Genomic DNA, 67,830 nt, shown 5'->3' with positions numbered 1-67,830 from the left:
ATACTCAGATGAAGAAAGCAGTCAGAATAAAGAATCAAAAGAAAGAATGAAGAAACCTGAAAAAGATAGTCAACAATTTTGGAGAGTCTGTGAAATCTGAAGAAAGTGACCTCAGTCTACATGATCAAATAATTTGTTAAAAGGTAATTGTTTTGAATGAAAGCAAATCCTAAATGCATAAATGTAACGTAATGTAAAATTCAAGCAAAAAACTGTGGCCCCCGGCTTTCTTATCTCTTTATCTTTGGATTAGCACTTCAGTCAAATGTCCGCCTCTAAGCAGGATGTGGTGTGGGTAGGATATTCTCAGACATATTAAATTTTCATACTTTACCTTTTTCATTTTTATTTCATCATTTAATTGCAAAAGAAAAAGACTGCTTGCCTGTCAGCCTGAAAACTGAAGAACTGTCACCAAGTAGACAATGCAAAGTCTGCTAGAATGTATACAGTATGTCTAAAATGAAGCAAAAACTCTACATTTACCAAAACATGGAAGAGTTAGTATTGCTGCCTTCCACCACCTGGATCTTAGACCCACCTGAGGTGCACTCTGGAGTCTGCAAGTTCTTCCTGTGTACATGTTAGTGGGTGACTCTTGTTGAAGCAAGGCTGACATGGCAGAGACACCCTCAGCCCCCAAAGAAGGTACTCAGAGACAGCAGAATTAAGCTTTATTGTATGGCACGCATACAGACTCATCTCTGATGGAACAATGAGCAAATAACTAAAAGCAACTTTATTACAATTCTTATCACACAAGTCATTATTCATCCTCATCTGACTCCTAGCATTCCATTTCTCTAGTCCCGCCTCTAATTGATTCCGCCAATAATTCTTAGTTAGGGGCTGTCAAACCCCACTCTGTCTATCTTATTTGTTTGATAAGGACTATTCTTGCTTGCTACTATAATTTACAGCCAAAGAGTTCACATTCTCTCTCTAAGCGAGAGGCCCATCTTTCTTCAGCTCTTCTACATGTCTAAAATTTGGCTTAGTAAACTATGGTGGTTCCTAGCTCATACAGAATAATAAAAAATATGTAGGCATAAGTCTTTTAAATTCTAACTCTTATATCTTAATGCTTAATAAAATAGTGTCTACTTTTCTCATGTACTTATAATACTTTTCTAATATATAGAGATTACCAATGTTAAGAATACAATTTTCTATACTCTAAGCTGAGTGGTGGGGATGATGATAATGATGATGATACATTTTATTTATACCATTCCATTACCTTGAGAGTGAATGTCCTTTTGTGGATATATCCCATCCACTGTTGGTTCCTACCTTGTGCCTCATAGTTCCAATTTACATGTTGTTCCTTTTGGTTAGCTTTCCATGTTTTACTTTTTTCAAAGTAATGTTATTTATTATTCCCTTATTTTGTCACACATTGATGTTACTCTGTTTTCATGTTTTTAGAGTGTGGTCCCTGAGCATGTGTCAGCCAATAATGAATCAGGAGCCATGCTATTTAAGAATGTGTTTGCAGAACAAATTGTTCTTACTTTTCACCTCTTATTGTTATACAGCAATGAATCAACAGACATTGATCAACAGACTCTGTACCGTCAAAGCAAAAGCAGATCTCTACAAAATTTATCACAAATAAAACATACACAAAAATAATTGATCGCATAAGTATTTTCAGCATTAATATAATACACCTAAATATTCATTGGTGTCGTCAGTTTGTTTTATATGTCACAGAATTAATGGAATCACCTGTCTGTAGTGCAGGGGATTTCGATTGACTGTACACCTTATCTGGAAGGTCCAACTTGTGCCGAATCAATATGGTGACCTAACCAACCCAATGAAGACAAAAGAACTCTCAAGCAACTCCATGAACAGGTATGAGTTTGGCTGAGCTGTGAATCTACATAGAGCAGTCCGCCACAAAACCTGAGTGATTGGAAAAAAAGAAAAAAATGAGTGATGATGGCAATCAAAAGAATTTATGTGAACTCTGAAAGACTCACAGGCTGCAGTGGTAGAGTTTGTAGAGACTGCCCAGACATCAACTGTTGCCAGCTGTCACAGCTTTGTGGAACATTGGCAAAGAGAAAGCCACATTTAATCTTGGCTAGAGTTTTCTGGAAGGATGATGGGATACTCTGAAGCTTGTATGGTCTGATGAGACCAAACTGGAGCTTTCAGATTAAATGCCATGTTTGGTGTAAGCTCAGAGCTGCACATCATCACTAACACACCATGCCCATCATGAAGCTTGGTGGTGGCAGCATCATACTCTGGTGATGTTTCTCTGAAGCAGGCCCAAGAAGGCTTGTGAGGGTAAAATGCATGCAGCAAAACACAGAGAGGAAAATCTTATACAGTCTGCAAGAAACCTACACTTCGGGAGAAGATTTGTTTTCCAGCAAGACAACAACTCAAAACATAAAGCAAAAGTTACAGAGGAATGGCTTAAAAACAACAGCAATGTTAATGTCTTGCAGTGGCCAAGTCAGAGTAGAGATCTCAATCCAACTGAGAACTTGTGGCTGGAATTTAAAATGGCTGTTCACTGGTGATCACCATGCAAATTGACAGAGCTTGAGGAGTTACGTAATGAACAACAAGTGTTGCTGTTTTCCCCCAAATATGCAAAGCTGATAGAGATCTGACCACACAGACTCAAGGCTGCCATGACAGGCAATATGCATCACCTAAATACTGACAAAAAGGAGTTGAAAACTTGTGTGATGTCTGTAAGTCATTTAGACCACTTTGAAGAAAGCTATTTTCACTTTGACATTAAAGAGTCTCTTTCTGTCGATCAGAGTCACAAAAAAGCCAAACTAAATCCTCTGTGATTCAATGCTACATAACAATTATACATGAAAACTTCCTAGAGATGAATACTTTTTATAGGTTCTGTAAATCCATTAAACAGCTTCTTTTTTTTTTTTTTTTTTACAAATTTTCTTATACAAATAATGTAAAAATCAGGTTCAGAAAATGCATGGTTACCTATCTAATCATGAAACAACTGAGAATGAAGTACAGTAATGGATTTAAACTTCCAACCAACATCACCAGCACCACTTCCTGCAGGCAGCAAGGTTGGTGGCCTCAGTCTTGGCTTTTCAAACAGTCCTGTCACTAGACATGTCCTCCATTAAATTTGTTTCTATTAGATCTTTTCTAATGACTTGCCACCATCTCAGTTTTGGTCTACATTTCATTCTCTTGCCTTCAACTTTTAAAACTTTTTTTTATTACAATATTGATATCTACTCTAAGTACTTCAATTCTGACACTTGATTAGGTGTCTTGCCACTTTTGTCATGAGTCACTACCATCCACCACTCTTCAAGCACTCATCTCCAGTACCTTCTTTTCTAAAAAGTTCTTCCAGTGTAATAGCTTCTGCTGAGGAGTTTACACATTCTTATTTAGGTGAAGCTGAGTGGTGACTCCAAACTGGCCCAGCTTCAGTGTTTCTAAGTGTGCCTTATGATGCACAGATGCCATGGCGAAGGTTGACACCTCATGTCTACAATCTGGATAAGCTGCTTATAAAATGTTTATGCATGTGAAAGAGAACATGAGAGGAGGAGGAGGAGGTGTGGAGATTGAATCAACACACCACTGAGGTGTTGCTCTTCTAATATACAGACTCAAGGAATAAAACTAACAGCATTTTGGTGCTTTTGTTCTCTACTCTCTAGTTCTGAGTTATCTGTTTAAAAATAATAAGGCATGTTGGTTTCTCGTAACTCTACTTTAGTCAGTCCTACGCCCGGTGGAGAAAGGAGGAAGGAAATGGCAGGAGTCAGGTGCCAATTAAGCAACTAGACAAACCTGTAGTAGTATTTGTAGTACTGTTGAATGGGGTAGTGGGCCTCCTCTTCCAGGAAATGCCAGCAATATATCGATGAATTCAGCAGAAGGCCTGTGACATCCATAAGTGGAAGTAATCCCCCAAAATAAATTAAGATGACAGTTTGGCCAAATGGTTGCAAAAGTGAGCCATAAATAGTTAGTCATAGTGGTAGAGTGTTCACATAAAGGATACACATCTTGAACCCTTAACAGGTGAGAAAGTGTGCAAGGGGTAATTCGTGGACTGAAATCCATAATTGCAACTAAAGAAGTGAGATGAAACTAAGATTGTGAAAAGTGCAACTTGAAATACTAGAAGTCAGAAAGGTAGAAGAACTACTGAAAGTTATGGAGTGCTGTAAATGTTGCAGCATGTGTTCAAAAATCTAAATAGAACATTGACAAAGTGAAAGAACTTGGTGATGTCTATGAAGTTTGTTGGAAAGAACAGCAGATAAGAAGAAATGGGGTTAGTGTTATCTTGAACAAAGTCTGAAAAAACAGTAGCGAATGTACAAAGAGTTAATGATAGGTTGACGTCACTCCAGTTAGTATCAAGTATTACACATACCATTTCACTACCCAAGCTGGCTGCACAAAAGGGAAACATGATATTTTTTGGTTAAGATCTGGAAGAAGTGCAAAGAAATCCAAAGGATGATCATTTGATAATTAGGGCTGATGTGAACTGCAATTTAGGTGAGCGGCTAAACATTTCAGGAGTGTTCATGGAGGTAAAGTTTTGGAGTTAGGAATTATGATAGTGAAAGCAAACTGGAATGGTTGGAGAGTTGTTAATTTTGTTATGTTATTACCTTATTTCAGAAAAGAGATGAGTAAAGGTGCAAAGCTGCAGATTGACTTCTTACTAATGAGATGAAAAGGTACGAGATATGAGCTCTTGATTGCAAGGTCACTCTAGGAGTGTTTGTGATTATGCCCCATCAATTAGTGGTTACATATCTGCAACTAAAGGAAAGCAGCAGAGCCACAAATGTGGAGCATGAGATTAGGATGAAAGGGGGCAAACAACCAGATCAGATGATGAAAGCCCGTTTCAGGCAAGAGACTTTGGAAAGACTGAAGGAAAAGCCAACACAAACTTTGAAGGATAAAATTCAATAAGTTTAAAGAAGTTATGTCGTCAGCCATTTCTGATGTGTGTGGGATGACAGCTGGAATGTGAAACCTAAGAAAACATAATGTGGGAGAACAAATTCAGCTGATGCTGAAACAGAAGAAAGATGCTTTTAAGTTGTGGAGGAGTAGGAGCTTCATGAATAACAATTAGGAAGAGTATAAAAATAAGAAACATGAGCTGAAGTGGCTGATTGCAAAGAAAAGATTATGAGCAAGATGTACATGGAGTCAGAGAGAGAGAAAGATGGCAGTCAATTTATAAATTTTAAAAAAGAGAGGAAAATAGAAGAGACGTGACACAAAATCAATGTATTAAAGCATACAAGACAGAAGTTTGATTAAACAAAACTTTAATAACAAGAGATGGATAACTCACTTTGAAGAGATAATAAATTTAGAAAATGAAAGAGAACCTCTTAAAGTGATCTACAGAGTAGATGGGCCAGAAATTGAAATCACAAGGGCAGAGGTGTCAAATGTCATTAGGACAACAAAAAGCAAAGACCAATGAGTGATGAAGGAAGAGTGGCTTGCATGTTTGAAATAATATCACTAATCTGGGGGGGGGGGGGGGTGTCAACAAAATGCCTTCATTTTTGTTTCAAAGAACTGCTGATTTGGCACCACAACAGAACTCAATGGAATCAGTGGAATGACAGCCATTTTAGCTTACTGTTTTGAGCCCAGTGCTACTTGGAAAGGCATTGTTCCCTTTTACCCTGCCCAGATTAAGTATATTTTGCCAAATCTAAGATGTCTGTACAGAGCTGTACTCTTCTTGTGTCCATGATATTGAGTTAGAAAACCACTATTGGTTGCTGGCCTTAAGGGCCTTTAAGCAAGGCCCTTAACCTGAGAATTGCTCCAGGGGCACTGTACAATGGCTGACCCAGGTTCTGACATCCAAAGGTCATGCAAAAAGACCATTTCCCCTCAGGGATTAATATAGTGTACCAAATACCAACAAAAAAAATTAACAAGGAGAAACAAGAATATCCAAAGAAGAACAAAACTGATACAGTCTTAAACAGGATAGAAAAAATTCATCTTTAGCACTCAATTTTCTTCCTGTTCTGACTGGACATCAGTAAGTCAGCTAAATTTGTCTCATTGTGGCAGTGTAGCCTGCTGCCTGAGCTGCCGTCTTCAAGGGCCTCTGCTAGGCTGGAGGATGAGCTGCAGCACATAGTTTTTCACGCATACATCATATCATCATTTTTTCTATCAAGTTGTTATCCTTGAACCTGCATTCCACCCACCATCTACAAGTTACTCTTCATCTTTTCGTTGCAATAGATCTGCGTAGGTTTTCCTCCCACACCTCAAAAACTTTCATGTTAAATAAACTGATGAGTCTAAAAAAGCCTGGTGAGAGTGTATGTGTGTGTTTGTGTGTGTGTGTGCCTCACTTACCCTGTGCCTAACACATGTGGACCTCCAGCAACAAGCAGATTCAATAAATAGAATAGGTAACAGGGTGGTAACACTGCAGCCTTCTATTTACCGCATTTTTGGGGTTTTCTGTAGCTACTCCAGCTTTCTTCCTACATTATGATGAGGCATTTAATAAGTGAGGATGATCTGTGATGAGCTGGAGCACTGCACAGGGTTGGATCCTGCCTGGCACAATACATATTGCCAATATAGGCTTTGGCTTCCTGTGACTATCTATAAATATAAAATGCCAGAACGTCCAGGGCAGCAATGTCCGATGAACAAAGAAAACGATAAGCACAAAAAAAGAGCGCCATAAGTGCTGGCCTATCCAGTTAACAGAGGATCCTTAAATGCACACACACTTACCACTGCACCATTAAGCCCGTTTTACTAAGCAGGAATTTCACTGTGCTAATAAATGGAAAGATTTATAGGTTATTCGGAAAGTATTCAGACCTTTTTTCACATTTTGTTATGTTGCAGCCTTATGCTAAAATAATTTAAATTCATTTTCCCCACATCAAGGAACATTCAATACCCAGAAGGACAAAAAAGTGAAAAATATCCCATCGACACAGGTATTCAGACCCTATGCTTTGACACTTGAATTTTGGTTGAGTGGCATCTCATGCTTTGGTCATCTTTGAGATGTTTCAACACTTTGTTTGGAGTCCACCTGTGGTCAATTGAGTTGATTGCACAGGAGTAGAAAAGGTACACACTCTGTCTATAGAAGGCCCCACAGCTGACCCTAAGCCCCCGAGGCCAGGAGGTCAAAGGAGTTGTCAAACTGAGCAATCATGGGAGAAAAACCACGGTAAGAGAGATGAGCAAGAACCTGTTGATCATTCTGACTGAGAAAAAAGATTATGTGTGGAGAGGGGAGAAACTTCCAGAAAGTTGATAGCAGAGTGACCAGATAGTAGTAAAAGATATTAAAGTCTGCTTGGAGTTTGCAAAAAGGCACCCAAAGGACCCTGAAACTGTGAATCTGAAATTGAAAATTTTGGCCTCATTTCTAAGCCAAGCACCACTCATCACCTGCACAATGTCATTCCAATGTGAAGCATGGTGGTGGTATGGAATTTTTAGTTAATATTTAATAATCATTTACAGTGTATTACAAGTGTGTGTATATATATATATATATATATATATATATATATAGTTACCACACATGTAATAATAATAATAAAAAATTTTATTTATATTGCACTTTATATTTTAGCAATCTCAAAGTGCTACAAAGTAAAAATAAAGTAATAAAACAAGAAAATCTTTAAATACTTTAACAAAATGTCTTTCTAAAAAGATGAGTTTTTAGATTTTGTTTAAAAGCATCAGTCAACTGTGGGGCTCTCAGGTAGTCAGGGAGGGTATTCCACAACCTCGGCACCACAGATGAAAAAGCCCTATCACCCATACTGCGAAGCTTGGTTCTAGGGACTTGGACAGTGTTAGTGTGTACAGAGCGGAGGGTGTGTGAGGAGGTATGAGGGGTAAGGAGTTCCTGTAAGTAAAGAGGGGCATGTCCATAAATGCACTGATGGGTGAGGAGAGAGACCTTGTACTCTATTCTGAGTGGGACAGGGAACCAGTGAAGGATTTTCAGGATTGGGGTGATATGGTCATGCTTTCGCACCCTCATCAGGATCCTGGCAACGCTATTCTGAATATACTGGAGTCTTTGGATACTCTTGCCAGGAATCCCGATGAGGAGCGCATTACAGTAATCCAGCCTGGAGGAGACAAAGGCATGGACGAGCTTCTCTGCATCTGCCAGGGTGAGTGTTGGGTGGAGTTTAGCGATGTTCTTGAGGTGGTAGAAAGAAGACTTACAGAGGTGTTTGATGTGGGTGTCAAAAGTGAGTTGAGGGTCCATTTTAACACCCAAATTTATGACAGATGTGGAAAGGGGGATGTTTTGGCCAGAGAAAGTGATACTGGTGATGGTAGAAGAGCGGAGATGGTGTGATGTGCCAACTAAGATGGCTTCTGTTTTGGATCTGTTCAGCTGAAGAAAGTTGAGCCTCATCCACGCCTCTATCTCCTCCAGGCAGGTAGTCAATGTGGATATTGGCAGAGTAGCAGTAGAGGAGGTGGGGGTAGTCCTGAGGTAAAGCTGAGTGTCATCGGCATAGCAATGGAAAGATAACCCATATCTGCTAATGACATTTCCAAGAGGGAGCATGTAGATGGTGAAAAGGATGGGGCCTAGCACAGAGCCCTGTGGGACACCACAGGTGACATTGTGGGTGTGAGATTTTGCACTGCCCAGGGCAACATGCTCAGTTCTGCCGGTCAGGTAAGATGTGAACCAATTGTGAACATTTCCTGAGAGTCCAATGGTGTATTGCAAACGGTGAAGGAGAATGTTGTGGTCTATTGTGTCAAGGAGGATGAGTAAAGAAGGGGAACCAGTATCTGCTGTTATCAGAAGGTCATTGGTGACCCTGACCAGGGCTGTTTCGGTGCTATGGCCAGGGCAGAAACCAGACTGAAACTTTTCAAACAGATTATTCAGTTTGAGGTGATCATGAAGTTGTGCTCCAACTGTTTTTTCCAGAACTTTAGAGAGAAATGGAAGATTGGAGATGGGCCTATAATTAGAGAGAACTTCAGGATCCAGGATGGGTTTTTTCAGTAGAGGTCTGATGACAGCAGTTTTTAGTGAAGAAGGAATATGGCCAGCCAGTAGGGACTGGTTGATGATCCTGAAGATAAGTGGAAAGACGGCAGAGACGTTGGCCCTCAGCAAGGCTGAGGGGAAAGGGTCCAGGGAACTGGTAGACGGTTTCATTTTCCTGATGACGTCCTCCACCTCTTCCCATGTGGCAACAGAGAAGGAACAAAGGAGCTGGACAGTCTCAGACAGTAGGTTGACAGTTGGGGGGGGCAGGATATCCGTGGTGGAGAGGTGTAAGCGGATGTTATCAACTTTTTGTTTGAAGAAATTGATGTGCATGTTGCACCTCTCATCAGTGGCCTCGGAGTGGGCAGGTGAAGGAGGTTTGAGAAGGTGATTTATAGTTGAAAAAAGTTTTTTGGGGTTCCTGGAGCTATTTCTGATGATAGTGGAATAGAACCTGGACCGTGCAACCTTCAGAGCTTCTGCATACGCCCTCTTGTGTCCCTGTAAGCCTGTTTGTGGACAGTCAGCCCATTTTTTCGCAGTTCGCAGGTGTACCAAGGTGCTGAGCACGAGAATGAGACGGACCTGAATGTTAAGGGGGCGTGGAAGTCCAGGAGACTATTCAGGGATTGGTTATACAAATCCACAAGGTCAGTAACAGAGAGGGAGCTGGTAGGGTCAGAGGAGAGAAGTTTAAGGTCCAGGGCCAAGGCATCCACATTGATGGTCTTCAGATTTCTGAAATGGATCTGTCGTTTTAGTTTGGTATGGGGGGAAAGAAAGGGCAGCTCCATTGACACTACTTTGTGGTCTGAAATACCAAGATCATATACCTGTAGGTTACTGATTGGGGCAGAGTTTGAAATGACCAGGCCAAGTGTGTGACCCATGGAATGTGTGGGGACATCAACATGTTGTTGTAGATTGAGAGAATCTAGCAGCTCAAGGAAATCAGCAGTGAGATAACCTGTGGGATTGTCAACATGAATATTTATATCTCCTAGGATTATAATGTTGGCAGAGGTAGCACAGAGTGTTGTGAGAAAATCAGTCATTTCCGGGATGAAGGCAGAGTTGGGTTTTGGAGGTCGGTAGATAAGGAGAACAGTCAAGGGAAAAGGAGGCTTACATTTAAATGCAAGGCACTCGCAGAAAGATGTTGCAGGTATCAAGATAGGGGACAACCCCAAATCCTGACGGTGGATGATAGCTAAGCCACCACCACGCCCAGTGCTGCAAGCTGCCTCCAAGTAACTGTAGCCAGGTGGACAGGCTTCATTTAGGGCAGAGTAAACCTCGGACTAGTGCCATGTTTCTGTCAGACACATGAAGTCAATTCCTTTCTCCCTGATGTGTTCGTCAATCAGTATGGCTTTATTGCAGATGGATTGAGAGTTAAACAGTTCAAATTTGACCAATGACTGTGGGGTAAATCTCTGTACAGGTCGCAAAACATTAAAATCCACTCCACGCAGCTTAGAATCCACTCCACAAAATAAATCCAGCCGGGAATGTGAGGATCTCGCGGTGTTTCTCTCAATGGCTCAGGTGCTTCCCATGCTGGAGTGCAGAGATCTCGCGACACTTCCAGAGTTGATAGTAGTTGGAGCGACAGTAGCAGAGCACTTTGGCTGGTTATGGAAGATGAACTTTCGACCGGAGCCTCTATGAATGTAACAAGGACGGCGAAGGAGTCCAAGTTCTTTAATGATGGGGATGTTAATTTCAGGAGTGGTTGCGGGATTAAGTCGGCGGAGTTGTGAGCTGGAATAACTGAACGCCATTCTGACCGAAGAGGAAGGGAGAGATGCTATCCAGACAGCGCCGTAAAATCCAAAGCAGACGGTAAAACAGTATATCAGGGCAACAGGTGAGTAGACAGCAAAAACTTGATAAAACTTGATAAAATCCGTAAAATCCACAGCAGACAGTAAAACAGTACAAAAAAGTACGAAACTTTCTAACTAAAAACTAAAAGTAAAATAGTAAATTAGTAATATTTGTAATATTAAATTCATGTGCGCTTAGGTGTCAGCCAACAAGCCCTAAGGTGAGTGATATTACAAATGATAAAGGGTTGATTGTACGTACTAATGTCTTTCTCTCTCCATCAACAGAACTAAAGAAGACAAACAATAACTCACCTTCAATACTTCCGGTCACCCAAAATCGCTACCATTCAACAAACCTGTCTCCGCTTTCCATCGATGACGTGACTTCCGGCCCCCACCATAATGACGCCACTTCCGGCCTGCCATAATAACGTCATTTCCATCCATTTGTATTTGATGTAATTTCCTGTCAACCTCATTTCCTTCCACCATTTTGCTATAAAAACTCGTATTCAGTTCTCATGTGTCAGATGCTCTTGTTTATGATCTATTTTTTTGATATTTTTCATTCTGTCCGAGGACATTATTCGATATCATTCCCCAACTCTTTTTTGAGGCTTTTCTGAGTCATTTATTTTCATCACAATATATATATATATATATATATATTATTAAACATAAGGAAAAGGATTGAATGTAATTGAAGGGTTAACTAAATGTAACGTAAAGCTGAAAGCACATTAGGACTCTGCCTCATCTTAGAGAAGTTACCAACGTAATTTTCCAAGGTTTGAATGAAGTAAATGAGTAACAAACACCTCTCCAGAAAGCAGAAATAAACTAATGGGAAAACCCTTATACCCCTCCTATGAAGCGGTGCTAAGATCAGTAGGACAATCTACAAAACAGAATAATGGGAGTGTTGACAGGAGCCAGAAATAACTGGTGACTTTAGTTGACAGGAGGAGATGATAAAGCTCTGCATATTAAGAGTTAGATGATGTGATGTATTAGATAATGTGATGTAATTAGAAATCAGTACAAAAGGAGATGAATTGTTCAATTGATTGCTCCCTCCATGGACTGAGACACTTGTGCATAACTCTGTGCAAATAAAGACTTGATCTGCATTCTCATCTGGACTCTGTAACTGCCTTCTTTGAAGATGGAGAAAAGTTTTTTTCCACAACAGTGACAGTATCATGCTGTGGAGTTGTTTTTCAGTGGCAAGGACTGGGAGACTAGACAAGGTCAAGAGAAAGCTGAATGGAGCAAAGCACAGAGCTATCCTTAATGAAAACCTGCTCCCGCATGCTCTGGACTCAGAATGAGCCAGGGTTGGATTACTGTAACTATTAAGCAAAATAAGCACATACTTAGGGCATCAAGTGTAGGGGAGCACCATAGTAATTTTCCATTGCCACAACATGGGTCTCCTACATTAAATGAAAAAATACATGCATATACTGTATATACAATAATAAAAATAATAATAGTAATAATAGAGGTTACTGATATATTTTAATATTGGGAATACAACAAAATTAGAACCTAGTAACTGCCACTCGGTCCACTGAGGCTCATGTGATTGTTCTTGTCATGGTCATGTCTGCTGTCCTGTTCAGTCATCCACTGAGAGTGAGTGCAGGTCGTATATATGGGGGCATCAAAATCTTTTAAGTGCTTAGGGCCTCTAAAGGTCTTAATCCATCCCATGGAATGAGCTGAAGATTCACCTTCCAACAGGACAATGATCCTAAGCAAAAAGCAAAACCAACACAGGAGTTACATAGGGTCACCTCTGTTAATGTTCTTGAGTATGGACTCTAACCCAATCGAACATCTCTGGAGATGTCCACCGATTGTCTCCATTGTGACACACGTGCGCTTAGGAGGCAGTCAACAAGCCCTGAAGTGAGCGACATAATATCAGACAGGGGGTTGAATTGGGGTACTGATGTCTCTCTCTCTGTCTCTACAGAACAAAAGAAAAAAAATAATAACACACACTCACCAACAACACTTCCAATATCTGAAAATGGCTCCATACAATCCACTCCTTCTGTGATGACGTCACTGCTGGCACATTGTGATGACATCACTTCCAGCCCCTTGCTGATGACGTCACTTCCGGCCTTTCAAGATGACATCACTTCAAGTCCCTCGATGATAACATCACTTCCGGCTCTACCAGATGACGTCACTTTTGATCTCCGTTAACATCACTTCCAGGTTTTTCATCAATTCCTGCCAACTCATTTCCTGTAGCTATTTTGTATTTATCGATCATTACACTGCTGTAAACTGTCAACTGTATTGTTTTTTTTCAATGCAATTTGACCCAAACTTCGGAGATATTATTGGGCAATTCCCCAACTCTTATTTGCAGTTTTGAATTTGTTATTTATTATCACAATTGGCGTAGTCGGCAGGAATAATTTGTTCCAGAATGACAGAAGAACAAGACCTCAACACCGTCTTAACCACCATGATGAATGAACTACAGCAAGTGAAGAATCAGTTAGTAGAAACTCGGACCCAACTGGCTGAATCAAAAGCACGGGCTGCAGCAGCGGTAAGAGCAGGGACTTCGCGGTCTATTCCTCCTCAGTTGACTCATTTGACTGAGGGGGATGATGTAGAATCGTATTTCTTAATTTTCGAACATACCGCCAAACATAATGGTTGGCCAAGGTCGGAGTGGGCTTACATTCTAGCACCCTATCTGAAGGGAGAAGCGCAGAGGGCTTATTATGACCTTACCGAGGAGCAGGCCGCCAACTACGGCATATTAAAATAGGAGGTTTACAAAAGCTATCGTGTAACAGTGGCACAGCAGGCGAAAGAATGGCAAGAGTGGAGGTTCGATCCCGAATGGCCAATAAGAACCCAAGCCTTCGAGGTATATGGCAAAGTTGGGAGCTGGCTACGGCCAGATGTAAATAGTGCCCAAGGCATGGCCAAGCTCCTTGCTTGTGAAACCTTTTGTTAATGCTCTCCCGGACGAACTCGCCCAGCAAGTCCGCAAATAAGAGGTAACTTCCGTGGACAACCTCATTGAGGTAGTCGAGTGGCACTGGGTGGTTTACAAATCGGACGGGTTAGAACGGTCCTCCCGCCAATCCCGACAGGTTTGTGTTCATTATTCTGAGCCTACCCATCCACTTACCGAAGTCTCTGCTCGCAAGAAAGAAAAATCGTTCCTCCCTCCCTGCTGTTTCAAGTGGGGGGGGGGGGGGGTTGGACACATGTTTCCCACATACCCAACTACGGACCCCATGCATTGTTCTCATCAATTTTTATGCTTTAATCAACCCTTTGTCTCTCCTGTGTATGGGAGTAGTAATACTTAATGGTTATAAGGTAACAGTGATGTTTGATTCCAGGAGTAACATTTCTATTGTTGCTCACCATTATGTTTTGCTGTGACAGTGGTTAAAAATCAAGATCAGTCTGAGATATATCCACGGGGAAACTCGTTATTACAAATCTGCATCATGTGTCATCTCGGTGGATAATGTAATGAAAAGTATGGTGGTTGCTGTTTTTCCCGATCCACCATATCCTGTGATACTAGGGCGGGACTGGTCTGACAGTAACAGGGGTAGAAACATTACTACTCCCTGTACAAGTGAGGGCTTGTTAATGGATGGGGATGACTCTAATCCAACTGCCTCCATGCCGTCTATTATCACCCATAGGTCCAGTATAGCCACACAATCAGATGGAGATGAGGGTCCATCAGGCACTCCGAGAGACATACCCACTCCCAGAGGACCTGGACGGTTGGAAACTCCGGCCCTTGAGGTCAGCTACGATCCCATTCATGAATTAGCTTCTCAGTTTAGGTTAACACCTCCTCCTTTTAAAGGGAACAATGGAACAATGATTCCTTGAAATTTGGAAGAAATGTGGTAGTTTCAGTAAATGGACAAACGTCCCTAGACCCCCCACCACGAATGCACTACTTTGTTATTAAAAATGGTCTGTTATATTGAGTGGCGGAGCATGAGAGAGAGATAAGGGCATTGTTGTTAATTCCACGCACTTATCATTGACAAGTGTGTGAATTAGCGCATGCTCATCTCCCATTTGGAGACCAAGAAAACCCTAGAACAAATAAAGTCCAGATTCTATTGGCCAGGAATAAACAAGGAGTTCAGGCGATTCTGTACTTTGTGTCTAGAATGCCAGATTCGCCAGATTCCTAGGAGGGACCGCACTCCTCTTATTCCTTTACCCCTGATTGATATCTCATTTGAAAGGGTCGGAGTTGATTTCATGGGACCCCTTGAGCCTTCATTGCGTGGTCATAAATACATTTTGGTTGTGGTAGATTATGCCACTCGATTTCCGGAAGCTGTTCCATTATGCTCAGCAACCTCAAAAATAATCGCACAGGAATTAGTAGGGATTTTTGCTCGTGTAGGGATTCCAATGGAGGTACTAACAGACCAAGGAACTCCCTTCACTTCGGAAACATTTGGGGAGGTTGCTAAGTTACTGCAAATAAAACATAGGTCTACCATCCACAAGCAGATGGTCTGCTACAACAATTTAATCAGACACGTAAGCTGATGTTATGCAAGGTAGTTAGCGAGGGTGGACGTAACTGGGATCAATGGATCTGCACTGGATTTGCATATCGGGAAGTCCCACAGACCTCTACAGGCTTTTCTCCTTTTGAACTCCAAATGGAAGACAACCCCGTGGTCTATTTGATATGCTAAAAGAAGGCTGGGAAGAAGAGGTCCTCCCGTCCTCTAAAATATTAGAATATATCGTGCAATTTACATGATAAATTGGCTAAAATTAGACCTGTACTTAAGGAACATTTAAAAAAAAGCTCCAGCAGTGCAGGTGCAATATTATAATGGAAACACCACCCTACGGGAATTTCACCCTGGGGATCGTGTTATGGTGCTCGTACCTACTTCCCATTCCAAATTATTGGCACATTGGCAAGGCCCTTTTGAAATTAAGGAACGAAAAGGGCTCGTCGACTATTTATTTAAACAACCTAATCATCAACCGAGTGAGCGTATTTATCATGTAAATTTGCTGAAGCCATGGAAGAATAAAGAGGCGGAGCCTCCCTCCGGTCAGCCACGCTCCCTTTTCGTAGAACATCAATCCCTTATTTTTGGATCTAATTTGTCATGGCAGCAACGACAGGAGTTGGAAACAGCTATCCTGTCGATCCTGGAAATAGCAAGCGAACAACCTGGTCACACTGCCCTGATTGAGCATGACATCATTACTGACCCGGGTGTGATTGTCCAAGAAAAGGCTATATCAGCTTCCCGAAGTAAAGAAGACGGAAATGGAATTAGAAATTAGGCGGATGCTGGATTTGGGGGTAATTGAAGAAAGCTACAGCCCATGGTCCAGTCCAATTGTCTTAGCTCCAAACCTGACGGATCATGGAGGTTCTGTAATGACTTCCGACAACTCAATCAGGAATCCAAGTTTGATGCTTATCCGATGCCTCGAGTGGACAATCTACTCAAACGGCTAAGTAATGCTCAATATCTAAGTACTCTTGACATGACTAAAGGGTACTGGCAAATTCCCTTAATGTCCTCCTCTAAAGAAAAAAATGCCTTTAGTACACCTAGCGGGCACTGGCAATACAGGTCCTTCCATTTGGTTTGCTCGGGGCACCTGCGACATTTCAACGTCTGGTGGATACATTGTTACAGACCCACAATTCCTACAGTGCCACCTACTTGGATGACGTAATTCTTCTATTCCGGCAGCTGGAAGGATTATGTATAGCAGGTTATGGCTGTTCTCTTAACACTATCACAAGCAGGGTTTCGGATCAATCCAAAAACTGAAAGAGGCCCAATATTTAGGCTATCTGGTGGGAGGAGGTACAGTGAAGCCACAGTGTTCTAAAATTGATGCCATCATTAAATGGCCCCATCCTATAAATAAGAGGCAAGTACAGGCTTTCCTGTGTCTAGCGAGCTACTACCGCCGTTTCATTCCTTGCTTCACTGAGAGGGCCACGCCTCTTACGGATTTAACAAGAAAAGGGCTCCCGTTAAAGTGGTGTGGGATGACAAAACTGAAGTCGCATTTTGTGACTTAAAAACATCCCTTACGTTAGCACCTGTGTTGAAATCGCCTAACTTTTGTTGTCCTTTCATCCTCCAGACCGATGCGTCAGACACAGGACTAGGTGCCGTGCTGAGCCAATGCATCGATGGTGCTGAACACCCAGTGATGTACCTGAGCCAGAAACTGCTGGAAAGGGAGACCAGGTATGCGGCGGTGGAACGGGAGGCCTTAGTGATCAAGTGGGCTGTGACGCAACTGAGATACTACCTTTTGGGATGTGAGTTTACCCTCATAACAGACCATGCCGCTTTACAGTGGATGGCTCTGCATCGGAAATCAAATCCACGTGTCACTAGGTGGTTTCTGGAATTACAACCTTACAGGTTCAGAGTCACTTATCGTCGAGACACTCTCCAAGCCAACGCCGATGCCCTCTCCCGGATCTACGACCTCTTGGTCCAGGCCGCTGACCCGATGGGTCTGGGCTAAGGAGAGGAGATCATGTCACATATGTGCGCTTAGGAGGCAGTCAACAAGCCCTGAGGTGAGCAATATAATATCAGACAGGGGGTTGAATTGGGGTACTGATGTCTCTCTCTCTGTCTCTACAGAACAAAAGAAGAAAAATAATAATAACACCCACTCACCATCAACACTTCTGATATCTGAAAATGGCTCCATACAATCCACTCCTTCTGTGATTACGTCACTTCCGGCACATTGTGATGACATCACTTCCGGTCTCTCACTGATGACGTCACTTCCAGCCCTTCAAGATGACATCATTTCAAGACCCTCGATGATGACATTACTTCCGGCTCTACCAGATGACGTCACTGCCAATCGCCATTAACATCACTTCCGGGTTTTCCATCATTTCCTGCCAACTCATTTCCTGTAGCCATTTTGTATTTAAATGATCATTCCACTGCTGTAAACTGTCAATTGTTTTGGTATTTTTCAACGCAATTTGACACAAACTTTGCAGATATTATATGGGGCAATTCCCCAACTCTTATTTGCAGTTTTGAATTTGTTATTTATTATCACACCATCTAACCTGACAAAGCCTGAGAGGATCTGTAGAAAAGAATATGCAGAAAATCCTAAAATGCAGGTGTACAAAGCTTGTTGTATCACACCCAAGAAGACTCTGAGCTGGAACTGCTGCCAACGGGGCTTACCAAAGTACTAAGCAGTGTCTGAAAACTTGTGTCATTGTGAGATTTCAGTTTTTTTATTTTTAATAAACGTATAAAATCCTCTTTTCACATTCTGAGGTATTGGGTGGTAAAAAAAAAAAAAACAATCTTAACAGACGTTAGCATAAGACTGCAGCTTAACAAAAAAAAGTGAAGGATTCTGAATACCCTCTGATAACCACACATAGTGTATGTGGGTTCTTCATTCTCGGGCAAATGCTGGTGCACAGTAAAGGCAAGCTTGGATTTTCTTTATAAGATTTGAAGACACAAGTGAACTAAAGCAGAATTAGTTAAGATTGTGGTCACTCCTGAGTTTATCAGACCTGTTCTTCAAAGGCTGAGTCCATGTCTTCTTGCTTGGAATGTAACAAATGGCCACTGCCTTGAGAAGACAAATGGCCCAGTAGCAGCAAGGCAGCACATGTTGTGAAGCATTTATCACACTTAGCAAAACCTCAAGTAGCTATCAAAAAAAAAAAGTTTCCACTCACCTCTCAAATGGAGTCCTGTCCAAAACCACACACGAGAGGCGGGCTTCATCTCCCCTCAAAAGACATTTATTTCCTGTAGCGACTAGCTTTCTGCTTTGATAGCTCAGAGCAGGAAACATGGCAGCAAATGTGCAACCAGAGAAGTTATTCAAGTGCTCAATATGTTTAGAGACTTCAGACAACCTGATGTCCATCCCATGTGGACACAGGTACTGTGTGAACTGTGTTAAGAATTGCTGGGACCAGAAAGATCTGATGGGTGACTGCAGCTGTGCCCAATGCTGCGAAGCCTTCAGCCAAAAGCCTGCACCTCAGAAGAAGCCCATCTTGGCTGGGATCATGGTGAGAAGACTCCAGGAGGTATCCAGAGAGGTGCACACTAGGAGAATGTTCAAAAATGAGGTTCAGAGTCAGCCCCACTGTGTGAATGGGACAGAAAAACCTCAGAGCTCTGCAACCCAGGTCTGTCCACAACACAATTTGGATGTGGAATACTTCTGTGTTGCTGATCATTGTTGCGTCTGCTCATTATGCATAATGGCAGAGCACAAGAACCATGAGATGGTACCTATTGAGAAGGACCGAGCCAAACAGGAGGTGAGGAGATGCGGTGTCTGATTAAAAATTAAAAATAAATACAAATCATTGTTCGGGGGCATGGTGGTGCAGTGCTTAGCCCTACTTCCTCATGGCTCCAGGACGCTGGGTTCAAACTCCAGCTCAGACACCATGTGTGAAGATTTGGGTATGGAGTGTTATCCACATCTTGAAGACATTCCTGTTAGTTTGTGTGCATGAGTGTGCCCTGCAATGGACTGGCACTCTGTTAAATTGTGAGTGTACGTGTGTTTGAGGATGCTCTGCCTTTAAATGGCACCTCTTTAGGCTGTGTGTGCATTCTTGAGTGAGCCATGAAGATGTTTGTGTGTGTGAGTATGCAAGTGAGCCCTACAATGGATTGACATCCAAACAGGTTGTGTGACTATGAAATGTAACAGACTGGCACCTGTTAGGTTGAGAGTGTGTCCAATGCACGATTGGTTCCTACGTTGTGCCTGAACTGAACTAATCCTAAATTGGGTTAAAGGATAAATGGATACTGCAGCATCATAAGCATAATGAGCATGTTTAGCTTAAAAAAAGAATAACTGGGAACGATGACCACCTTAAGGGTAATGGAGGTATAACAGGTATAACCAAAATAATTGGCAGGTGTCAATCTTCTATCTTCTGTGTAAATAATGGAAGACCACAAGGTGGGTCCCCTTTAATGTAAATGAGATCCTGACGCAGCAGGCTGTCTGGTGGAGCCCTCCTTGATATTTTACATGGGTACTCTGTTGCATGGATAAGCTTCAATCTTATGTAAGGTAACTTGGCATGGGGGCCATGTAGAAGATCAACTGTTGCATTACAGAAGTTTGAATCTTTAGCTAAAGAGAAGGACAAATGGTAAGACTGGATGGTGACACTGGCCCTTTGGGACATGGAAATCTTGGGTCAGGATTTCAGGATTTCTGTACAGGATGAGAGCAGGATAAAGAGCAGATGGCAGAAATTAATGGGATTAGCAGGGAAAGGATGAGTGTTAACAAGGTGAGAAAATTCAGCTAGCTGTCCTGCCTTGGTGGGGATGCCTGCTATAGTGGGGCTGCTGCAGAGAAGATTGCTAGTGGTCTCTCTGTTTTTTATACTGTCTGTGATTTCTGTACACAATTGCCAGTGTACAGTATAAGTTACTTTGGACCACACATGGCTGAGCACCTTCTGTCCCTTATATTCTAGAGACAACTGGAAGTAAAGCAAATAGAAATCCAGCACAAAATTAGGAAAAAGCAGCAGAAACTGGAAGACATGAAGTGGACAGTAAAATTTGTTAAGGTGAGTGTGCTGAAACTTGACAGAAAGCAGGCCCAAGTTAACCAGCATTTTTACATTTTCGTGTTTCCTTTGTCAGTGTACATTGCTGGGTGGTCGTGTAGATATCAAGAGTAAAATGTGATAACTCAACACATGTTCATTCCCAGGTTTAGTATAAAGGTGAAAAAGTAGAAAATGTTAGTCAGATAAAGGGCTGGGGTACTAGCCGGTAGCCTCGTTTAATTGTGTTGCTGGTGGCCACCATTGCTTTTTGCAGTGGCTATTGAGCCAATGGACATTCATTTTCATAATACATCAGAGATAAAGGGGATTTTTATACTGTATATCTCTCTATCCATCCATCCATCCATTTTCCAACCCGCTGAATCCGAGCACAGGGTCACGGGGGTCCGCTGGAGCCAATCCCAGCCAACACAGGGCAGGGAACCAATCCTGGGCAGGGTGCCAACCCACTGCAGGACACACACAAACACACACACACACACACCAAGCACACACTAGGGCCAATTTAGAATCACCAATCCACCTAACCTGCATGTCTTAGGACTGTGGGAGGAAACCGGAGCGCCCGGAGGAAACCCACGCAGACACGGGGAGAACATGCACACTCCACGCAGGGAGGACCCGGGAAGTGAACCAGGGTCTCCTAACTGCGAGGCAGCAGCGCTACCACTGCGCCACCGTGCCGCCCTGTATATATCTCACCCACACATATATTTACCATTAGTCCTTAATGCATTAGCAGAATCTCAAAAGACATTTGGACACAAAATTAATTTTAATAAAAGTGTTCTTTTTTCAGTGAACTCTCTAGCACACCATACTAGACTGGACATCTATCCATTCATTTTATCAGGACAGTTTGAATATTGACAGGAGGTAGCAAGTACAGTTATGCAGTCACTATACTATTCTGTAGGGATGAAGAAGGAGCTGAGCCAGAAGGCAAAGCTTTCGATTTACCAGTCGATCTACGCCCCTACCCTCACCTATAGTTATGAGCTTTGGGTAATGAACGAAAGAATGAGATTGTGAATGCAAATGGCTGAAATGAGTTTTCTCTTCAAGGTTAATAGGCTCTCCCATGAGACAGGGTGGGAAGTGTAGACATGCTGGAGAGGCTTAGAGTAGAGCCACTGACCCTCCTCAGCGAGAGGAGGTAGTTCAGGCGTCTGATACGGAAACCTTCTGGACATCTCACTGTGGAGGTTTTATGGACATGACCAGTTGGGAGGAGACCCCTGGGAAGACCCAGGGCTCACTAGGAGGATTGTATCTCCCAAATGGCCTGGGAGCAACTTGGGAGCCTGCAGTATGAGCAGTATTGCCATGTGGACCCAACTTTGTATAAGTAGTGGAAAATGAATGAGTTTGAATATCTAGGGGTAAACATTAAGAGTAAATATAAAGATCTTTTTCAGTACAGTTTTGTTAACAGCATGGAAAAAGATTTAAACAGATTGTCTGTCCTCCATCTTATATTAGCAGAGAGAGTCAATACCATCCAGATGGAAATCGTTCTCAAGATTCTATTTCTATTTCAGAGCATCCTTATACACATCAAGAAATCATTCTTTAAGAAACTAGACTTAATTATAACCTAATTTATCTGGAATTTGAGAGGTCCACATATTCAAAAGGTGGCTCTACAAAGAACTAAATCAGAAGGTGGCATGGCACTACCTAATTTTCAATTTTATTACTAGGCGGCAAATATACAAGCAATAAAGACCTGGAAATTGGCACAAATTGATGAATTTACACCAGCCTGGTTCAACAATTGCAATAGATTCTTGATGTACTTCTTTATCTGCCCTTCTTTGTGCCCCTGTAAATACCTGTTATCATCAATACACCAATATTCCAATTGTCAATCACTCAGAATATGGAACCAATGCAGGATGCCTTTCAAGGCAGGGGAACTTTTATCTGTTGCTCCTTTACATGATAATCACTTCTTTCAACCTTCTCAAACCTACACAGTATTGAATCTTTAGAAAACAATCAGGATTAAGACCTTTTTGTCTCTCTTTTTCTCTTGGATGGTGTTGAATTATTGTTTTGTGAGTTTTTAAAGTTATCTATACATATTAATAAAAGGCAAAGCCCTCACTGACTCACTGACTCACTGACTGACTGACTGACTGACTGACTCATCACTAATTTTCGAACTTCCCATGTAGGTGGAAGGCTGACATTTGGCAGGCTCATTCCTTCCAGCTTACTTACAAAAGTTAGGCAGGTTTCATTTCGAAATTCTACGCGTAATGGTCATAACTGGAACCTGTTTTTTGTCCATATACTCTAATGGAGGAGGCGGAGTCACGTATCACGTCATCACGCCTCCTACGTAATCACGTGAACTAAAAACAAGGAAGAGATTTACAGCACGAGTCAAACGCGGGAACGAAGGTAAATGACGTTAATTTTTGAGTGTCTTTTAATACTGTGTAAGCATACATATTAACACATGTGCAATTAAACGTGTGCATTTACGGGGTGATTTCTCAGGCTTAAAAGCTCGCCTTTTATTAAAAAGGTAAATGCAAACTGTTTTCATTCTGAAGGGCACAAACCACGTTAGATTTCAAACGTTAAACGCGCAAAAATGTCGGTACACCAGATAAATAAGCGCAACATATTATCAGTTGTATTGTATGCTTACAATACATATAGAAATGTGTTAATCGTTAACTAATATTATGGGATGGTGTTTTTCGACTCGCGCCTTGATTTAAACGATTGCATTTCTTGGTGGGTTTGCGTAGCTTATTATCAATATCTTTACACCTCTTTTTAAGACTTAATTTAAAAAGGTTTTCTTTTCTTCTTAATTAAAATTTAAAAGCAATACTTCACCGCTGCGAAGCCCCTCTAGCGCTGACGTCCGAGGTTCGATTACCGTAAGCGAGTGCAGTGAGTGTGTACGCCTGATGAGCCAAGAATAAGGGGGAAAGACGTGTCGCGTACTCTTTGCATTATTTGACAGTAAACTATTTTCAACCATTCTATGATCTGCTTCTCACAACTGAAGGCACCGTGGCTGATGTTACCTCACTTGCTGGCCAACCATAAGCGTTACCTGGTAGGTAACCAGCCACTCACTTCACTCCCTTACGGGAATCGAACCTCGGACGTCAGCGCTACAGGCGAAGCCCCTAAAATTGCGCCACAGCGTGTGGTTCGTTTATTTGACAACATGTAGATCGGGGTAATTACATTCACGGCATTCGTAGTCTGATTCACAATCTGATTGTGTGGGTGGTTACCTACCAGGTAACGCTTATAGTTGGCCAACAAGTCAGCTCGAAGTGATCACTCGAGTGAAGGCAGCTTCACAAAAAAACAGATCCTTAACAAACTGTTATTAGTATATTTTCACTCAATTTAAAAAGGTTTTCTTTTCTTCTTAATAAAAATTTAAAACCGGTACTTCGCCGGTGCGAAGCACGTGGATTTGACCGACTGACACATACAGACATATTCATGAGTGCAGGTACTTCGGAAAGAAAGCACCGTGTAAACCTAAAGTTTAAATTAAGTTCATAGACCTACAAAAGGTTGCCATTCATTTGAGGCAAGATTGCTTTTCTTCTGTACAACTATACGTTGCATTCTCAAGAGTGTGCTTGCACGGCTTCGGATATAGATATATATATATATATGTATGTATGTCTATATATAAATATGTAAGCTTATAAGTACTGCCTTACTTCTCTTTAAGAAAGGAAGATGTAATGATACTTGATTTAAACGATTCCATGTCTTCCTGGGTTTGCTTAGCTTATTGTCAATATCTTTACACCTTTTTTTAAGACTTATTGACTGAAATGGGCTTTCAGGAAAAAAGTTAGGGCTTTGCTACAGGATACACCCTCCACAAGTTAAGCAAGTAAAAATAAAATATATATTTCTGTTTTATTTAAACCTTTTAAGTTCGTATGCATAGCCCCATTTGGCTGTTTTATTTTTGTTTTTCTTTCTTCAGTAATATTTAATCTCCTTAAAGAAAAAGAACATATCCATTTTACTTTTTTTGTTTCTCTTTAGTAATATTTTAGTGTAAAAGGATAACCAGTATTTAAACCTTTTATGTTACTTTATAAATTTATTTTACACAATGTTGAAAAATTAATAAGAAAGCTACATATTTTGGCAGCTGCTGCTTTAATTTTCAATGAAATGAAAAAACCTCTCCAAGAGAAAATGTCAATGAAGAAGAAACAGTTTGCACTATCTAAAAATGAGAAACCCTCATTTATAAAAGTTTGCTGCAGATGACTTAACTGAAAATAAATTAATAGTTCCTATGTGTATAATACATATTTATCTATTTTACTTATGCCTTTATTCCAGCAACTTGCAACATCTGAGGTACAATTTCTTACATTACTTTGGTTTTTTGCAGCACAGGCAGGTGAAGTGACTTCCTCAGGGTCACACAGTGGTGTCAGTACCAGGATTTGAACTGACAAGCTCCGGGTTTACTGAAATATTACTGAAGAAAGAAAAAAAACGAAAACAGGCAAATAGGGCTATGCATACAAATGTCCATTCTCTGCTGCGAAGCGCGGGTATTTTGCTATATGTATATATATATATGTGTCTGTATGTGTATATATATATATTTATATATATATATATATGTGTGTATGTATGTATGTGTGTATATGTATGTGTATATATATGTTGATATATGTATATATATGTGGATGTCTATATGTATATATATATATATATATATATATATATATATATGTATATATGTAGATATGTGTATATGTAGATATGTATATAAGTATATATGTTTATGTATATATATGTTTACATAACCTCTTTAACACACTACTTCTCCACTGCGAAGCGCGGGTATTTTGCTATATATATATATATATATGTGAATGTATGTATGTATATATGTATGTCTATATTTATATCTATATATATATGTAGATATGTAAATTTGTATATGTATATATATATATGTATATGTGGATGTGTATATGTATATATATGTATATGTAGATATGTGTATATGTAGATATGTATATATATGTATATATGTTTATGTATATATATATGTTTACATAACCTCTTTAACACACTACTTCTCCGCTGCGAAGCGCGGGTATTTTGCTATATGTATATATATATGTGTCTGTATGTGTATATATATATATTTATATATATATGTGTGTATGTATGTATGTGTGTATATGTATGTGTATATATATGTTGATATATGTATATATATGTGGATGTCTATATGTATATATATATATATATATTGTGACAGATAGAGGCTTTGTCCACCTCTTGAACCCTCAGGTACCACTCTGAACACCAGGTAAAAGTATAAATATTCTTTATTTTATAAGAATATTGTGCACAAAGCACCCTCCACTCCACAATACTCAATAATAATAATAATAACAACAATAATCAATAACCAATCCTCCACTCCCAGACGCGTTGCCACCCTTCCACCCAGCTCAGCTCAGTGTTCTGGGCTTCCCACAATCCTTTTATATCCCCTGACCCGGAAATGGTTCCTGGCAAAACCCACAAGTCCGTTTTCCTTCCGGGTCAGGGCAAACAGTCCTTTTCTTCACCCCGGGAGCACGTCGTTTCTTCCTGTCACATGACCATGACGTACTCCCAGGTTATAGGGCACATGTGAGCCTACGAGCCCCCCTACAGCGACGCCTGGTGGCCCCCAAGGTATCCAGCAGGGCTGTGTATAAAAACTACATAGTCCATGAGGCCCTGCTGGAACTCGGGGCATGTCCACGCTGCTGGGAGAGCTCCTCCTGGCGGCCTGGGGGTGAGGGCCAGAGAAAGAAGCCGGCAATCCACCACAATATGTATATATGTAGATATGTGTATATGTAGATATGTATATAAGTATATATGTTTATGTATATATATGTTTACATAACCTCTTTAACACACTACTTCTCCGCTGCGAAGCGCGGGTATTTTGCTAGTATGATGTATAAAGTGTGCAAATTTTACATCTCAAAATTGTGCTTGCTTGTATACTATACTAATTAACAGAAATAAAATTTTTAAATACATTATTAAAAACAATTATGGTGCTGAAAACAGGACAAATAAATAACACTCATGGGAGCAAAACTGGCATCAAGCCAAAACAGAGAGATGAGATTGCTGAAGAAGGTCGCTGTTGTCTTGGTCTGTGGCATTGGTCCCAGAATGAACCCCAACTTCTGGTGGCTTCTGGGTTTATATGTCACCAGTCTGGAAGAAGCTGGGCTTCTTGATGGAGGCAGAACTGGGTTACACGTCCTCCAGTCAGCAAGCTTCGGAACTACAGGCAGAAAAGGACCAGGTAATTAGTAACAGTTGCTCCTTCTGAGATTCCTGAAGATGTCCCCTATGTATGCACTCATACTTGTCCACAGGTATACCTTCCTCCCTCTCTAATTAAATATTTTCTGAGGCTGAGCCCCCCACAAGTGTGAACTGCATGAGGCTGCATTTCCTGCTGAGGCAGGTCTACACGCTCACATTCAATTAGTTTAAATATTTATGGCAGACTGAGTTACACGGTCTGTGACACCTTTGGTTAACAGAAGTGACTGACACCCGAAGCATTTGCATGAGACACAGCACTCACAGCACTTTGAAGAGAGTCTTTGGACATCATTTTAGGAATTTGACTTCCGTTTGGTTTACAATACAGAGCAGTGGGATGACCAACTGTCTGTCTGAGATGCAGATGTTTCTCACTGTGTAAGGCATAGCCAGTCACTTAACTAATTAGGCAAAGCCAACTGCATAATACAGTAATCCCTCCTCCATCGCGGGGGTTGCGTTCCAGAGCCACCCGCGAAATAAGAAAATCCGATAGAAACCATATGTTTATATGGTTATTTTTATATTGTCATGCTTGGGTCACAGATTTGCGCAGAAACACAGGAGGTTGTAGAGAGACAGGAACGTTATTCAAACACTGCAAACAAACATTTGTCTCTTTTTCAAAAGTTTAAACTGTGCTCCATGACAAGACAGAGATGACAGTTCCATCTCACAATTAAAAGAATGCAAACATATCTTCCTCTTCAAAGGAGTGAGTCAGGAGCAGAGACTGTCATAAAGACAGAGGAAAGCAAACAGATCAGTAGGGCTGTTTGGCTTTTAAGTATGCGAAGCACCGCGGCACAAAGCTGTTGAAGGCGGCAGCTCACACCCCCTCCGTCAAGAGCACAGAAAGAGAGAGAGACAGAGAAAAACAAGCAAGCAAAAATCATTACGTGCCCTTCGAGCTTTTAAGTATGCGAAGCACCGTGCAGCATGTCGCTTCAGGAAGCACCTGAACAGAAGGTAGCAACGTGAAGATAATCTTTCAGCATTTTTAGACGAGCGTCCTTATCGTCTAGGTGTGCGAACAGCCCCCCTGCTCAATCCCCCTACATCAGGATCAGAGAAAGTCAGCGCAAGAGTGAGAGAAAAGTAAGTTGGGTAGCTTCTCAGCCATCTGCCAATAGCGTCCCTTGTATGAAATCAACTGGGCAAACCAACTGAGGAAGTATGTACCAGAAACTAAAAGACCCATTGTCCGCAGAAATCCGCGAACCAGCAAAAAATCCGCGATATATATTTAAATATGCTTACATATAAAATCCGTGATGGAGTGAAGCTGCGAAAGGCAAAGCGCGATATAGGGAGGGATTACTGTATAAAATAAGTCAGGGATTTCGCTGGATCATTTATAACTGAAGATTACTTTGAATTAATGAGCTGTAGCTTTTCATGGCACTGGTAAAACTCTGCCTTCCATTATGGCTGCATTTTCATGTCCAAGGGACCCATATTGAACTGTGATATTCTTGCGTCATTGGTGTCTTTCTTTGTCAACAAAGTGCTGGGTTACAAAACCACAAATGATTACCAGGCTTACGAGAATGAAAGAAAAATACAGTAGTTAAAGAAGTCTGATAAAATGCTTCACCACAGCACTGCAGGATGCAACAAAATTTTTTTAGCACTCTGTTTTGCATCTCTTGTGATGTGACTAAAGTCTGTTAAATCTGAGAAAGTGAGAGATTTCAAGCAATATAGCAGCATAAACCTTCAAAAACGTCTGTTTGGCTAGAAGATGAGCTTCTGCTCTTAGACCGTCTGGTGGACAATTCTTTTATCTGCAAACCACAAGTCTGCTGGGTCAGTTCCCACATGTTCGGTGACCTCGTTACATCACCTGCCTTGGCTCACATTGTAGAAATCCTCAAAATGGTTGTAGCCTGTACATGCTTTTTATAGGCCACTTTAGATAGAAAGTGTGATGAAAGGCATGGTGGCAAAACTCAAAGCCAGTTTTTTCTTCCTTGTTCTTTTCTGGATATTTCTCTCTGTGCATCTTCCTGTTTTTCCATGATTATTTATAAGATTCATTTTGTTCTCTTATAGTCGTCATTCTTGAAAGTAGTTGGACAGAAAAAACTGTCCTTAATTATAAAGTTCATTTGCAGTGTTTATGAGCAGCATGGCACTGCAGGAAGTGGAACTGGCAACTTAACTCTTGAACTCATGCTGTCTTCCCAGCTGGGTAATGGCTTGCTTCTCCTGTGCGCATGTAGATGCCCCCACAGACAATAGTTTGCAGCCATGTCTCAAAAACATATCTGGGGATTATTAAATGATGGAAGTGTGGCACCATGGGTAGAGCACCTTAAGCCTCATCTTAAGCCTAAATGAAATAAACTGAGGTAAGTGTTCAAGTGTGGAGACAATTGAGGAGATGTGGGGCAGGTTTAAAAGTGTTTTACATGTAATGCAGGACAAGTTTATCCCAAAGTTTAGAAGCAGTAAGAAATCATAGAGAACTTCATCAAATAAACAGCCATATAACCCATTGAGGCCTAACAACTCTCGTGTAAACAACAGAGATTATGAGAGCAACAATAAAAAAGGCATTAGGAAAGCTGAAAGGCACTTAGATAGAAATATGGCAGAAAACCTGAAAGATGACCTGGAGATACTTTTAATATTTTAGTGGTAGAACAACAGTTAAGCAGGAGGTGAAGAGTATTAGGAACAGTAGAAGTGAGCTAAATTATATAGAGACTGAAATAGCAAAAGCTCTGAATGCGTATATTTCTGAGGTTTATTAATTCAAAGTTATTAATAACTTCCCAAAAGTAACAGGGATTAATAAGAAGGTGTTTAATAATTCGGAAATTGTAGAGAGAGAAGTGCTGCTTAGATTAAAAAGGCTGAAATCAAAGAAATCACCAGTATCAGATAACATTCATACTCATGTTCTTAAAGAAGTTGGGGAGTACATCTCATCATTCAATCTACTCTATATATAACATCCTAAGTGTAAAAGTTAAACGATTTTGTGTAACGATTTTATGTGACATTTTTATGTCACGCTTTAAATCTGGCTTATTTTAAAACCTACATATATATGTTTGGTATCAATCTTTTCAGAATATTTCGAACTTTAATGTGATGTTGTTAGATTTTCAGATTCTTGTTCCGTTTTTAAATTATAAACTAAAAAATATCAAGAACTCACGTCCCGCGAGACGAGACTTTGTGCCAAGAGATTTAACCACGCCCGGGGCCAGAAATAAAAGACAAGGTCATGCAGCACGGCAGCAGCAGCAAGCCAGCAGCTGATTGAGCAAAGAGGAGGTAAAAAAAAAACATATTTGTTTCCCATTGTATCACCGTTTAAGAGGGGGTTTCAGAGGAGCGAAAATGTCGCCTTGGGGTGCGTTCAGCCCCCTCTTCACAACACGAGCGGCAGAGACATGAAGTGGCTGGTGCATAGTGTATGCTGGGGAATGGTGTAGGTGGGGTGTGGGGGTTGGTGAGCGAATCAAGCAGGGGGCGAACCTCCTAGTACAATATAAATGATTAGACACAAATGTTTTAAAAATCTCTGCACACTGGGGAAATTCCTAAAGACTGGAGGCTCGTAAATATTATCCCATTGAATAAAAAGGGTAATTTGGCTCATCCAAGTAATGATAGGCCAGTCAGCTGAATGTACATCACTTATGGAAAAGATCAATTAGTACAGTCTAGACCAGGAGTATTAGTAAATACTTGACATGGGTTCAGATGAGGAAGGTCATGTTTTACTAATATTCTGTAATTCTGTGAGGAAGCATCAAAAGCATATGATCAGAGAGGTGCTTTTGATATTATCCCTCTTGATTTTCAGAAGGCTGGTTACAAGATGCCACATGAGAGGCTAGTAATGAAACTAAGAGAAGTGAGAATTCAGGGTCTGTAGGTGGGTAAAGTTTTGTCTCAAACACAGGAAGCTAAGGGTAATGGATCAGAATTAGGTGATGTTAAAAATGGTGTCCCTCAGTTGTTAGTCCTGGGGCCGCTGTCCTTTTTAATATAAATGAATAAATATAATGATCTGGACTTGAAAATAATCAATATGCTGATTAAGCTTGCCGATTACACCTAACTAGGTGGAAGGTCAGATCACATAGCATCAGCTAAATTGTTACAGAGGGTCTTGCATAGCATACACGCTTGGGCAGATTTTTGGCAGATGAAATTTAATGTAAGTTAACATAAAGTTTATGTGCCAGAAATAGAAAAGTTATATTGGAATACACAATGGGAGGTTTGTACCTTGAAAGTACACCTTATGAGAAGGATCTAGAAGTCATTACACAATGACTCAGATTTTTTATTAATAATTTTTATGTGTTTAATATAAGGGTGTTAATGAATTATTTTTGTATGTTATCTATTCATTATTATTATATAAGTTTAGTTGATATTTCTTTTCTTGTAACTTTTTCTGTGAGATCTTGTAAAGCACTTTGAGCTACATCCTGTTTACAATAATGTGAAGAAATAAATCTTGCTGTTGTTGTTATAGCGGACTCATCACTGTCCAGACAGTGTACAGAAGTGATTAAGAAGGTTATTAGGAGGTTAGGCTACATATCATGTTGAGTAGAATACAAGTCAAGAGGTATATAAGGCACTTGTAAGGCCTCACCTGGAGTCACCTGGTCTTCATATTACAAGAGAGACATAGCAGTGCTAGATAAGGCCCAGAGAAGAGCAGCTAGGCTGATTCCAGGACTGAGTGGTATGAGCTGTGAGGAGAGATTGAAGAAGATGAACTTTTCAGTTTAAAAAGATGCAGATTATAAGTTAAAATGATTGAAGTGTTTAAAATTGCAAAGGGAATTACAACAGTGAATCACATCTGTTACTTTAAAGTAAATTCTTCAACAAGAACACGGGGATACAGTTGGAAACATGTTAAGGGCACATTTTGTACAACTATTATAAAGTTGCTCTTCTCACAAAGAACCAGGGACACCTCATTCATTTTTAAGAACATGTGGTGTCGCTGTTTCCACTGCTCTGCCTGCTCATCTTCTTGATCCCCTGTCTCACTCTTTCTGCTCCCCTAGGCCTCAAGTGCCCAGCCTCTATGCTATATTGTGTGAATCAGACGATTGGCCTCTCCTCTTGATTTCAGTTTGGCTCAGAGTCCTCTCTCCTTCCTCTATGCCTCCTGCCTTGTTGTCCATGTAAAATGCTATTCCCCAAGATCCTGATTATGAACAAATCCAAGTATATTTCCTTTACAGACTTTACCCTAGTCCCCATAAGTGCTATCTTGTAACTGATCCTGTCACTTTTGCCCACTGGGTGTTGTCCCAGGCACTTTTCTCTACATATTCTATCAATCAATATTCAGTCCTAATTTTTTCTTCTCCATTGATCCTGGACATTGTCAGGGTTATGGGTGCTATTAATCATGTTCTGTATAATTCTGTTTAATTTAATACATTGCAAATTCTAAATAAATAATTGATCACAAAAAAGGGAACCACAGATACATGAAATAAACTACCGAGTGGTATGGTAGCAATAGCACTTTGGGTCACTTCAAATCTCAACTTGATGTTATTTTGTATAATCTAGGAGAATAGGATAGAAATATTTGTTGGACTAAATACCTATTCATATCAAAATTGTTCTAATGTTCAGATTCTTAGGTTCAAAACTCAGCCTGAGCTATGCCTGTGTGGATTTTACACATTCTCCCCGTTTGTTAAATTGTACATTCTCCAATTGAGAGGGTGTGTGAGTGTGTCCTCACACCCGAAGCTTCTGAGACAAACAGCTACTCCATGCAACCTAAACTTAAAGAGCACATTAGAAAAATGACGGCTTGCTGGATAGTTGATAAAGTATCAGCATAAGCATGTTCAGGGTTGGTTCTTGCCTTATGTCCAATGGCGTCAGGATACGGTTCAGCTCCTGCATTACCTTGATGGGAAAAATGATTCTTGATGGGTGGATGAAGAGTACATTTTTTAATCAGGTCTTTCAAAGGACAGAATTGATTTTTCATGCACAGATGGGAGGAATTTGTATGATTTGGAGTTTTTGATATATGTAAATTTCAGTTCTAGCCTTATTTTTAGTGCATCTATTTTTTTGTCACCTAAGGGCACATGCATAAAATGTACTTATGCTTGGAAACGAGTGCAAGCCATTGTGGTAAAGTGCATTAAAGGGTCCATCACAGTGTGACTTTTATAATTAAGAATATTGAGGTTCATGCTCTGTTGGTGCAGGCACTGTTGAATGTTCTGTGTAGAGGCAAGATAATTACTTGATTAGCTCTGCTGTTCCACATTAGCACTCCATAGATCATAATTAGGACGCTCCACTCCTGAGTATAAGTCAGCAGAGGAGGACGTGGATTTGGATTGAGGGACTGAGGTTTGTGATTCTTTTAAAGAACAGTTCCTTGTTATGATTTATCTTTGATTTTAACCGTTTTAATTCAGCAGGCCAGTTTTCGGGTCAGCCACATAGGGGCATACACCCAAAATTTAAGAATAACATCCTCAACTATCTACCGTCATGACTCTGCTGGCGTGAATGACGGCCTATACATTTCTGTTATACTATGCTACTGTTACAAGACTCTACTCTCTGAATCTGGCATATTCCCAAAGGACAGCTTCATCTCTCTACCCACATAATATTCTGCTGTCTAGTAATATTGTTATGCTACTTAGTAAGGTACGCTGCTGTTTTTTTAGCTGCAAATCAGTATTGCTTTTTCTCGTAGTTTCAAGAACAAATTGGAAATGATTTCAGTTGTACTTTAACATGGGAGTAACTCATAGCAATAAATGCTTAGTGAGAAGTGAAAGTAGGCAAAGAAAGCTTTTACGCTTCTGCTCCCCTGAGCTCACTTTACGACATCTGTGTCACGGTATGACAAGTGTACTGTCACAGTCAAACTCCCCACCTGCAACAGTCCCCGGAGTGAGAGGCGCCACACCTGACCAACTCTGAGTGCTTGACATCAGAAGTGAGAGCCCCATGTGGAAGGGGAGCTCCGGTGCTGCATCCCGCCAAATGGTTCAGGTGTAGAACTGCATCACAAGAACTTTGTAGGTTTATAGAGTCACAGGTACAGGACACAGTGAAATTCGTACTGACATATGCTAATCAACATGGAACAAGTCACCACTCTCTAGCACCATAATTCATAAATATGTCTTCCTCACCTAAAATATCTCAGAACATTTTGTTATTAACAATGCAAGTTAAAGACAGTAAGCGATAAAAACATCTACAAAAATACATCATAGAACAAATATATTGGAAAAAATATGACAGTAATGGGGTGTTCACAGCTAGACTTCTATGCAGGCTAACTGGGCTCCAGGTCCCCACAGGCTCCAGGAGCCCTGAAATTAATCAAAATAATAAAAGAATGATTGGTTCCGTCCATTTATAGGAGATGGACGTCTGAAGCAGAGCTCCGCTAGCAGCGGCTTTATTTTCCCACGTATTTCATATTATTTAGAGGTATCCTGTATTTAACCCGACCAAGGAACTTCCACTACAATATACAAGCATGACTAACAAGAAGAAAAGTCAGAAAGAACCGGAAAAGAAACTTAAAGCTGTATCAAAGTCTGGACAGACTTCCGGCCTGAGTGCAAGTGCAAGGTATGGCCTCACGGAGACTGACCTGGAACAGGCAGACGAATGTGCAGAATTCCTGGGACCCCGCTCCATTGTATTGTCTCCAGTCGAGAGTGAAAATGGGAGCGAAGGTGCAAGTGATACAGGTCGCGATGGATCACCGATTTCTGAGGATCATTCGAGACTAGAAAGAGCTCTGCAGGATGTGCTCTCATCTACTCATCGCGAGCCTGCAGCGCCTACTGTAACAGGAGCTGCATTTCCACTCGCGGAGCACGAAAGCCGAAGCAAACTGTCCAAACTGAAAAAGAAGATCGCTACACTGGCCACTGCCATGGTTACGGCCATGAATGAGCTTAAGAATGAGCTTAAGAAAGATAACATGAATGATCTTAAGAAGGTGACCATTGAGCTCAAGAAGGATAACAAAGATAAGGAAACGTGTCTATTTAAACGTTTTGACGTGAACTTTAAAGGCATGTTGGAGAAATTAGTGGAACACATTGAAGAAACTAATTCCAAACTGAAAATGCTTGATGACCATATTAATGACGTTTCAGATCAGCTGGAAGACGTTAAGCAGGGACTCACGGCTCGAGTGGAAACAGCGGAACAACTGGCGTCCAACGCCGATGAAAAAGCCACAGCTGCGAACTCGGAATGCAAAAAACTTGGAGACAGACTTGCAGCCCTGGAGGATGGGTGCATAAGAAATAATATAAGAATTGAGGGTATACCTGAGAAACGAGAAAGCTCAAGCTCAAGCCCAGTGAAATTTGCAGTAGAATTACTGTCTAAAATAATTGGAGATGACTTTAAACTCGACATTGAGATAGCCACGGCTTATCGCACAAAGATACCAAGCGCCTTTAAACCTAGGTTTTTTATTGTCCACTTCGAGCGACTACGATGTAAGCTTGATGTGATGGCACTTCTCAGACGCAAGCAAGAGATTATATTCGAAAATAATCTTATTCGTATTTTTCCCGACTTCTCACCATCAACAGCTGCAAAACGCAGATCCTACATCGACATTAAAAAGTTGCTACGGAAAGCCGATATCAAATACAGCCTCTTGTATCCCGCCAAACTGAAAGTGGAAGTTCAAGATCAACATTATATTTTCTTAAGCAAAGAAGAAGCTGAAAAAGAACTAAAGAAGCTGTTTCCGACACTTTTTTGAAAGTTAATAAGGAGCCGTATTCTATCAAGGCACGGGAAGGACCTATGATCTGCTCTCTGGATCCATGTTTAAAGAGACTAGTATTATAATTATACATCCCTTTTTTTTTTCCTTTTCTTTATATGGACTTTATATGTTTATGTTTTAATCAGAGTTATAGACGTGAGTGTGAAAATGTGGAAGTAATTAAAGTAGGATTCGTTTTTTTTTTTTTTATTTTACTATACCTTAAAGTAGACTGTTTAACTTCATACCCTTGGTTTATTGCTTTTTCTACTATTTATACTATTACCATTATACTATTACAGTAGGAATTACCAGGTTTATCCTAGACTAGTTTTTAAAATCATTCCCAGGGTTGTTTCTTTTTTTTTTTATCTTAATATCTTAACTTATAAGCGCTGAAGATTATTTCAAGCTTAAAGACTGTTAATGAGAACATCTTCGGCAGATAGTATTAAGAATTTAACTGCAAAAGATATCTCTGTTTTAATTCTGTAATGCCGCTGCAGGGTGGGGTTTGTTTTGTTTTGGACGTGCTCTGTCTCTTCGTATGTCAGAGGACTGGAACATCGCGAAGTGGGGTCTAGCCTCATGTGGGGAGGCAAAATGGGGGGGGTGGGGGGATAAAGGGGGGAGAGAAGGAGAGCAGGTTATATCTAATCTATTCTTGTAATTCTTATAATTATAAATATCAATGCAACAATAGGCTAAAATGCAATAACTCATGGGGAATCTTGAAACTAAGATTACAACTGCCATATTACCAATTAAAACTATAAATGACATTAAAAACTCAGAATCAATGTCTCCATGATGGGACAGTTAACTTTGTGAGCTGGAATGTTAAAGGCCTGAATCACGAATTAAAGAGAAAGAAAGTATGCTCTCATCTAACAGGCTTAAACGCTAAAATAGTATTTCTATAGGAGACCCACTTACTAACCAAGGATCAGTTCAGATTACAAAAAGACTGGACTGGCCAAATGTTCCATTCTAGCTTTATAAAGAAAACTAGAGGGGTGGGAATTCTCATACATAGAACAGTTCCATTTGTAGCATCAGATGTAGTGTCAGACCCTGAAGGGAGATATGTGATGGTCATGGGCAACTTATATAACAGTAAAATGATTTTGATAAATGTTTATGCACCCAATGTTGATGATAAGGAATTCATGCAAAATCTATTTGCATCCATTCCCAATGTGAACACTCATAAAATTATAATGGCTGGGGACTTTAATTGTGTTTTAAATCCACTCTTAGATAGGACTCCTGTGACAGGGGGGACGACATCTAATACTGCAAAGATAATTACACAGTTTTTGAATGATCACAACTTATCAGACCCCTGGAGGTTTCTTAACCCAAACTCAAGAACATATTCGTTCTACTCACCAGTGCATTATAGCTACTCAAGAATTGATTATTTTTTTATAGATAATAATTTCCTGCCTACAATTAAATCATGCAAATATGACACAATTGTTATCTCTGACCATGCCCCTCTAGTCTTGGAGCTAAAATCATTAAGCCCCTCACACTCACCTCGCAGATGGCGTCTTAACCCTCTTTTATTGGCAGACGAGAACTACACAGAATTTATATCCAAACAAATCAGCTTCTTCCTAGAGACAAACACGCCCACAGAGGTTTCTGCAGGAACACTCTGGGAAACTCTAAAGGCCTTCTTAAGAGGAAAGATTATTTCATATCTTTCCCACAGAAATAAATTAGAAACCAAGAAAGTGTCAGAGCTAAGAAATGAAATTACTAGAATAGATGAAGAACAAGCCAGGTGTCCAAATGAAGTTCTCCACAGGAAAAGGCAGGCCCTACATACAGAACTTAACATCTTAACAACTAAAGAAACTGAACAACTTATTTATAAGTCTAGACAGCATTACTATGAACACGGAGAAAAAGCTAATAAGCTTTTAGCTCAACAAATTCATAAACAAGAAGTTCACAATGCAATACCAGTAATCACCAACAAGAATGGAGAAGAAATCATCGACCATAATAAAATAATGCACACATTTAGAGATTACTATAAGCCTTTATATTCCACTGAGCCCAAAGAAGACAACACACAATCTAATGCATTTCTGGATAATTCACAAATACCACAAATAGATGCTTTAAGTGCTGAGGAACTGGATAAACCTCTAACGCTAACAGAATTACTAGACGCTATAAAGTCACTACAAAGCGGGAAATCATCAGGCCCTGATGGTTACCCCGTACAATTTTATAAGAAATTCTCCACTCAGCTAGCTCCCCTCTTATTGGCAACATTTACAGAAGCTAGAGACAACCAAATACTACCTCAAACATTTCGACAAGCATTAATCACCGTCTTTCCTAAACAAAATAAGGACTTGTTACAATGTGCATCATATAGACCAATTTCACTCCTGAAAATCCTAGCTAGGATGGAGAAAGTGCTGCCCTCAGTAATATCACTAGATCAAACTGGATTTATTAAAGGCCGACACCTATCTTCAAATCTCCGACGCTTGTTTAATGTTATATATTCACCAGCAAAATCAAACACCCCAGAGATATTACTATCATTAGACGCAGAAAAGGCATTTGACATGATTGAATGGAATTACCTTTTCACTGCATTGGAGAAATTTGGGTTTGGCCCGAATATTTGTGCTTGGATCAAACTACTGTATACCAGTCCAGAAGCTTCAGTTTGTATTAATAACATTTGCTCAGACTACTAGAACGTGGTACCAGACAAGGATGTCCCTTGTCGCCACTGTTGTTTGCAATCGCTATTGAACCACTGGCAGTTCACTGCCGAAATTCTTATCAGATAAAGGGGATTGTCAGAGAAGGACTGGAACAGAAAATTTCTCTATATGCAGATGATATGGTCTTATATATATCGGACCCAGAAAACACTGTCCCCGCTGTTTTAACAGCACTAACAGAATTTCAAAAGATACCTGGTCTTAGAATTAATCTGAATAAAAGTATACTCTTTCCAGTGAATTCACAAGCATATAATATTAAATTAGACACCCTACCTTTTACCATAGCAGATCAGTTTAAATACCTAGGGGTAAATATCACAAGTAAACATAAAGCTCTTTATCAACAAAATTTTGGCGTCTGTATGGAAAAAATTAAGCAAGACTTGCATAGATGGTCAACCCTTCATCTCACTCTAGCCGGAAGAATTAACATTGTTAAGATGAATATCCTTCCTAAACTTCTCTTTTTATTTCAAAACATTTCAATATATATCAATAAATCGTTTTTTAAACAGTTAGTTTCAATAATGACCTCATTCATTTGGAACTCAAAACACCCACGTATCCGAAGAGCGACCCTACAAAGACCTCAGGCAGAAGGTGGCATGGCTTTACCTAATTTTCAGTTTTATTACTGGGCAGCAAACATACAAGCCATAAAAACCTGGACACAAATAAATGAACATACACAGGCTTGGTCCGCAATAGAAGTAAAATCCTGTAGTACTTCTTTATATTCCCTGCTCTGCTCTCCAATAAATGAAAGTTATCGCAAATATACTAATAACCCAATTGTGCTTTACTCACTCAGAATATGGAACCAAATTAGGAAGCATTTTAAGATGGAAAATCTTTTATCAGTGGCACCTCTGCAAGGGAACCACCTCTTTCAACCTTCGCAAGTATATCCAGTTTTTAATACCTGGAAAAGTTTAGGGATTAAAATGCTCAGAGATCTTTATATAGACAACATATTTACATCTTTTGAACAATTACGTTCAAAATTCAACCTCCCAGCTACACATTTCTTTTACTATCTTCAAATTAGAAATTTTGTTAAACAGAAATTGCCCAATTTCCCCCACCTCGCACCCTCCACAATGCTGGAAAAAATACTGCTCAATTAAGAGGAAACAAACACCATTTCCGCAATATATAAAATCTTATTAGAGTCCCTACCTTTCAAAGATCCAAGAGGACATTGGGAAGAAGATCTCTTAATCAATATATCAGAAAAGGAGTGGAAGGTAGCAAAGCAGAGAATTCACTCAAGTTTTATATGCGCAAAGCATAGAATTATTCAACTAAAATTTATATATCGAGCTCATCTGTCTCGCTTAAAACTGTCCAAAATGTTTCCAGGGCAGGATCCAACCTGCGAGCGCTGCAACCAAGCTCCTGCCTCACTGGGTCACATGTTTTGGGCCTGCACCAAACTAACATCATTTTGGACAAAAATTTTTAAGTGCCTCTCAGACAGCCTTAGTATCACAATTCCTCCTAACCCATTAACAGCTGTGTTCGGTGTTCTTCCAGATAGACTTGAATTGGAGAAGGACAAGCAAACGGTGACTGCATTCACTACACTTTTGGCACGTAGACTTATTTTGTTAAATTGGAAGAATCCTAATTCTCCTCTTATAAATCAGTGGGAAACCGATGTTTTATATTATTTGAAATTGGAAAAAATCAAATTTTCAGTTAGAGGATCTGTACAACATTTTTTCAAAACATGGCAGGATTTAATCAATATTATTTTAGAATAAGAGAAATAACTATTATTGCATTTAACTCTCTTCTCCATCTCTTATTTACATAGATATTTACTTCTCCCTTTCTTTTGTTTAATGTTGCCTTATTAAAAAGCCTAAAGCAATATTTTCCTTTAGCTAAGCTCTCCTTCTCAGGGGTGGGGTTTGATTTGTCTTCAAATTTGTTGGGTTATAAATTGATCTGTTTGTATGGAATGATTACAATAAAAATTAATAAAATAAAAATATTAAAAAAAAAATAATAAAAGAAAAAATATTACTGCCACTGGACAGACCAGTCGAGTACTCTGGAAACATTTTACTGCTATTCCTGAGATAACTCGTCCACAGCCAGTCACACACACATTTACTCATCTCAAGTGAACTGCTGTTAGAACAGCTTTTGGTTCAGCAAAGCCAATATGGGCTGTCAAAGCGTAAAGCGATTTATCATTTGATAGTAGTGACAGTTCTTCAGAAGTGGCCAGTGACAACATGATAGATTCCGGTTCTAGTGACAGCAAAGCATGCAATAGTAATGAGTTCCTCAAATGGTAAATTATGATGTCACTTCCAATGTGCACGATTTCATAAGAGTGATGGGCAACTTGTCATTCACTGGATCTCTACGATTCAAGTCTACTGTATTAGGTACAGATGACTTTTTACAGGATTTCAATCTCTTCACAAGTGTAATTGTGACTCTCCCCAATGAACGTGCACAGCAATTGATCCAGCAGTACATGCTGAAACCAAATAACCCTAACCCTTATCCAGACACTTCTCTCATGACAACTCAGTTTGGTAGGGTGGCCAGCTAGTGGTTCCAAACGTCTTCCATTTATGATGATGTCAGTGCTCTTGAGAACCTTCAGTGCTGTAGGAACATTTTGATAGTTTCCCCAGATCTGTACCATGACACAATTACTAAGCCTTGATTTTCCATGCTAGTCTTTCGGTGGTCCTCTCAGAGCAGCTAGGAGGGGCACCTCTCCCCAAGTCCCTCCCAGGGGGTGTTTTAACTCATCAGTCACTTTACCTGATGTATCAGAGCTCATACTGGAGTAACATAAAAGCAACTGATCCGTGGTGGGATTAAAAGCTAACTAATCCAAAAAATGCAATGTTCATACTTGCTGTATTCCTGCTACACTTCTCTTCATTCTGACTGAGCAGATCGGATGTCAAAGGGCAGGTCTGTCTCAGCAGGTAATGCAGCCAAGGACAGCAATTTTACTGGGCTCTGCTATTGAAATGGTTTCATTTAAGCCTGGAATGCTTTTTCTAAATGTAGAACTCTGCAAGGAGAGAAGCAGGAAAGTGTGACAGAATATTCGCTGACCTAATCCACTCCATTGAGAAACACCGTCATGAGTTAAAAGAGATGATTCGAGCTCAAGAGGATGCCATTGTGAAGAAAGCTGATGATGTCATGGGGCAGCTGGAGGGTGAAATTGAGGATTTGAAGAAAATAAACCTCAGACTGAGGAAGCTTTCAAAGGCTGACCAATGCCATTTCTTTCAGGTAAAGCCCACTGATAGCGAGCGTGCCGGGGGTACATTTTCTCATCTCCACTGTTTTGTTCTTTTTATCTTCTTGACCTGCCTAATTCCACAGATATTCACTTATTTCTCTTCTCATACAGAATTTCAAGACTTTCTGTATTCCTCCTAAAGACCGTGACCTTCCTAAACTTCCCAAAAGTGTGGATGGCTCTTTTAAAAACTTGACCAGGGAATTGTTTAGCCTGAAGCAGCAAGTGGACGAGCTTCTCAGACGAGCGCCAATGAAAGTGACTCAGAATGGTAGGTGTTTGAAGCTTACCGAAATGGGTGGAACAACAAACAAAAGGCTTATTTACAGCAGGTTGACTCTCCCTCTAAACTGTAATGATATTAAATGGAAAAAAGAAGCTTATAACATGGTGAACATTCATACATTTTGTAACCTGCTTATCGACCTCAGGGTCCTACAGCACTATAACTGGGCATTGGCTGAGAAGTATGAATGATATGGTAAGGAATTTCCTCTGTTACAGGATATTATTTTCGTTAAGGACCCCAGAAATGATTACTTGGGGGTACTAAATTATATGGAAGAAGCTTTGGAAAACCCAGAAGATGTAAATGCAGGGGTGGTACTGTACAACTGCGGCTTGACCCTTTAACAGATAAGGGCTCAGGAGCATAGAAACATCTACTCACTGGGGAGTGTTCACGAACCTCGTAGTGGTCCATTTAAAATGGAATCCGCAGCATAATTGAGTGTGCAACATGTGAAGGGGTCTGACAACTTTCCAAATTTTGAGATAGATAGATAGATAGATAGATAGATAGATAGATAGATAGATAGATAGATAGATAGATAGATAGATAGATAGATAGATAGATAGTAAATTTTGTGTGGTCTAGAAGGCATCACACATAACTAAATACAGTTTAGACAGTACGACTGATAAATACTCTTGATTTGTCCACGTTTAATTTCCAATTAACATTTTGAAATGGCAAAAAAGAAAAATGTAGTCTAGCCTACATGCAGAGGTTATGAGACATTATTCATGATGGCCTGAGCATTAACCAACATCCTCCTGTCTGCTGCTGTCTCTGGAGAGTGCAGGCGATTGTCTAGGACAGGCCTGGCCTTCCAGATTGCTGCTCCGGCTATCGTCTGTCCTCACTCCACTCCACTCGCACCCACAGACTGACAGCGCACACATATACAGGACTGTGTTACTTCACTCTCATCCCACACCTAGCAGGCTTGAGGCTGTAGGCCTCTGAAACAGGTTCACTTCATGGTCTTAAATCTGCCCAGTGACAGGATTTCTCTATTGACATAATTTTGATGCAGATCACCTCCTGTGTGTCATGAATGGGACTAGATAAAGAAAATGCAAGGGGTGAGCTTTCATGCAACAGAATAAAATGAAGATAAATCGCTATTATCTTCCCCTTCTAGGGGGTGTCCAGGTGCTGAAGGATGCATTGCTTTCTGATTACAAGTCGGCGGAGGGTCAAAAGGGTAAATATCTTACATAGAGAGACAGACAGATAAAAAGGCAGTGACAGGCATTATAGAAGACTGACACGCTAGCTGTAGATGAATAGATGCTACTCCATTGAACCCTGAGGGGAAATTCACAAGGGCTCAGTGCTCTGCATCCTGATGGAGTCAGCCTCTCTTTGGATTTTTGCAGTTTTCTTTATTTCAAGTTCATCACTTACTGCCATTCAGCGTTTACAAAATCAGGTCTCCATGTATTAAAGCTGTCAATAGTAGAAAGTCAAGGACATCCTTTGACAGTATCAAATGAAAGCATGTGGAGTGTGTGTCTGTCTGTGTGTAAACAGGCCCTGCTATGGACTGGTGCCCCATGCAGTTCATCCAGTGCCACCCAGTCCTTGTATTAGCTTACACAGGTTTCAAGGCTGGCTAATAGACTTGTTTTCAGCATTGCGCCATGTTTGAGCTTTAGAGCAAAGCTTTGAAACATATTCTGTTCACATTTCTATTCAGCTCTATAAAAGCTAACAGTTGTAAAAACGAAAAACATTGAGGTGGCCCGGTGCATGGGGTTAGTGTGAACAGCACACATCTCAATAGCTGTGAGATTTTCAACATACGTGGAGGGCATGTTGAAGGCCCCAAATCAGCCTGGTATCAAAGTACCCTGCGATGGCCTGGCATCCTGTCCAGGTGTGGTTTGATTTTGGTGCCCACACTCTACCTACAAGCAGATGTTCCCATCCTTTCTGCTCACTGACTCTCTTTTTTTTTCTTGACCTCAGCCAGGAAGGCACAGATTTACAGTGTGACATGTCCTGAAAGAATCAGCAGAGAAACGTTTAAACCATGTAAGTGAGATTCTGTCTTTCTTTGTTTCTATTTGCTTTCTTCTTTATATTAGTTGTCCGTTCCACAATCTGCCATCTCCTAATGTAAGAAAAGGTGGCAATAAGGAAGGCCCAGCAACTAAAGATGCCTTTCCTGGGTAAAGGTCTACCACATCTTAGGGGATGCCAGCAAATGTGTTCTTAGATGAGTCGAGAGTCACCTCTTATGGGCCCAAGACTGCCCTGTGGTCTTCTGTCAACCGGCTGGTATGGCAGCAGATGTCCAGTTTCAACGTGATGACCAAATTACTCCTGATGGCTTTATTTAATTCGTAATAACTGACATGAACTCCAAATCTCTTCCATATTGCTGAAATCCTGTACATCCAGGCCTTCAAAAATGGCCACTTGATAGCTACGGGTGAATGTGGGGCTGAGCTGTAGGCCAAGAGCTGTGTGCAGAACTGACTTCTGCGTCCACTGAGATTTGATGCCAGTGAGCCATGGCAGAGCTTTAGCATCAGCACACCCCCGTAAAGCCAGACCCCATTTTGAAAGTGCATGATGCCCTATCCTGTTGTGAAGAAGTCTAACATGGTGGGTGACACGAGGGGCCCACAGGCTGGGGACTCTCAAGTCAGGGAATGTCACTGATGACACAAAAGGAGAGAACAGCCATGTGTGACCAAAAACGATACAACTGACTCTGATGAAGTTAATAAAAATGTTAAAATAATCCAGCTGTTAAAATCAGTGGTCTAAGTCCCCAAAGGCACCTGAATGTTACACCATGTCTACATTTCCTAAAGTTTTTGCATTGAAATTCAAACATGTACTTTAAAAACATGCAGTTATTATTTTTGTTAGTGTTATACCAATAATCCCTTCAAAGGCTGGTGGCTCCTATCATTTGTAGAGGAAACAGACAGAAAAAGAATGTGAGGGTAGGACAGTGATGGCCATGATGATTACAAGAAAGTTCCTTCACCCTTTAAGGAACATCACCACAGGTCTGTGTCATCAGTGACATTTAAAGAGTTTCTGAAATAAAATTTCCATTTAAAGGTTTACACTTTCATATTACACGGTTAACAACAATATGCCACATGTCAATACATAGTACTGGTACTCATTTTCTTGATTTATATGTACTGACGTAGGTGCAAGGAGTGGGGGAATGGGGGGTTATGGCAGTCCTGGTGCAATGCCAGAGAAAGGTTGCAAAGGGATAATTTAAGCTTTTTTCATATCATGTTTCTGTAAAAATATCGAATCAGTCACATCACATAAGTGCTGAGGTATCTTTGAATGGCTTAACAACCAAAATAAGTCTCTTTTAAATCACCGGTCTGTCAGCCAGCTTACAGTGTGGACTGCCCTAATATCACAAAATTCTATGAAATAGAAGTGTAATGATTATTCCTGCCCATTATTCCAGTTTGCAGTATCATCGCTAATTTATGCAAAGAACACAATCAACCAAGTAATGCACAGTGTCAGCTTTTAACTGAGACAGCAGCTACGGAGATCTTTTTTAGCGTGCCAGGAGCAAAGGTATAGGTGGAGCAGTGTTTTCCAATTGTTTTCTGTGGTGGCAAATTTTTGTAACCCATGAAATCCCAACGCATGGAACGATTCTACCAACCACAAAAGCGTTATGTCTCTCAAATGTGAAACTGTCCGAAGCGGTGGGATGGGGTGACAAAAAAGCAGCTTGAAGATTGATGTTCAAAGACTAACACTTAGTGTACAGTGTAGAGTATAATTTTCAATCGTTGATGATGATGAACAACTGAGGATAGTATTCATGACATTTTAACACAAGTTTTAATGTAGGCCCATTTAAGAGATACGTATTGTTTCAATCAAATCGGTCTTCAGCAGGGCATTCAAAGTTAACAGTTGTTTTGATCCTTCTTTACTTTTACACGTCTCTGTCTCACATGCTGTGCCAACCTGAGAATTAATACGCTGGCCTCGTTCTCCTATTGTCGGAAGGCATTCAGGTTCAGGCTGTACTTGTTCAAGTAGTTAACAGTTCAGGTTTGAGATCATTGTCTAAGTTTAAACTATGCCATTATTGTTTTTTTAATTCCTTTGGGTTGATCCTACATTAAATTTGTGATTTATCAGTGTGTATATGCTTCATGATTTATGTATTAATTTTATTATTACATCTTTTAATGTTAGATGCTATTAATTGCAATTAGCTACATACATTTATGAGATTAATTAGTTAATTTTTTATTTGATTCCCAGACCCAATATATATATATATATGTATTGTGGAAGCCAGCCCTGGACACAGACAGACAGACACCTCCATGTCTAGAAAAACACAATTTTATTTATAGTGAAAGTCCACAGCACACAGCGCCCCAGCACCAATCATCCTTCTTCTCTGTCCTTTACAAAGTCCTTTACAAGGTCCTTCACCACCTCCACTCTTCTCCATGGAGCTCTGTCCTCTTCCTCCCGACTGCAGCCATTGAATGGAGGGAGGCGGCCCCTTTTATACACTCCCGGATGTGCTCCAGGTGCCTGATGACCGACTTCTGGCAGCACTCCCCAGTACGGCGGAATTGCTGCCCTTGCATCCGGAAGCACTCTGGGCATAAACCATCCCTGGTTTGTCAGTACTTCCTGGTGTCCCGGAAGTGCTGTTCCCCCAGGGATCAAGGACCGGTCAGGTACCCAGAGAAAAGAGGCGCCGCTCTCCCGGTTCCTCCTTCCTCCTGGCATCCCGGAGGGCAGGGCCCCTGGCCGTCTATTACAATACAGTATATTATATATATATATATATATATATATATATATATATTTATTATGGGGAACAGCTCAGACACAGACAGGTGGACACCGAAGGTTCAAACACCAACACACGTTTATTCATTATTATTTACATAAAGTGTAGCATGCACAACATAGTGCCTCCGCACCAATCACCCTTAGTCCAGGCCTCTTTACAATGCCTCTGTTCACCTGACCGCCTCCACTCCTCTCCTCCAAGCTCCGTCCTCTTCCACCCAACTCCAGCCATCGAACGGAGAGAGGCGGCCCCTTTTATCCCCACCCGGATGTGCTCCAGGTGCCTTCCAGTGAGTGCCTGCCGGCACTCCCCGGTATGGCGGAAGTGCCGGCTGTGCACCCGGAAGCATTCTGGGTGTCCCTGGTCTTCTTCCCCCCAGCACTTCCAGGTGTGGCGGAAGTGCTGAGGGCCAGGGCTCCTCAGGCATCAGGGTGCCCCCTGGCAGGTGACCACGGGCCCCTATAGAGTTGAGCTTCTAAGCTTTGCCCCCGTGGTCCCCAAAGCCACCAGGGCGGTCACCCCCTCATGGTCTGGAGGAGGCGTAATCCCTCCTCCAGTCCTTCTGGGTGTCACGGCTGGGTATCACCCCCAGCCGGGTTGCCACAATATATAAACTGTATATAAACTGCTCAAAAAAATTAAAGGAACATTTTGAAAACACATCAGATCTCAATGGGAAAAAAAAATCCTGCTGGATAGCTGTACTGATATGGACTGGGTAATGTGGTAGGAACAAAAAATTATGTGGCAGGCTAGTCCATTTTGCCGAAATTTCATTACAGCAACTCCAAATCGTACTCAGTAGTTTGTATGGCCCCCATGTGTTTGTATGCATGCCTGACAACGTCAGGGGTGGGGGAGCATGCTCCTAATGAGACGACAGATGGTGTCCTGGGGGATCTCCTCTCAGATCTGGACCGGGGCATCACTGAGCTCCTGAACAGTCTGAGGTGCAACCTGGCAGCGTCGGATTGACCAATGGAGACACAGCAAACCTTCTGGCAATGGCATATATTGATGTGCCATCCTGGAGAAGTTGGACTACCTGTACCAGCTCTGTAGGGTCCAGGTATCGCCTCATGCTACCAGTAGTGACACTGACCATAGCCATATGCAAAACTAGTGAAAAAACAGTCAGAAAAGATGGAGAAGGAGGGAAAAAATGTCAGTGGCCTCCACCTGTTAAACCATTCCTGTTTTGGGGGTCGTCTCATTGTTGCCCCTCTAGTGCACCTGTTAATAATTTCATTAACACCAAAGCAGCTGAAACTGATTAACAACCCCCTCTGCTACTTAACTGACCAGATCAATATGCCAGAAGTTTCATTGACTTGATGTTATACTCTGATTAAAAAGTGTTCCTTTAATTTTTTTTGAGCAGTATATATATATATATATATATATTCCAATGACAACAGATAGCAATAATGCATTAACTAAATCAGTAATATTAGCTGCCAACAATATTAACCAAATATTGAAGTTAATCTGAGCTGATTACATTTTTTGTCTGTCATAGTTGCTTTTCTCACAATTCAGCCAGTACAAAACTAGCAAGCAAGACAGCCGCCTATGTGTGTCTGTGAAATTTACAAACGTGCCACAACACTTTTCGACTAATGCTAGCAACTTCAACGACATGTATTGGTCCCGTGGTCTCTTGCAGTAAAAAATAATGCACAGCCATGCATCAGCTTGGCACTGTAACATCAGCTAATATTCGTTAAACATGTGATATCAAAACTAACAGACATAACGCTACTCCATTACTCCAGTAAATCGCTAGCTTTAGTGTAGTGCCAATTGATGTAACTTTATCGAGCTTACTGGAAGCTGAACACATTTTAGATTTCTAACCATAAATTTGCTATGCTCCTGATTTGTGTTGACTTGAAGCCACCTCTCTGCTCTGTAATGGCAAATAATTAAAAACAGGTGACTGTCAAGACAATTCCTAAAACAGCTATAACTGCAACAGATTCTAGTTGCGGACCCCCCAGGGCTCTCTGCTTTGTTGAATAGGCTGTCGCTTTACGTTAGACATGTACTTCAGTGATACACCAGGCGACATTATGGTTAAATTCAGGGTTGTGGGAGGATCTGACTCAAATTAAGAAAACCATGTGTGACAAACGTGCAATCCAATTGGCTGTCCAGGGGAGCTCCTTAATCGTGAAGCTGCGGATGTCTGCATCCCCCCATCCGCCCTTTGATCACAAGCCCCACGCGTATTGCATGATGTGTGTATATTAAAGTGCGTCACTGCTGATATTCATGGGTCTCTGAATTTTTCATTACAGCGGTAATGCCCCTTTTTTTTGGGCTAAACTGTAATGAATGGTAAATTATTTTTCTTTTCTGCGTGTGTGCAGCATTCAAAACACAATTTAGACACATACAAGTAAGCAACACAACCAACACCTTGGAAAGTAACTTTTCTAAGCCTGCTGTGTTGGAATGTGGTTTTCTTCTGTGGAGGGTGACCAATCAGGGAATGAGGTGTTTAGTGAACAGGATCCAATCAGGGAAGGGCCATGTAATAAGCATGAGCAAATCAGAGTGCAATTAGACTCCAACTTCTGAAACGCCGCGCCGACTTGAGAGTGCAGTGCGGGCAGTTGAAAAGGCAAAGTCCGTGGAGAGTATTTTTAGAAGTCTCCATTTTTGAGGGATGAGAACGCCGAGGTAGTGTGGGCAAAACGTAAAAACGGAGACTAATGTCTGTGTTTTTAAATGAAGAGTAGTGCGGACAGGATCTCATAGTTTCCTCTTTTATATTTTATGTTATTCTTTTTTTTTATTGTCTGCCGCTGTCTTATTGGCTCTTTTTAGCACAAACGACTTTTTGGAGTACATGTTTTTAGGCAATGACAATAAACTTGAATTCAATTGGATTTGTCCTGAGTCAGTTTGTCATCCCAAGTAACAAAGAAGAGGATATCAATAAAAAAAAAAAAGAGGGACCTTCATAGCACCTCGTTTTAGTCCAAGTCCGTTAGCACTATAAAAGGCTGCAGTTTGTCAGGTATGACCCCCTGCTAATTAAAACGCAAGTCTGCATCTGTCCTAATGTTACTTGTGTGACATCCAAAACCAGCCAATCAGTTATCTTCATCATTATTAGTTATTTCTGAACTTTGTCACGTAGTGCTGGGTAATAATTCAATACACATTACGTCACATGGCAGGCAGGGGTCCTTTTGCTTTCTCCTTTTTAATTCTACATTTATAAAGATTGTAGTTGGCCCAGAAGCTCATGGTGTTCTTCTCCTTTCTGATTAGACACCTTCCAGCCGACTCTGGACAAAAACACGCTACAACGGAAACTCTGGCTGTCTGAAGACCAGAGGATGGTGACCCTCGGGAGGGAGAGCTGGCCCTACCCCAATCACCCTGAGAGGTTCGACCAACTGCACCAAGTCCTGTGCATCGAGAGCCTGTCCGGGGCTCAGAGTTACTGGGAGGTGCAGTGGAGCGGCAGGGGAGCCATGATCGGAGTCACCTACAAGAGCATCGGAAGAAAGGGAGCAGGTAATGACTGCAGCCTTGGGCTCAACAACAAGTCCTGGGGTCTCTGGTGCTCGGGTAGCATGTTTGCTGCCTGGCATGATAACCAGGAGACTAAAATAGCTGCCGCTCGGTGCCACAGGATCGGAGTGTATCTGGACTATCCAGCTGGGACACTGGCATTTTATGGGCTTTCAGAAACGGCCATGATCCTTCTGCACAAATTTGAGACAACGTTTATTAAACCTCTGCATCCAGCATTTTGTTTTTTTTACCATTATCCTGGATTTTATGTTAATTTTGAGTCCAGCATAACAATCTGCCAGCTGAGCCAGTCTGCTCAACCCTAATGAGACGGCCCAAAAAGTCAGTTGACCAAATGTAGAGCTGCACCTTGCAGGTTTTTTTTTTTTATAAATGATGAAAGATTGTCATTTTATATAGGGGTTGAATGAAGCTGCACTCACCAACTAATGTTATTTTTTTTAAAACACCTGTCGTGTTGGACGCAGCCATCTTGAATACTTTCCATGGGTGTGTGGTTCAGTCATTCTAAAACTCATTGAGATGTCTGAGATGGCACACAGTTCTGGGATTTGAACCAATAGCCACATACTTCCTAGTTCACCGTCTTCATGCTGCCAAAAACAATAATGTTCTCATTTCACCTGAAGCCCTTAATAAAGCTTACAGCATAACTGAAAGTAAGTGACGCGGCTTTCTAGTTTCAATCTGGAGGAACTTTTGGCTGCTGTTTTCTGTTCCAATAAACATTCTGAATCAGAGATGAATTCCCGTTTCTTGTTTAATTTGACTATCAGTTTCTGCTATCCAGCCACAGAGTTTGATTCAGTTTGGTCTCCTTTGTTCTCAACACGTATATTAGTAACTGATCATTTCGGTATTTTTTTCCCCCCCAGGGTGTCAAAGTGGCACCAGGGGTAATGCTGCTGCCACATGGATGCATTCATTGGTCATCATCCACATGCAGTCTGCATTTTCCCCTTGAGTTGACCCCCCAGATACACGTAGATCAGTTAATCGCTGCTTGTAGGCGCCTATTGCAGTCAGAAAATACGAGGGACGTTCAAAAAGCTTCCATAGTTTTTTTTTCACTCTATTTATTAAGAATTTCAAAAACAAATTCCGAGCACTTTTCTCTATAGTCACCTTCCTTTGTGATGCAATTTTCCCAGCGTCGTACCAACTTTTGAATGCCCAAGTACTACTCCTCCCGCCTTCACCGTTTCCAACGAAAATACAAAAATGCGGAAACGTTTTGAACGTCCTTCATATTTAGACTCCTTCAGCTTTTCACATTTTATGTTGCAGATTGTGCTCAGATCATTTCAGATTTTCCCCACTCGAGTGACATTCAATAACCCAGAATGAAAAAGCGAAAACAGGCCTTTTGAAAGTTTTGTATATTTATTAAAAATTAAAAACTGAAATATCCCATTGACACAAGTATTCATACACTTTGCTCAGTACTTCACTGAAACCCCTCTGGCAGCAGTTTCAGCTTGGAGTCTTCTTGGGTCTGACACCCACACCTGGATTTTGTGGATTCTTCTTTGTAGATGGTCTCAAGCTTGGTCAGGTGGGAGGGAGACCACTGGTGGACAGCTGTTTCCAAGTCCCACCAGGGATGTTCAATTGAGTTTATGTCCAGGATCTGGCCGGACCCCTTAAGGATATTCTCCAAGTTGTAATAAGCCCCTCCTGTTTTGCATTTGCTTTGGGGTCATTGCCTCTTGGAAGGTGAACCTTTAGATCAGTCTGAGCTCTACAGGTTTTCATTGAGGATATCTCTGTTCTTTGCTCTGTTCAGCATTCCTTCAGCCCCGTATAGTCTCCTAGTCTCGGCCACTGAAAAAACAACCCTGCAGCATGATGATGCTGCCACCACCATGCTTCACCTCTGAAATGCTGTCCTGCAGGTGATAAGTAATTCCTGGCTTCCTGAAGATATGATATTTCACTAGACCAGAGAATTAAGTCCTTCAGATGCCTTGTTGCAAACTCAAATCAGACGTTCATTTGTTGCCTGGCCATTCTGCCATAAAGCCCAGATTGATGTTGTGCTGCACTCGTGATTATCCTTCTGGAAGTTTCTCCCATCTCCAGACAAATTAGCCAGACTGACCAGTGGGCTTTTGGTCACCTCTCTTACCAAGTTCCTTCTGGTTGGAGTTTCAGGCCCTGACTTTGTTGGTCTTCTGTTGGCTCACTCGCCTCACATTTCATTTCTGTTTGAGGAAACAAATGAAGCACTTCAGAGGAACGATGAAGAAATTCAAGGGAACAAATCTTAAAAAACAGTCGATTAAAATGAATTCAAAAGAAATTAATTAGCAGCAAAAACAGGTCACTAATTAAGAAAAGGGTTAGAACAGGGGTCCTCAAAGTCCTGGAGGGCCGCAGTGGCTGCAGGTTTTTGTTCTAATCCGGTTGCTTTAATTAGAAAGCAATTCTTGCCAATAATTTAATTTCATGGCTTGTTAGAGCTTTAACTCTGCTATGTCAGGTCATTCTCATATCCTAGATTTTCTTCTCCTTTCTAAGGATATCATCCAAATGATTTGAAGGCCGAAATGAATGAGTAATTCTCAGTCCTTCACTTTTTTTCTCTTCATTTTCCTTCCAAGTATTTAATTAAACCCAATAGTGCATGATAAATACACACAGGTGTAAATGGTAACAAGTTAAATGGAGAAATGCTGGTCTCTTTTGTCATTTGTGTGTTATTGCTAATTAGGAGCAATTAAAAACCAAGAATACAGCTGTTTAAGACTAAAATAAGCCATAAGAGTTCAAAATCTTAATGAGCGAGACAACTAAAGTGAAGCCGAAGTGTTACTTGAGCAATAAATGCTACTTATTAAGCAAAAGGGGTGGAACAAAAACCTGCAGCCACTGCAGCTCTCCAGGGGCCTCATGTATAACGCCATGCGTAGAACTCACACTATAACATGGCGTAAGCACAAAAGCGGGAATGTGCATACGCACAGAAAAATCCAGATGCAGGAATCTGTACGTACGCAGAGTGAAAAGTAACGCACGTGCACGCGCCTTCTGTCCCGCCCCAACTCCTCCCAGAATTACGCCTCTTTGAATATGCAAATCAATATAAATAGCCTTCTGTGAAAAGACAATGGGAAAAGGAATGGGAAATCACATATCAAAGTCGCCGTGAAAAGGCAAGTCGTAGCCCACCCTCTGAGTGTCATATGAAAGCTTATTAGGGTACAGACAAAAAAAATAAGCACACAGTGGGGGAAAAAAGCACGAAATGTCAACTTTAGTCTCGAAATTTCCACTTTAATCACGTAGTTTATTTTGCCATTAAAGTAGAACATCATAAACTTCATCTTAAAATTGTTTAATTTACTAGTTTCTCAAATCCTATTGTAACTAAAGTAGGACGTTAAATGCTTTGTTCTGTATTTGATCTTCTTTGTGCTCTGTGTGTGAATCACTACCTGCTTCTTAAACGGGCTTTCTCTTTCTCCGACAGGACACATAATCCATTACATTCGTGATATTACAGCTCTCTGAATAATTAAAATACTGAGATGTATACGTGATATCTTTTTCATGATGATAGGAATGAAAGCATGTTATTAAACATGGGAACACGGTGGCACAGTGCTTGTTCATATCTCACGCAAGAGGCTTGCTGTGCCATGTGCGACATTCAATGACATAATTTATCACAGCAGTACTGTCTCTTTCAAACGTACTAACCTCCACTTCCTGTCCTTACTTTTCTTTCTCCAAATACCCAATCGCCACACAATCAGCTATGTAATAGACGTGAAGCCATTTGTAAGCTTAGAACGCTGATTCTTCAAAACTTTTAAGGAACATTGAAATATCTTAGTAGTACATGTTTAATTATTCTATCCGTCTATCTTCCCAGTGTCGCGTCAGAGCAAGAATACAACGCAATGCAGGAACAATCCCTGAACTAGCTAGCGCTGCGGCACCGTGTCCTCACGTTTAATTATTAACAATACAGATTATTTAAATGAAGTTAAAGTTTTATCTGTATAATATAATCAACATATTTTGCTGCATTTCATCTTAAAAATGAATACCGTCATCATATGTAAATACGCGCTTTATAAAGTGGCGCAGGTTGTGCAATATTATAACTGTAGTGCAAGTTTACAGTGAGGTAATTGAACTTATAAGTAAACAGTTCTACAAGGAGCACCTGATGGACTGATTGAGTGCGTTTAGAGTTCTTGGGATGAAACTTTTTCTAAACCGCGAAGTCCGTACTGGGAAGTCTCTAAAGCGTTTTGCCGTGGCTCAGGCAGCGTCTGCTTCATGCTGTATACCGATAATTCTCTTTCTGATCAGCTGCTGCTGTGATTCCCCACACAGTTACAGTGATATAAATACTCAGAGTGGTGCTGTGAGAGTAATATGGAAAAAGATCTGCTGTGGCAACCCTTAACGGGAGCAGCTGAAAGAAGAAGAAGATGCAGTGAGAGTTACAACGCTAAAGCAGTTATGGTATTTGGAATACTATGGCTATTCCCTGGACCATTATATTGCTGCAGGTTAATTACAATCAAATGCATTACACTAATAAACAGTATGCAGTTAGTTTCAATGTATTTATAAAGCCGCGTCAGGAATGTGGAGCCAAGAAAGAAAGGGTAACCACACAGGAACAGTAGCACTGCTTTGATGCTGGGTGCCGCCAGTCTGCAAAACCAAGCGGAGAAATTGCGTACGCCAAGGTATGAGGTACCGTGGAAATGTGCGTGGCTTTACGCCAAGTTTAGGTTTTATACATCGCGATTTGAGCGTGGAAACGTTCGTACGCAACATTTCTGTGCGTACGCACCATTTATACAAGAGGCCCCAGGACTGGAGTTGGGGACCCCTGGTCTATAGATGTGTGTGTGCCTTTCCTAATCCTGTCAAATCAATTGAGCTGACACAGGTGGACTCCAAACAAGGTGAAGTATCATCTCAATGATCGTCAATAGAATGGCAGGCACCTGACCAATGCGATATTTCAGTTTTTACTTTTCAAAGAAATGTCTAAAATCCTGTCTTTGCTTTGTCATTCTGAGGTATTGAGTGCTGCCTGATGTGGGGAAAAAATTAATTACAATTATTTTAGCTCAAGGCCAAAAAAATACCAAAATGTTGAAACAAAGTGAAGGGGTCAGAATCCTTTCTGAATGCATCACAAATCAACAGGCCCTGTGGTAGATTGGCATCCCCCAATGGCTGTTTCCTGCCTGATGCCCAGTACTACCAGGATAGGCTCTGACCCCCATAACCCCGAATTAGATTCAAAAGGAGGTTGATTGTTCTCTTAGATTTTATTTCTGTGGAGTAAAGGCTGAAAAACATTAATATAGCCCAGAGTAAATGAAAACACAATGGGTGACATTATGGACCGGGCGTTTAGGATTGAAGATACATTGAGGATGTCTATAGTGAATGATGGTCTTGATACTGTGAGTACCCCCGAGGAGTATTTACTGTAATTTATATTTGTACATACAAGTCTTTACAAATTGGTTAATTATTTACTGTCTCTGAAGGATGTTTGATTGTCTAACTAGCCCTGAAAAAGAAAAGCAAATTCCAAAATATGACAATACTAGAACATTAGAAAAATTGTGAGGAGAACAGACCCAACAAGCTTGTCCTTTCTATTCATCTGTTTGTCCAAAATAACATCAGGCTGAGATCTGATGGTCCCTAATATCCTACTGTCCTTGTCCACCACACTACTTTGTAATTTATTCTATGTATCTATGGTTCTTTGTGTGAAGAAAAACTTTCTAACATTTGTGTGAAATCTGCCCTTAAGAAGTTTGTAATCAATCCTCCATATTCTTGTTGTAGAATTTCTCTAAAGTAATTTCTGGGATCTATTGCACTTATTCCTTTTATAATTTTACACATTTCAATCATGTCCCTTTTTAATCTCCAAACAGCTCACCTCTATCGGTCCTGGAATCTGCCTAATTGCTTTTCTCTGGATGTTCTCTACCTCTGCTATGACATTTTTGTAATATGGAGGCAAAAATTGAGCACAGTACTCCAAGTGAGGCCTCACTAGTGTATTAATCACTTAAGCAGAACCTCTCTTGACTTGTACTCCACACCTCATGATGTATGAGTGACATCTTACTAGCCTTTGTGGTCACCTATGTGCGCTGACTGGATGTAGACAGTGATGAGTCCAGTATGACTCCTAGGTCCTTTACATTAGATATACCTCAACATTTCAGACCTCCCGTTTTGTATTCAACTCTAACGTCTTTACTTCCTACTGTTATGGAAAAAAACTTTCCTCTGTTTTCAAAGAAATTAGTCATGGATTCAGATGAGAATGCAGAACAATTCTTTATCTGCACATAGATATGCACAAATATCTTGGTCCGTGGAGTGAGACATCAGTAATATAATTAATTTGCTTTACTGCTATCATTACCTCATCTAATACATCACATCATCTGACTTAATATGCATAGCTTTATTATTTATCCAATCAACGAGAGCCACCAGTATTTTCTGACTCCTTTCGACTCTCCAATTTAACTGAATGTTGCCTCGTAAATAGCCATGATCTGCTGATTCTTGTAATGATTTTAGCACCACTTCATAGGAGGGGTGTTTGGGCTTTCTCATCAGTTTATCCTCAATTTATAGAGGGGTGTTCGTTACTCATTTACCTCATTCTAACCTTCAAAAATCAAACTGCTGGTTTCTCTGAGGTGAGGCAGACCTCACGTACTTAAGCTTTAAGCCACGTTTAATTAACCCCTTTAATTACCTTCAGTCCTTTTCCTTATGTTTTAATTAGGGAATTGTTACAAATGCATTATTTTCACTTTTACTTCAAAACTTTAGTAAAAACAATATTTGGAATTAACTTTTCTTCAAGATCTCATTGAATTTTGATTCCATGTTTGGACTTACATTGTGACAAGGCAACGTATAACTGCCTGTGAGTGAATATCATTTCTTTCTCTCTAAAAAGCGCTATATAAATGCAAAGAATTATTATTATTATTAATAAATAAAATTACTTTTTCAAATGTTTGTCCGTGTTCTTTCTTCTTCGCTTAGTCGTTGATGTGTCATCTAGAACGTATAATATTATTCTCCTGATAAAATTTATAAGAGCGCAGGAAGTGTGTCTGCCAAAAGCATTCACATGACTGAGGTTAGATGACCATGGTCTTTTTGAAAATAGTTGTACTGTAAGTAGGGCATGACTTGAAAGAATCTCATGTTAAAAGTCTCCGTCTCACGGAACTTCATACTGCTCCAACGTTTTGGAATCTTTTAATTCTCGCTGGCTACACGAATTAGACGATATACAAGTCTCCGACTTAAAGTTTAAATCTGAACAATACATTCGATATTTTCACCGTTCCATTATTTCACCGAGTAATAATTTCCGTTTGTTTGCACTAATGTGATCTTTCCTATTCTTTTTTTGAGACTTTCGAATTTTCGTACTTACATTATCTCTAACCTGCTCTGCATATGTACCGCACCAACATTTTTGAATTCTTTATGACGTTTTTACTTTGTTGGCTACTCTTTGTCCTTTATTTCTGGCCCTGGGTGTGGACTCGTCTCGCAGGATGTATAAGTGTCTCTCTGAGAAAATCAGGTCTTGTGTTCTTTCAAGATTTTTTTTTTTTTAATAATAGAGAGATAATTCATTGTTACAATTCATTTAAGTATAATCTAATAATTTGTAAATGATTATATATATATTAACTACAAATTCTATACTACATGTAATACTTTTCATTTACTTACATTAAATTCCATCTGCCACAAATCTGCCCAAGCCTACATGCTGTCCAAGTCTCCCTGTAAGTAACAATTTTAGATGATTCTACATAATCTGCAAACCTACCCACCTAATTCATTATATTCTTGTCCCTATCATTTATGTATATTATAAAGAGCAGCAAACCCATATCGCTGACCCTAACGGACACCCGGAAGACTTGCTTGGTTGTCAATGAGTGGACACTTTTTCAGTTTTACTTTCCTGTTAAATTTTACCTTCATATGTTTAATGTAATATACCTGGAAGACCAGTAATGGAAGCTGTTGATAGATCAAACATAATGCTTGTTTTGTTGGTTTTGATAAATGTATTTTCTTTAACCTGTTCTTAATTTACACTGCCACTTTTAGTATTTGGTGTTATTACTATGGTGTGACATTCAATTACACTGACGGGCATCGTCCTGCAAATTTTACTTTTTTGGTCAGTCTTGCCTGTTTAATTTTATAAAACAGAAAATATTTGATAAAACAAACATTGTGCAGCCGCCAGGACCTTTGTTCTAGAATGGCCAAAGCAAATGTCCACCATGCATTAAATCACATCGATACCCCACTGAAGAATAATGAAGAAGAAGAGCGGGCAGTGTACTGTTAGGACAGCGCTTTTTGATAAATTTATTTATTTTTCAGTTATTCATGCTGCCACTTATAATCCAATTTTATACACTATTACAAACACAACTTAATGAAAATAAAAACTCCAACATATGCAGTAGAAACACCACTGCACACACAAATCTACATTTTAACTTTAACATAAATCAGGTTTAATATTCATGTGTACAATGAAATGCCTGCTCAGTCAGACAGCTGCCAAAAATGAAATAAATAAAAAGTATACATAGCAGGTGACATGTATAGATATAATTATATACAATACGTATTTGAAAGTTGTATATAATTATGCACGCCGTTTGTTATGTTTACAGTATTTGAATTCTTATTGGCTGCTCAGCAGCCTTACAACTTACAGGTAGAGGCAGGCGCTCGCACCAGTAGATTCAGTGGCAGTGACCCAGTGACGTTAGCAGGAAGGTCGGAGTGAGGAAAGCAGCTGTGCAAGGTGGCCGGGGACTTCATTGATCCTGTTTGCCTTTCTAAGGCAGTGAGTGTCTTGTGTGTCCTGAACAGAAGACACCTGAGTGCTGTTAGTATTCTGTGTCACCTTCACCACCCTCTGCATTTGATTTATTGTGCTTGAGGTGAGCAGATGCTCTACCAGGATGAGACACAGCCTGTGAATATGGACTTGACTGTAAATCAGTAGAAGTTTGGAGAACAGAAGGAGAAATACGAGAGGTCCTGAGGTGTCAGTGGAAGTAGAAGTGCTGGTGAGTTTTATTAACACGAGCTATAATGTGTTGTGCCCATTTCATTTTGTCACTTATGGTCCCACCAAAAAATTTAAAGCTGCTCATCCTGTTACCAGAACCTCCTTCAATGCAAACAGCAGAGTGGTCTGGTTTCTGACGTCAGTGACCAGTTCCATGGTTTTGCCCACATTACAGGTAAGATGGTTGTCCTGGCACAATTAATTCAGCAGGTAGACCCCTTTCCTATAAGCTGTCTCATCATTGTTGGTGGTCAGGGCTATGATGGCAGTGTCATCAGATAATGTAACAATAGAACTGGAGCTGTGCATGGCCACAGACTCACAGACGAACACACACAGTAGAGGGTTCAGCACACTACCCTGTGGAGTGCCTCTGTTGACTGTCAGTAGGGTAGCCAAAGGCTCTGTCACTGCGGCCTTTCTTTACACTCTGAATTTTAAGGTGGCAATATAAACTTTCAAGTATAGGAACTCTTGTGTTATTCAAGAAAACAGGAGGATAAAAAGTTTGCATCTTTATAACTGGAACGAAATTCTAAAATCATCTCTAAACTTGAGCAAAAGATGATGAAGGGCACTGAACAATGACATATTCAATCAACCATTTGATTGATTCACACACTTCATTCTGTGGTAATTATTTGGCACCACTTGAGTGTGACAGTTTGTGAATATGTAAAGCGAACATGAAATAGATAAGCAAGAAATGAAGACTTGCAGATGTGTTTCTCGCATGTACATCATAGTTCAAAAGTGACCCTGCAGACAAAAGAAAATGTGAAAAATTAATAACAAAACATATCATTGAAAAGGGAGCTTTTGTTCCCCTCTAGTGGCCAAAACTGGAAGGACACCATAAACCATCCAACATGAAATTTCAATGGTAGGTGACTTTCATGTGTTGAGATACATTCCTGTTGACAGTTTGAAGCAAAAAAGGTAATCTAAGTGAGGTGGGCTGCAAATGGTATGTGTGTGTGATGCAGAAGAGCCATCCTTTAGTCAAAAGCTTACAAAAATAAAATACATTGCAATATACCTGAATAATATATGGATGTGTCTTTTGGTAGAATGAAAAATACATTTCAAATATACATTTTTAAGACTCTATCTGAAATTTAATGAAACAAACGTTTCACTTAATAATTGTAACAAACATCCCAAAATAGAGAGGATTCACAAAGTAGATTTAATTTTAAATGGATAAATTTGCCATAATGGCAAAGTGGAGATGTTTTCAGAAAGATTTGCAAAACTATTGAAAATCTAAAACTGAAATCTCTTATCTATAGAAATATTCAGACCCTTTGTTGTGGCCCTCTGAATTGCTGTCAGGTGCATCCTGTTTGCTTCAATTCTCCACGAGATGTTTCTAGAACCTGACTGAAGTCCAACTGTGCAAACTGAATTGACTGGATGTCACTTAGAAAGGTTCACACCTGTGTATAGACGGTCCCACAATTCATACTGCATGTCAGGACAGAAGCCATTAAGTCCAAGCTGTAGACCACTGTGTTCAAATTGTGGTGATGCATAGATCAGGGCAAGGCTATGAAACCATTTTAAGCCTTGAGTGTTCCCAGGACCATAGCGGCCTCAGTAATTGTAAAATGGAAGAAGACTGAAACCACCAGGACTCCCTTGCTTGATCCAAACTGAGCAACAGGGGAAAAAAAGGCCTTGGTCTGGGAGGAGATCAAGAACCCAATGATCATTCTAACAGAGCTTAAAAGTCCCTGTTGAGATGGGAGAACCTGTTGGGGGGAGAACCATCTCAGCATCACTCCATCAATCAGGTGTTTATGGTAGAACAGCTAGACAGAAGCCACCCATCAGTAAAAGGAATAGGACAGCCTCCTTAGAGTTTGCCAAATGGCACTGAAAGACTCTGACAATAGATGAAAAAGACTTTTTGGTCTGATAAGACAAAAACTGAACTGTTTGAGAGCTCCAAACATCATGTCTAGTGAAGACCAGGCACTACTCCTCACCTGCCTAATACCATCCCTATGGCGAAGCATGGTGGTGGCATCATGCTATGAGAGCATTTATCAGGGGCTGGGACAGGGAGACTGGTCAGAATTGAGAGAAGAATGAATGCAAACAAATACAGAGAGGTCCTTGAAGAAAACCTGCTCCAGGCTGTGGTGACGGTTCAGCATGACAATGACTCAAAGTATACAGCCAAGACAGCGGAGCAGTGGCTTTAGTACAAACTTCTGACTGTCCCTGAGTGGCCCAGCCAAAGCCCCATGGAACATTTGTGGAGAGACCTGAAGATCGCAGTTTACAGATGCTTGCTGGCCAATATAACTGAGCTTGAGAAGATCTACCAGGAAGACTTGGACAGACTACTCAACTCCAGGAGTGCAAAGCTCATTGAAGGAAGCTTGAATATGAAATTTCTACCAAAGGGGTTTCTACAAAGTAATGAATTAAGGGTCTATATGCTTATAAAAAAACTGAAATCTCTCATTTATATTTTTAATACATTTGCGAAACTTTCTGAAAACACATTTTCACTTTGAGTTCAAAAATTGAAGGGGTCTTAAAACTTTGTGAACTGAATGCATGTACTGTTATTGACATAAGTACTGCTGCAGACATTTTATACCTTGCTGAAGAATTTGGTTCTTTAAAAAGCTCCTCAAAATGAGAGATGAGCAGCAATCTGACCTCTCCAAAGGCTCAGTTAGGCCACGTTACAGCTACTTCTGTATCTATTGACATTAAAAAAAAAAATCCTTAACGTACATTGACATTACAAATAGCAAATTTGTAAAAATGTACCTTCACATAGCTACTTTAATTTGATTCAAATGAAAATAAACATGGGTGGAGGCTATACATGTCCTCTTTTTAATACAATTGATACCATTTTATTAAATATCATTAAAACCGAGTTCATGTATGTTGCAAGTAAACCAATCTTATTAGCATAGAATCAATGTTGGCAGGTTGACTGGTTTCCCAAAATCAGGTGGTGATTTTTTTTCTGTCTATATTCAAATATTTTGAGGAATACACGGACTGGCCACTTTATTAGGTACATCTTGCCTTCAGAACTGCCATAATTCTTTGTGGCATGAATTCAACAAGGTGCTGGAATTATCCCTCAAGGATTCTGGTCCATATTGACACGATAGCATCACACAGTTGCTGCAGAACTGTCAGCTGCACATCCATGATGTGAATCTCCCATTCCACCACATCCCAAAGGTGCTCTATTGGATTGAGATCTGGGGCCTCATGTATAAACGGTGCGTATGCACAGAAATGTTGCGTACGAACGTTTCCATGCTCAAATCGCGATGTATAAAACCTAAACTTGGCGTAAAGCCACGCACATTTCCACGGTACCTCATACCCTGGCGTATGCAATTTCTCCACTTGGTTTTGCAGACTGGCGGCACCCAGCGTCAAAGCAGTGCTACTGTTCCTGTGTGGTCACGCTTTCTTTCTTAGACCCACATTCCTGACGCGGCTTTATAAATACACTGAAATTAACTGCATATTGTTTATTAGTGTAATGCATCTGATTGTAATTAACCTGTAGCAATATAATGGTCCAGGGAATAGCCATAGTATTACAAATACCATAACTGCTTTAGCGTTGTTAACACTCACTGCATCTTCTTCTTCTTTCAGCTGCTCCCGTTAAGGGTTGCCACAGTGGATCATCTTTTTCCATATTACTCTCACTGCACCACTCGGAGTATTTATATTACTGTATCCGAGTGGGGAACCACAGCAGCAGCTGATCGGAAAGAGAATTAATCGGTATACAGTTTCAAGCACACACTACCTCAACCACGGCAAAACGCGTCAAAGCCATTCCTGTACGGACCTCGCGTTTCAGAAACAGTTTCATCCCAAGAACTATAAACGCACTCAATCAGTCCATCAAGTGCTCCTTGTAGAATTGTTTGTACTTATAAGTACAATTACCCCACTGTAAACTTGCACTACAGTTATAATATTGCACAACCTGCGCCACTTTATAAAGCGCGTATGATGATGATATTTTTAAGATGAAATGCAGCAAAATATGTTGCTTACAGTATACAGATAAAACTTTAATTATTAACAATAGATTATTTAAATAAAGTTAAACATGTGAGGACACGGTGCCGCAGCGCTAGCTAGTTCAGGGATTGTTCCTTCATTCCGTTGTATTCTTGTTCTGACGCGACACTGGAAAGATAGACGGATAGAATAATTAAACATGTACTACTAAGATATTTCAATGTTCCTTAAAAGTTTTGAAGAATCGGCGTTCTAAGCTTACAAATGGCTTCACATCTATTACATAGCTGATTGTGTGGCGATTGGGTATTTGGAGAAAGAAAAGTAAGGACAGGAATTGGAGGTTAGTACGTTTGAAAGAGACAGTACTGCTGTGATAAATTATGTCATTGAAGGTCGCACATGGCGCAGCAAGCCTCTTGCGTGAGATATGAACAATCACTGCGCCACCGTGTTTCCATGTTTAATAACATGCTTTCATTCCTATCATCATGAAAAAGATATCACGTATACATCACAGTATTTTAATTATTCAGAAAGCTGTAATATCACGAATGCAATGGATTCTGTGTCCTGTCGGAGAAAGAGAAAGAACGGAAGCACGTAGTGATTCACACACAGAGCACATAGAAGATCAAACACAGAACAAAGCATTTAACGTGCTACTTGAGAAACTAGTAAAATAAACGATTTTAAGATGACGTTTATGATGTTCTACTTTAATGACAAAATAAACTACGTGATTAAAGTGGAAATTTCGAGATTAAAGTTGACATTTCGTGCTTTTTTCCCCAACTGTGTGCCTATTTTTTTTGTCTGTACCCTAATAAGCTTTCATATGACATTCAGACGGTGGGCTACGAGTCGCCTTTTCACGCCGACTTTGATATGTGACTTCTTTTTTATTTCGGGCACTGTGCGACTTTGTGAACTTGAGCTTTCGAGTTTCTCCGACACTCTATGTCACTCGATCAACTTCCTTTTGTTGATTATACCACTGTTTAAACCAACAAATAGTATGTTTTTCCTTTGCCTCCACTTGGTATTCGCTGAAATTCTTATATTTTCCCCCGTACTTTTCCCATTGTCTTTTCACAGAAGGCTATTTATATCGATTTGCATATTCAAAGAGGCATAATTCTGGGAGGAGTTGGGGCGGGACAGAAGGCGCGTGCACGTGCGTTACTTTTCACGCTGATCGGGATTTATGTAGTGGAAGAACGTGAAAGTTTGCGTGCGCACAGATTCCTGCATCTGGATTTTTCCATGCGTACGCACATTCCCGCTTTTGTGCTTACGCCATGTTATAGTGCGAGTTCTACGCACGGCCTTATACATGAGGCCCCTGGTGACTGTTGCTGCCATTTGAGTACAGTGAACTCATTGTCATGTTCAAGAAACTAGTCTGAGATGATTTGAACTTTGTGACATGGCGTGTTTTCCTGCTGGAAGCAGCAATCAGAAAATGGGTACTCACAGGTCATAAAGGGATGGACATGGTCAGCAACAATACTCAGGTAGGCTCAATTGATAATAAGGAATACACCACCATACAAAGGCCAAAATAAAGGTCCTGTATGGGATTCATGACGGTGAAAAAAACTCAGCAATACTTAAGGAAATCAAAGAAGCAGCTCCATGTTGTGAACTAAAGGGGAGGCACTTGAGGTGGTTTGAGCATGTACTAGGCGGCAACAATATTGTCATGTTTAAACTCAGTTGGTCCAAACAATTTTTTTTTTTTTATTACTAAATGAATCAGCCCACACCTTAAATGTTATCTTGACATCCAAAGGTCTTTTAGAACACACAACAATCTTATTTTTCCCCTGATGTAAACAAAAACAAATTAAGACAGTTGCTAAATATCAATAATTCTGATAAGTGAATTCATGCATTTATTTATAGTAGGACTGACTACTGCAATGTATTATTCATCAACCATTCAAATTGTTCTTTCAGTTTATTCACAATTTTGCTTTAAGAATTGCTACAAGAATTAAAAGGCAAGACCACATAACTCAAGTTCTTAGGTCTTTACACTGCCATCCATTTATGTCTATAGCGGATTCCGAAATCCTCCTTCTTACATATACTGCAAAGCCTTAAATGGCCAAGGCCCTGCTTACCTACATAAACTTGTTACATACAAACCTTGATATTAGGAAGTCAAGATGCCAGCCTACTAAAGATTCCAAGGATCAACAACAAGTAATGAGGGGTCAAGCTTTTAGATACAGGACCCCAAAGTTGCAGGATGACCTGCCTGTTTATTTAAGACATACCCTTTTGGTTTCGGCTTTTAAATACAAGCTGAAACCTCTCTAAAATAGCTGATTGGAGCTTCTGATTAATTGTGCTAATATTATACCCCAATTTGTCAGTCATACAGATAAAAATGTAAGTACTACAATAATTCTGAACCATTACTAACCCTCGTCTGGTTCTCTGCTCAGTGTCCTGCTTTGCCACGGCTCTACTTTCATGCTGTTTAACTGCCATGGAAAAACACGAGATAATGGGAGGTTTGGAATCAACAAATGAAAATATTGTTATTTTAGACAGCCCACTGGATAGTCTATGGTAGAATTTCCAGGATGAGGCGGAGGCCCAGTTGGTCCTGGTCTTCAGGACTGTGACTGGGTCTGACATTATGTTATAACTGACCATGAACCCTCCAGAGGTTTATTTTCATTTTTCCCTCTCCTCGGTTGTCAACTGGCCACGGCTCAACAATTAACTATTGGACAGATACTTCTGGGCTCCGTTTGTGTTATTTAGTTTCAAATTACTTTGTTTACTTGCATGTATACATACATGTCTCTATATGTATATTCATTATGTAATGAGTCATTTGTGAAGTTATAATTGCATTTTAGCTTAGAACTTGTAACAGCTTGCTGTGCAAGTCTTCTTCTTTTGGCTGCTCCTGTCAGGGGTTGCCACAGCAGATCATCATCTTCCATATCGTCATGTCTTCTGCATCTTGCTCGGTTACACCCACCACCTGCAGACCCTCTAATGTACTTGTTTTTAATCCTGTCCATCCTCGTCATATCCAGTGCAAATCTTAGCATCTTTAACTCCGCCACCTGCAGCTCTGTCTCCTGCTTTCTGGTCAGTGAAGAGTGACATATAAAAAATAAACTGAATTGAAATAGAATGTAGTAATAATGGCCCCAGTCACCTCCCTCAGGAGGTGTACAAGACACAGCTGTCTAAAAGATGACCCTGGACATACTGGAGGAGCCATACCTCCCAACTTGCCTAGGAGTACCTAGGAATTCCACAAGCTGCAAGATACACAAACTCGGCCTTAGTAATTTAGTGAATTTGTTTAAGGGTGAAACTGGATGTGGGCTACTGGGTAGCGAGTTACTGTTGTCATTATGTCATAGGTTTGTATTGCAATTGGTTTAATCATAACAATGAAAAATGTAGGCCTACTTCCTTAGAATCTAATCTCATTAACATAGGTAAAAACAGAAATTGCATCACTGTTACAAAGCTGTTTTTTCCAGTACAGGGTTGCAGCCGGTAGAAACCATTTCCAGGAGTCATGGGCACAAAGTAGGAACATTTATGGATTGTGTGCTTGCCAAGTGCAGGGCATATTTATGTATAGGCCTGTAATGCCAATTGATCCAATTACTAGTCTTCAGTGTGTGATCTCTGTCTAGAGGCACATTAAAATGAGCATTGATTTAAAGATTTAGCAGGCTAAGTGGGCAAAGCTAGTGAGAAGACATTTAAGTATTCAATGATGGCGATATGAAGGCTGTGCTTTTTCCCCAGCACTACACTCCTTTGCAGCATTTCATGCTGGAAACTTGCCCTGCCTCGGATGCTTCTGATAGTCTTTGACCAATACATCAATGGCTAGAGTTCCACTACCAGTTTGATACTTTTCTGATTTTGTTTTGGAACACAGATTCTTCTACTGTCATGCTCACACATGGAAGTCTTGAATTTCAAGCTGAATCAAGTGTCATTACATGTCCCATTAGATTACAAAACAACAAATACTGTCTAGTGGGCACTGAGGTTGGATATTTTAAAGCTGAAATGATGGCACAGTAATTAGAACTGTGGGGGTTAGACTTACAGTTTGGTTGTTGTTTTTGTGCAATTTGTACATTTTTTGTCTCAGTAGTAGTGCTATGTCCCCCAACCTGCTATTTCCCCCTCCCCCTCACACTTTCTAAAGGCTGTGCTGGGTGGATTTGGGTTATAACTGGACTAACATTTAGTCTCAAGTGTTTCCTGC

General features: G+C 40.4%; 1 protein-coding gene across 1 annotated transcript; it reads left to right on the top strand.

The window, feature by feature from the left end:
• The first annotated feature begins 18,741 nt into the window (after positions 1-18,741).
• LOC114663277 (tripartite motif-containing protein 16-like protein) lies at positions 18,742-50,834 on the top strand. The gene is made up of 6 exons (XM_028817010.2): positions 18,742-19,234; positions 20,423-20,518; positions 41,492-41,722; positions 41,844-42,003; positions 43,990-44,055; positions 50,126-50,834. Exons 1-6 carry the CDS (start codon positions 18,755-18,757, stop codon positions 50,698-50,700), a joined length of 1,608 nt encoding a protein of 535 aa, XP_028672843.2. The 5' UTR covers positions 18,742-18,754; the 3' UTR covers positions 50,701-50,834.
• Positions 50,835-67,830: the final 16,996 nt, after the last annotated feature.

The sequence above is a fragment of the Erpetoichthys calabaricus genome, chromosome 12, assembly GCF_900747795.2.
Source record: "Erpetoichthys calabaricus chromosome 12, fErpCal1.3, whole genome shotgun sequence".
NCBI lineage: Eukaryota > Metazoa > Chordata > Cladistia > Polypteriformes > Polypteridae > Erpetoichthys > Erpetoichthys calabaricus.
The sequence above is the reverse complement of the archived record's forward strand: the minus strand, read 5'-3'. Positions and strand labels throughout refer to the sequence as shown.

What these genes read in the sequence shown, in the direction of transcription:
- LOC114663277 (XM_028817010.2), top strand. Translation starts at nt 18,755, where the DNA reads ATGGCAGCAAATGTGCAACCAGAGAAGTTATTCAAGTGCTCAATATGT. An exon ending in AATGAAAGTGACTCAGAATG is followed by an intron (nt 42,004 to 43,989) that starts GTAGGTGTTTGA and finishes TCTTGACCTCAG; the next exon opens with CCAGGAAGGCACAGATTTAC. An exon ending in CAGAGAAACGTTTAAACCAT is followed by an intron (nt 44,056 to 50,125) that starts GTAAGTGAGATT and finishes CTTTCTGATTAG; the next exon opens with ACACCTTCCAGCCGACTCTG.